At 37.1% G+C, this 72089-nt stretch overlaps 1 protein-coding gene and 1 pseudogene across 1 annotated transcript; one reads left to right on the forward strand and one right to left on the reverse strand.

The window, feature by feature from the left end:
- Positions 1-31578: 31578 nt before the first annotated feature.
- LOC122119871 (vomeronasal type-2 receptor 116-like) lies at positions 31579-46926 on the reverse strand. Its single transcript, XM_042693938.1, has 7 exons — positions 46834-46926; positions 46188-46321; positions 38269-38554; positions 36388-37194; positions 33837-34064; positions 32867-32990; positions 31579-32507 (listed from the first exon to the last, which is right to left on the reverse strand). The coding sequence occupies exons 1-7, from the start codon at positions 46924-46926 to the stop codon at positions 31579-31581; spliced, it is 2601 nt and encodes an 866-aa protein (XP_042549872.1).
- Positions 46927-50270: 3344 nt separating this feature from the next.
- On the forward strand, positions 50271-51209 carry LOC122119781 (annotated as a pseudogene).
- The last annotated feature ends 20880 nt before the right edge of the window (positions 51210-72089 follow it).

Genomic DNA, 72089 nt, shown 5'->3' on the forward strand with positions numbered 1-72089 from the left:
CTTGGTTAATTCTACTCTCTCCTCACCTTTCCACATCCCTCTAATCCTATTTTTGCCCACATTCTCCCTAAACCTAATAATTTTTGATTGCCAAATTCTTCTTTGCTGTTCTTAGGAAATTAAGACATAGTTGTTTGATGTTGAATAGATTATATCTCTTGAACTAGATTGTATCTGCAGACTTTGGACTGTGCAATTACGGACTTTGGTTGATGCTTGCCTTAAAATAGTGTTCAAGAACAAAACTGATGTTATTCCCAAATGGGCAGAACAATCTGGAAAAACACAAGAAAAATGGCAAGCCCGGGGATCTCAACTCCCACTCATGACAATCAGGGGACACAACAGGTAATGAATAATCTAGAGGAGAGTTCCCAAAAAGCCCTACAAACACTGCAGGTAAACAGGGTAAATGAAAAGAATGAAAACCTGCAAAGGTCTCAGTGTGAGCAGGATAGGGAGAGAGAGGAAGCAAACCAAAGATCAATACAGGAGTCTCATGAGCGTGAGGAAGCTATTCAAAGATTAATACAGGAGGGCGGTTCCGGGAAGATGGCGGAGGAGAAGCTGGAATCTGAACAAGCTCTTGCATAGAAAACAGTTTCAGAGTTCCAGTGAACAGTCCCAAGCCAGAGAATCACACCAAGTGTGCCATCACAGGACAGAGAGTTAGTCAAGAGAGGGGAAGCCAAGCAGACACATCTGAGCACCTGCCAGCAGCTGCTGCTGCGGCGGCAGGGTCGCGGCAGCGACCACAGCTGCTGCGGGAGCACACCTGAGACACAGTCCGGGACGAAGGAGCCAGATGCAGCGGACGAGCGGATTCTACTCAACACCAGCAAGAACCGACAAGGAGCGGACAACTTCATCCTGCACTTTGCAGACCAGAGACGACCCAGGATACAAGACTCGGCGTGAGTAGAAACCCAACTTCCTCAACTCCTTCTCAGGGAGCAGAGGAGGGAAGGCCACCCCTCCCCCCCCCAGCACCGGTGATCTCCATCTTGGATACCGACAAAGCTCGGAGGAGCGGCTAGCTCCAGCTCAGGCCTTGGAATAAAACGAGTCATTTAGCAGGTCACAAGAACTTAACGGCGAAGTGACCTCACAGACTCAGTTCCATCCAGGGAAAAGTCACCCAGCTCAGGCGCCAGCCATTGGAGTGGCTCTCCTCACCGGGTAACCAGAGCCAGAGGCTGCCCCTCCGTCTAGCAGCCACCACAATCAATTGAAAAACAGAAACCCTGAGAATGGCTCCAGGCTGGGTGCTGTGAGTTTTTTTCACAAAATAGCCCCATGGAAAAGCTACTGTTTGTAGAAAGGCCTCAACTCTACCCAGAACCTAGCCTCATCACTGCATCCCCCCTCTTTTGTGATTCTCAAAGCAGATCACCCTCCCAGTAAACTAACCTGGGAGGGGGAATCTCAAAATCTTGGGTAAAGCAGAGCATTTTTCTGCCTGTTCCAACAAACTGACTTAAGAAACCAATCAAGCCACAGGACCTCAAGCTGACCAGAGACTCCAACCAGACTCTGGTTACAGACAAAAGGGAGATACAGGACTCTTCCCACCCCTCCCAAAAAAAAAAAAAATCAAAGAACTTTTTTTTTTCTTCTTCTTCTTCTTTTCTTTTTTCTTTTGTTGTTTTGTTTTTTTTTTCGTCTTATGTTACCTTATATATATAAAAAATTTTTTTTGCTTTTCTAAAACTTTTATTAATCTTTAATTTTTGACTCTTCTGAAAAAATAATTGTTTTCCATTAACTTTTTTTTTTCTTTCTCCTCTTATAATTTTTATTTTAGGAATACGTGAATGTGTGTTTTCCTTTCTTTTCTTGTCTTCTTTCTCTTTTTCTTTCATTCTTAATTATCTTTTTGTTTTTTGTCTAGCTCTACTGAATTTCTGATCTTTTCTTCTCACTCTCCTATCCTTTCCATCTTTTCCTCTTTGTTCTTCTTTATATGACTTAACTCTTGTCCTGCACATCCTCAGATAAACCCGTAGTTAATTAGTAGACCCTATCCCCCATTGTGTACACACTTAATCCACAAACTTATTGCTCAATTCAAAACCTCTGAGACTTAAATTCATTAATAGCAGTACTACCTCTTTATACCTATATAATATTTTAAGCATTTTTTTAAAGTTTTTCACATCTCCTCTATGTCCCTCCCTTTCTCTCAGCATATTCATATTCCTCTATAAATAGATGGTCCTTTAATCTATAAAATAACATTAATTTTTACGTTTCTTTTTTTTCTGGTCTCTTTTCATTCCCCTTTCCCTTTCTTCTTTTTCTCTCTCTCTCTACTTGCATCCTACCCAACCTATTTCCTGCATTGTGATTAGGACATAGTTAACTCTCCCTGTGCCTCCCCACACCAATCTATTCCTATTTTTTACCCACATCTCTCCCTAACCCTAATAATTTCTGGTTTTCCAAATTCTTCTCTGCTGTTCGAAGCCCTTTAACATATAGTTGTTTGATGTCGAATAGATGTATCTGTTGAACTAGATTGTATCTGTAGACTATTGACTGTACAAATGCAAACTTTGGTTGATGGGTGCCTTAAGATAGTGTTCTAGCACAAAACTGGTGCTATCTTCATCTCAAATGGGCAGAGTAAGCGGGAAAAAAACAAGAAAAATGGCAAATTCGGGTATCTCAATTCCCAATCTTGATAATCAGGGGATAGAACAGATAATGAATAATCCAGAGGAGAGTTCCCAAACAGCTCTACAAACACTGCTGGCAAACATGATAAATGAAAAGTTTGACAACGTACAAAGGACTCTGTATGAGCGTGATAGGGAGAGAGAGGAGGCATCCCAGAAGTTTATACAGGAATATCATAAGCATGAGGAAGCTACTCAAAAACTGATACAGGATTTGCGTGAACAACTTGAGAATACTCAAAGAGAAAGGGAGGAATGGCGTGAGAAGGCTGAGAACACTCAAAGAGATCTGCAGGAATCCCACGAACGGGAGGAAGCTAATCAAAAAGTAATACAGGAATTGAGAGACCAGTTAGAGAACACAAAAAGATCACTAAAGGCATTCATGGAATCCATTAACAAAGAGCTGAAGGAAGTCAGGGAGACCACAAAGGGAATGTTGAATGGAACCCAACAGAAGGAATGGGAGCCCAAAGAAACCATAACCAATCAACTAAGCGATTTGAGGACAAACACTGAACACCAAATTAAGGAAGTAAAGAAATTCATACAAGACCTAAAACAGAGCTTCAACAAAGAACTTGAAGCCATCAAAGCTGACCAACTAGAAGGAAAAGAGATAAAAAACAAAGTAGAGAGTCTTGACAGCAGGTTAGACCATGCAGAAGATCGAATCTCAGGGATTGAAGACAGCCTAGATATTATAGAGAAAGAACATACAACCATCCAAGACAAGTCCAAGAAATATGATAGATCTATCCAACACCTGGAAGACACCATCAGAAGGCCTAATCTAAGGATAATGGGTGTAGAGGAGCACCTAGAAACAGAAGTTAATGGTCTAGGAAATTTGTATAACAGGATCCTAGCAGAGAACTTCCCAAACATGCAAAAAGATAGGCCTGTCCAGATACAAGAAGCCTTTAGAACCCCAAATAGACCAGACCAGAATAGGACATCCCACCGCCACATTATAATCCACACTGGATCAACTCAGAACAAGGAAAAGATCCTTAAAGCTGTCAGAGAGAAAAGGGTAATCACTTATAAAGGGAAACCAATGAGAATCACCTCAGATTTCTCAGCAGAGACAATCAAAGCAAGAAGAGCCTGGAATGATGTATTCCATGCCCTAAAAACAAACAACTATCAACCAAGAATACTGTACCCAGCTAAACTCTCCTTCATAACTGAAGGCCAAATAAAAACCTTCCATAGCAAAGAAAAATTGAAACAATACATCTCCACCAAACCAGCCCTACAAAAGATTCTTAAAGATGTCCTACACATAGAAAACCAACAAGACCGCAATAAAGGCCAAGAAACTGCACCCAAACTGAGAATCCAAGAACCATAGGAAGAACCCAGTTTTCGCAGCCCCCAAGAAGATAGATAACATGGCAGGAACTCTCAAATACCTCTCAGTCCTATCTCTTAATGTTAACGGACTGAACTCTCCAATTAAGCGACATAGACTGTCTAGTTGGATTAAAAAACAAGACCCTTCTATCTGCTGCCTGCAGGAGTCACATCTTGCCCGTAAAAACAAACACATTTTCAATGTTAAAGGCTGGAACAAAATCTACCAAGCAAACGGACCGCATAAACAGGCGGGAGTTGCAATCCTAATATCAGATAAAATAGACTTCAAATTAAAATTCGTGAAAAGAGATAAAGAAGGTCGCTACATACTAATTAAAGGATCTCTCCTTCAGGAGGATATTACAATTCTAAATATCTATTCGCCAAACAATGGAGCACCCAAATTTATCAAAGAAACACTACTTTCCCTCAAATCCCATATAGATCCAAAGACATTAATTGTTGGGGATTTTAACACACCACTCTCCCCACTAGATAGATCAACTCGGCAAAAACTCAACAGAGAAACCGCAGATCTAAACAGCTGCATAGATCAACTAGACTTAACAGACATCTACCGAACATTTCACCCAGCAGCATCAGAATACACGTTTTTCTCAGCAGCACATGGAACGTTTTCTAAAATAGACCACATTTTAGGCCACAAAGCAAACTTGTCTAAATTCAGAAACATTGAAGTTATACCTTGCATTCTCTCTGACCACAAGGGAATAAAATTAGAACTCAACACCAAAAGCCACCAAAGAAAGTCCGGTATCACATGGAGGCTGAACAACACACTGCTGAATCATGAGTGGGTCATGGAAGAGATTAGAAAGGAAATTCAAATGTTCATGCTATTCAACAAAAATGAACACACAAAATACCAGCTCCTCTGGGACACAGCAAAGGCAGTACTCAGAGGCAAGTTTATAGCTCTGAGCTCCTACATCAACAAATTGGAGAGATAGGAAACTAACAATTTAATGACACATCTAAACCTCCTTGAAAAAGAGCAGCAAGATAAACCCCAATCCAGTAGATGGAAAGAAATAATCAAAATTAAATCAGAATTAAATGAATTAGAATCCAAAAAACTATAGAAAGAATCAACAAAACAAAGAGTTGGTTCTTCGAAAAACTTAACAAAATTGACAGACCCTTAGCAAATCTTATCAGAAAAAGAAGAGAACACACCCAAATTAATAAACTCAGAGATGAGAATGGAAACATCACCACGGAAACAACCAAGATTCAGAACATTATAAGGGAATACTTCTCAAAACTTTATGCTAATAAGTTTGAGAACTTGACAGAAATGGACCTCTTCCTAGCAAATATTGACATGCCAAAACTAAACCAAGATGAGTTAAACTATCTTAACAGGCCCATATCAAGCACTGAAATAGAAACAGCAATAAGAGACCTCCCAGCTAAGAAAAGTTCAGGACCAGATGGTTTTACAGCGGAATTTTACAAGGCCTTCAAAGCAGAGCTCACACCAATTCTCCTCCAACTCTTCAATGAAATTGAAAGAGAAAGCTCACTACCGAACACATTCTATGAAGCCATCATAACCCTCATCCCAAAACCAGGCAGGGACTCATCAAAGAAAGAGAACTACAGACCCATTTCTTTGATGAACATTGATGCAAAACTTCTCAACAAAATTTTGGCCAACCGACTTCAACAATTCATCCAAAAAATCATACACCACGATCAAACAGGATTCATTTCAGGGATGCAAAGCTGGTTCAATATACGCAAATCAATTAATATTATTCATCACATCAACAGGAGCAAGAATAAGAACCACATGGTTATCTCAATAGACGCAGAAAAAGCATTCGACAAGATCCAACACCCCTTTATGATGAAGGTTTTGGAAAAATTAGGAATCCATGGAACATTCCTCAATACAATAAAGGCTGTATATGACAAACCTACAGCCAGCATTATACTCAATGGTGAAAAACTAAAGCCATTTCCTCTTAACTCAGGAACAGGACAAGGATGCCCACTCTCTCCACTTCTCTTCAATTTAGTATTAGAATGCCTAGCTACAGCAATAAGACAAGATGCAGACATAAAGGGGATCCAAATAGGGAAAGAAGAAATAAAACTCTCCCTCTTTGCAGATGACATGATCTTGTATTTAGAGAATCCCATAGGCTCCACTCCCAAATTACTCAAGCTGATTCAAAACTTTGGCAAAGTAGCAGGTTATAAAATTAACCCCCAAAAATCAATGGCTTTTCTGTATGTCAACAATGAGAAAAGTGTGGCTGAAATTAGGGAAGCAACTCCATTTGTAATAGCCCCACAAAAAATAAAATATCTAGGAATTAACTTAACTAAAGAAGTGAAGGACCTCTATGATGAAAACTTTAAAATCTTGAAAAAGGAAATCAACACAGAACTTAAAAAATGGCAAAACCTCCCATGCTTCTGGATTGGAAAGATTAACATCGTGAAAATGGCAATACTTCCCAAGGCTATCTACAAATTCAACGCAATACCTATCAAAATTCCACCCTCATTCTTCAAGGAAATAGAAGAGGCAATCCAAAAATTCACATGGAACAATAAAAGACCCCGAATAGCAAAAACGCTCCTCAACGGAAAGAACACTGCTGGAGGAATATCAATACCAAATTTCAAACTCTACTATAAAGCCATAGTAATCAAAACAGCTTGGTATTGGCATAAGAACAGACCTCAGGACCAATGGAATAGAATTGAAAACCCAGAAATGAACCTACAGACCTATAGCCTTCTAATCTTCGATAAGGGAGCTAAAACAATAGAATGGAAGACAGACAGCCTCTTCAGTAAATGGTGCTGGCAAAACTGGTTAACTACATGTAGAAACCTAAAGCTAGATCCTTATATATCACCCTGCACCAGAATCAACTCCAAATGGATCAAAGACCTTGAACTCAAAGCAGACACGCTGAAAACATTACAGGATGGAATAGGAGAAACCCTGGGTCTCCTTGGCTCAGGCCGAAATTTTCTGAATAGAGATCCGGAAACACAACAAATCAAAGAAAGGTTGGACAAATGGGATTGTATAAGGTTGCAGAGCTTCTGCAGGGCAAATGACATAGCTAGCAAGATCAATAGAAAGCCCACGGACTGGGAGAAGATCTTTACTAGCCATACAACGGACAAGGGTCTCATATCTAAAATATACTTGGAACTCAAAAAATTAAACCACCAAACAACAAATCCTCAAAGAAACAACTGCCCAATAAGTAAGTGGGCGAAAGACTTAAAGAGAAGCTTCTCTGAAGAAGAAAGAAGGATGGCCAATAGACACATGAAGAAATGTCCAACATCCCTAGCCATAAAAGAAATGCAAATCAAAACAACATTGAGATATCACCTCACTCCAGTTAGAACAGCAAAAATCAAGAACTCTAACAACAACAGATGCTGGAGGGGATGTGGTCAGAAAGGAACCTTACTTCATTGTTGGTGGGAATGTAAACTTGTTCAACCACTTTGGAAAGCATTATGGAGGTTCCTCAAAAGACTCCACATAGAGCTCCCCTATAACCCAGCAATCCCACTTTTGGGCATTTACCCTAATGTTTACAAACAAGACCACACTAAAGCTACCACCACAACTATGTTTATTGCAGCATTATTTACCATAGCTAAGATATGGAACCAACCCAGATGCCCCTCAATAGATGAATGGATCAAGAAAATGTGGTATATATACACAATGGAATTCTATGCCTCCATCAGAAAGAATGACATTGCCCCATTTGTTAGGAAATGGAAAGGCTTGGAAAAAATTATATTAAGTGAAGTAAGCCAGGCCCAAAGAAACATAGGTCCCATGGTTTCCCTTATTTGCAATATCTAGTATAGGTATCAGTCAAGCTGAAAAAGTCAGAGAATGTGATGTTAGGAAAACGAATCCTCAAATATGTATTTTAATGTTTTTGTTTCTTTCATGCATGTGTTTCTAACGCATTTATAAGATTATTTCTTGGTTGCTTTGTATGTCCCTTCCCCACAGTGTAACCCCTGCTTTCACTATATTTGATGTCAGTATAACATGTGGAGGAGATGGGGACAAACAAGTCGTTTAAGGATTCAGGTGGACCTGTTGCAACAATGAGAAGTACAAAATGTCATGTCAAAACCAGCTTTACAATGCCGGGGGGGGGGGGAGGGGTGGTATGATTGGGTGGGGGGAGGGGGGAGGCTGGGAAGGGAGGTGAAGAGTAAACAAAGGAGGAGGCTGCAATGCTTGGTAAGAAATGTATGCATTATCCTGACCATGTAATTGTAACCCCTCTGTACAGTATGTTCTCAAATAAAATAAAATAAAATTTAAAAAAAAAAGATTAATACAGGAATTTCCTGAGCAGATTGAGAACATTCAAAGAGAAATAAAGGAATTTCATGAGCAGGTTGAGATCAGTCAAAGAGATAGACAGGAATTGCATGAGAACCCAGTTGCCACAGCCCCCAAGAAGGTGGATAAAATGGCAGGAACTTCCAAATACCTCTCAGTCCTATCTCTTAACATTAATGGGCTTAACTCTTCAATTAAGCGACATATACTGTCTAACTGGATTAAAAAGCAAGATCCTTTTATCATCTGCCTTCAGGAGACACACCTTCCCCATAAAACCAAACACATTTTGAATGTGAAAGGCTGGAACAAAATCTACCAAGCAAATGACCCCCATAAACAGGCAGGAGTTGCAATCCTAATATCAGATAAAATAGACTTCAAATTAAAATTCATCAGAATAGATAAAGACGGTCCTTACATACTAATTAAGGGATCACATCTTCAGGAGGATATTACAATTGTAAATCCCTATTCGCCAAACAACGGAGCACCCAAATTTATCCAAGAACCACTACTTTCTCTCAAATCTCATATAGATCCAAAGTCATTAATTGTTGAGGAATTTAACACACCACTGTCTCCACTAGATAGATGAACTCAGCAAAAACTCAACAGAGAAATCGCATTCCTAAACAACTGCATAGATCAAAGAGATTTAACATACATCTACCGAATATTTCACCCAACAGCATCAGAATACATATTCTTCTTAGCAGCACATGGAAAATTTTACAAAATAGACCACATTTTAGGTCACAAAGCAAATTGTCCAAATTCAGAAGCATTGAAGGTATACCTTGCATTATCTCAGACCACGGGGGAATAAAATTAGAACTCAACATCAAAAGCCACCAAAGAAAGTCCTGTAACATATGGAGCCTGAATAACACACTGCTGAAGCACGAGTGAGTCATGGAAGAGATTAGAAAGGAAATTCAAATGTTCATGCTATTCAACAAAAATGAGCACACAAATTACCAGCTCCTCTGGGACACAGCAAAGGCAGTACTCAGGGGCAAGTTTATAGCACTGATTTCCTACATCAACAAATTGGAGAGATCTGAAACCAACAATTTAATGAGATATCTGAGCTTCCTTGAAAAAGAGCAGCAAGCTAAACCCGAATCCAGTAGACGGAAAGAAATAATTAAAATTAAATCAGAATTAAATGAATTAGAATCCAAAAAAACAATAGAAAGCATCAACCAAGAGTTGGTTCTTCGAAAAAATTAACAAAATAGTCAGACCATTAGCAGATCTTATCAGAAAAGAAGAGAACACATCCAAATAAATAAACTCAGAAATGAGAATGGAAACATCACCACAGAAACAACCAAGATTCAAAACATTATAAGGGAATACTTCTCAAAACTTTTATGCTAATAAGTTTGAGAACTTGGCAGAAATGGACCATTTCCTAGCAAATATCGACATGTCATATGTAAACCAAGATGAGTTAAACCATCATACAAAGCCCATATTCAGCATTGAAATAGAAACAGCAATAAGAGACCTCCGATCTAAAAAAAGTCTAGGACCAGATGGTTTTACAGCAGAATTCTACAAGGCCTTTAAAGCAGAGTACACACCAATACTCCAACTCTTCAATGACATTGAAAGAGAAAGTTCACTATCAAACTCATTCTATGAAGCCATCATAACCCTCATCCCAAAATCAGGCAGGGACTCATCAAAGAAAGAGAACTATAGACCCATTTCTTTGATGAACATTGATGCAAAACTTCTCAACAAAATTTTGGCCAATCGACTTCAACAATTCATCCAAAAAATCATCCACGATCAAACAGGATTCATTTCAGGAATGCAAAGCTGGTTCAATATACACAAATCAATTAACATAATTCATCACATCAACAAGAGCAAGGATAAGAAAAAACATGGCTATCTCAATAGATGCAGAAAAAGCATTCGACAAGATCCGACACCCCTTTATGATGAAGGTTCTGGAAAAATTAGGAATCCATGGAACCTTCCTCAATACAATAAAGGCTGTATATGACAAACCTACGCAAGCATTATAACTAAATGGTGAAAAACTAAAGCCATTTCCTCTAAATTCAGGAATGAGACAAGGATGTCGCTCTCTCCACTCCTCTTCAACTTAGTACTATAATGCCTCACTGGGGCAATAAGACAAGATGCAAACATAAAGGGGATCCAAATAGGGAAAGAAGAAGTAAAACTCTCCCTCTTTGCAGATGACATGATCTTGTATATAAAGAATCCCATGGACGCTGCTCCCAAATTACTCAAGCTGATTCAAAACTTTGGCAAAGTAGCAGGGTATAAAATTAACTCTCAAAAATCAATGGCTTTTCTATATGCCTACAATGAGATTAGTGTGGCTGAAATTAGGAACGCAACTCCATTTGTAGTAGCCACACAAAAAATAAAATAACTAGGAATTAACTTAACTAAAGAAGTGAAGGACCTCTATGATGAAAACTTTAAAAACATCGAAAAGGAAATTAAAACAGAACGTAGAAAGTGGCAATAACTCCCATGCTCCTGGTTTGGAAAGATCAACATCATGAAAATGGCCGTACTTCCAAAGACTACCTACAAACAAAATGCGATACCTATCAATATTCCAACCTCATTCTTCAAGGAAATAGAAGAGGAAATCCAAAACTTCATATGGAACAATAAAAGACCCCGAATAGCAAAAACAATCCTCAACAGAAAGAACACTGCTGGAGGAATATCAATACCAAATTTCAAACTGTACTTCAAAGCCATAGTGATCAAAAGAGCTTGGTACTGGCACGAGAACAGACCCCAGGACGAATGGAATAGAATTGAAAACCCAAAAATGAACCTAAAGACCTATAGCCATCTAAACTTTGATAAGGGAGCTAAAAAAATAGAATGGAAGAAAGACAGCCTCTTCAGTAAATGGTGCTGGAAAAATTGGTTAACTACTTGTAGAAAACTAAAGCTAGAACCTTATATATCACCCTGCACCAGAATCAACTCCAAATGGATCAAAGACCTCAGAGTCAAAGCAGGCACTCTGAAAACATTACAGGATGGAATAGGAGAAACCCTAGGTCTCCTTGGCACAGGCCGAAATTTTCTTAATAGAGACCAAGGAACACAACAAATCAAAGAAAGGGTGGACAAATGGGATTGCATGAAACTGCAGAGTTTCTACATGGCAAAGGTCATAGCTAGCAAGATCAATAGAAAGCCCACGGATTAGGAGATCTTTACTAGCCATACAACAGACAAGGTTCTCATATCTAAAATATACCTGGACTTAAAAAATTAAATCCCCCCAAAACAAATCTTTAAAGAATCAATTGCCCAATAAATAATTGGGCTAAAGACTTAAAGAGAAACTTCTCTGAAGAAGAAAGAAGGATGGACAATAGACACATGAAGAAATGCTCAACCTCCCTAGCCATAAAAGAAATGCAAATCAAAACAACATTAAGATACCACCTCACACCAGTTAGAATGGCTAAAATCAAGAACTCTAATAACAACAGATGCTGGAGGGTTTGTGGACAGAAGAGAATCTTACTACATGGTTGGTGGGAGTGTAAACTTGTTCAACCACTTTGGAAAGCAGTATGGAGGTTCCTGGAAAGACTTCACATAGAGCTCCCCTATGACCCAGCAATCCCACTTTTGGGCATTTACCCAAATGATCACAAACAAGACTATACTAAAACTACCAACACAACTATGTTTATTGCAGCATTATTTAGCATATCTAAGATATGGAACCAACCCAGATGCCCTTCAGTAGATCAAGAAAATATGGTATATATTCACAATGGAATTATATGCCTCCATCAGACAGAATGACATTGCCTCATTTGTTAGGAAATGGAAAGACTTGGAAAAATTATATTAAGTGAAGTAAGCCAGGCCCAAAGAAACATAGGTCCCATGATTTCAAGTATTTCCAATAACTAGTTTACATCTAGGATAATCTTAGCAGACAAGCAGAAATGTCAAAAAATATGTACATATGAATATACAATATGATGCTAAGCGAATTTTACCCCAAGGTAGAGACACGAGGTTTTATGTTTGTTGATGTTGTTTCATCTTTGTTTATGTTATTTTTGTACTATGTGATTATTTTTGCTTCTTTCCTATGCTCTTCCCACATGGTATAACCCCTGTTTTCATTGTAATTGATTCCAGTGCCCTGCACCTTGTATATGCATTTCTCTAATATGGGGAGAGGAAGGAAAATAATAAAATAATGAAATAAGGATATAGGTTGACCGATTGTAACAATGAGATGTGCAAGAAACTATGTTGAAAACAAACTTAACTTAGCGGTTGAGGGACTGAGGAGTAGGGAAGATGGGGAGGGAAGGGATGGTAAGGTAGAAACAAAGAAGATAACAATGCTCGATAGGAAATGTAACCACTCTGTACAGAGTAGCTTTGCAAAAAAAACATATATTAAGAAAGAAACCAAGACATGCATGTCTTATCATTAAAAACACTTATGTAAATGTGTGTATGTATACATATACAAATACATGGATATATTCAGAAATTTAGAAATTCATAGATTAAGAATCCTCTCAACAAGAGTCTTTGTTAATGGTGTTTGCCTACGAAGTAGAAGAAATTACCTGTGTAGGAGAAGGCAGTGTTCCTTTGCTATTTCTGATTGTGTGAACTTCTGTTTGAAGAAGAAGCATCTCATGGAGAGCCTGGGCCACAGCACACACAATTTTGTATATATTATAACTGTATCCAGACATAGTCATGTCAAAAATATGCCCAGGCAACCAATCCAAAGAGGCGTCATGAGGACAGTTGTCCCATGTTACAGTCAGACTCAGCATCTTAGCAATTAAATGACAGAAAACACAGCCTAGCAAGGAAAATGTCTTCTGGGTATTTGGAAGGATTAACTACCTTGACAAAATCTGTGAATCCAGAAACATCTACATGATGGTGTGTAAAAATAAGAGGTACATGCAATGAGCCTAGCATGAAATATCTTGTTTTAATGGTGAAATCCCACTGTAAATTCATGACACAAACTTTGCCTTGTATTAACATTTGCTCAAGACTCAATACTATAGTTATTAGGGAATCTTTATCACCATATATGATGAGGACACTTGCTGAAGAATTATTGATCTTGTTATAAACTGCCATGACTCTTAAAAAATGTGATATGTATTGGCATGAGACGACTAGCTCATAGGCTACACCAACTCTGTTCTTGGCCATATCTTCTTTCAATTCAGCCAGAAACCATGAACCATTCTCATCCTGTGAGGTCAACAGCCCCACCCAGTTCCAGTTGAAATGAAGCAGTAAGGAGACAATGGCTATGGCCATTGATGTGTCCTTTGGGGCCATCTGATAGAGAGCAGGAAACTTGTTATGGTCACTCAGGGCATGATCAAATGGCCCAAAGGTAAACTAAAGGGAAAGAAAATTCATGAATGAGAAGATTTCCATGCAACACAATCTCAGGCTTGAAGTATGCTAAGAACAAGTTGAAGCAGGAAGAAGATTGTTTTTGTTGTTTTTAAAATCATAATTTAATTATTTGTAAAATGTCTGTGGATCTTTATTAATATCTCTATCAACACTTTCCATCTATATCAACCCAAACCATCCTTGACTTTCCTAATTCCATTTCCAAATATGTACAGTGAACATTAAGTTGTTTTTCCCACCTGTCCATTTTTTTATTCATCTGTCTATTTCCCTTAACATCTAATCCAATCAGACAAAGTGTAATTCATTTTTCTGGTATTCTTTTTTATACTGTTAGTAGATCAGAAAAGTTAAACCATGGTGTTCCATCCCTAAGTATAGCATATTTTAGTCAGATTGATCATGTGTGTATGTAAATGGCCATGTGCATGTTCCATATTTACTTCACATTAACATTCATATTTTTATGTAACTTTCCCATATGAGACAACACATTTACCCTTTCTTGTTCTGATGCTGACTTTCTTCATTCAACATGTATCTTCCTGTGTGTGTGTATGTGTGTGTGTGTGTGTGTGTGTGTGTGTGTGAATGTTTATGTACATACCAATAGAGGTATACAAACACATGGCCCCTTGCACTGTCTTGGCTTTTTTCCATCTAGACTGGTACTCTACCATTGAGGCACACATCACTTTGTGCTCCCTGTTTGTTAATTGAAGATATAAGTTTTCTGAGTAGCCTAGATTAAATGTGTGAACCATGAATAACTTGCTCAACATATCTGCACACTGCAAAGTCATCTTCCATTTCCTAAATTATTAAAGAAATTTATTAATATAGTTTGAAACAATAAATAATAATTTGTCTGCTTGAACTCTTCCAATCTTCTTTTCCAGACAGTGGACTATACATATCCCACGATCTTTGAGTATTTATTCTTTGATATCACATAATTTAATATTTTTATGAACTGAGTTTCTTCCTTTCCTCCTCTTTTAACTCCTGGAACGGCACCAAATTAGACATTTTTATAAACTTCCACACCTCCCACCCTCACCTGTGGAAATCTGTAGAGTCCTAGCAATGTCCCAATCTGGTCAGATGTTATTCCTGAGGGTCCTGTAAGTACTGCTGTAGACCTCCTGTCTCTCATACAGGAGTAGTTTGGAATCTTTTATTTTCCAAAGAGCCAAATGAAGGGATTCTTAAACAGTGTCCAACCTCTGAATTCAACATCATAGATATCAAGTTACAGAGTCATGTTATGTAAAAGAACAGGGTTTTTGTTGATTTCCTAAATAGCAAAAGCCAAAGCTAAAACAAACTGATAGTTCTTGAAGATCCTACATAATGAGCATAGAAAGTGATGAGTATTTCAAAACATGTGACTTTGCTGGGTTGAATGCTTGCTTCTTTGCTAATGAACATATTATATTAGGCTTAATTAGGAAAAAATCTGAACATGTAGTGTTTTATGCCTGTATATTGAACTAGGTAAGGACATGAGGGGAATTTGTCATGAATGCGATTCAGAAACTTATTTAAGATGAGAGAGAGATAGAGTGAGAGAAACAGCACGTTTCCCACCCACTACTATATGGATCACTGGAAAAAGCAGTAATCCTTCATATTAGGTTTTCTTGAGATAACAAATATTTTCTTGCCTTTATCTTAGAGCGACTAGGTCCATCTTTTTGATAAATAAGTTTATGTTATGTGTTGACATGGCAAGCCAGTCTAACTATCAAATGTTCAATTTAAGAGCAACTTTTATAAACAAAGTGTTAGTTATGAAAGATTCAATACCAAAGTCTTCTCACAGTTCCAACATATTGAACAGTTCTTTCTGCAATATCAACCCGAACAAGAGCTCAAATAAAGGCGAGGGAAGTTTATTTTTATATATGTACCAAAACAAAAGGAATGCATCCAACTCCAATGAGATTATTCTGGTGAGGGGAACCTCAAATACAGTGGATGAGGAGAGAATTGTAAGGAAGCTTTACATTGCAATCTCACTTCCAAGCCCACCATGGCAAAATACAGTAATGACTACTCTCTTACCAATATATTTAAATTGAGATACTAAAAAACTAACAAACCAGTAGAACAGAAGAAAGAGGGATCAAAATATTTTAGTTTCTTTCTCTGTGTCCTGTCTGTGTGTGTAAGGATGTGTTGTGTGTGTGCATATTGTATAGAAATTAATATAAAGAAATCAACTGGCACTGTTTTAAAAGGAAACAATGGAGGCATGATGGAAACACAAATGAAAGTATTAACTTGTTCAACATGTAGTATAAATATATTTGAAGCAATCATAATGAAAGCCTATCATGTGAGTAAAATCTTCTAAACAGAAGAAAATAGTGAGCTTGAAGGAAAGTTTATTGTACGTACACATATGGAGGAATAAACTGTAAGTAAGAATGAAGATGTGTGAAAATGTTTCGTAAAAGTTGACAAAGCATTTTCCAAAAAGCAAATAATATTGTTTTCCACATGCAGCAAATGGTTAGGAATGCCCAAAGTGTAAATGCCTGTTCTAAAAAGCAGTGACAGAATTTCAAATTCCTAGCATTGACAAGGATAAAATGGAAGTTACCTAAATATGAAAGGATCATCAAATCTTTGATCTAAAATCTACACCAACCTGTCTAATGAACAAGATCTCACAAGTGAAATATAAATAAATGGTAGATTCTCTACACTAGATCAAAATTTGCAGACAAAGCACATAGCTCTGCCCCTGTTCCCCAAACTGCTGACTCTTCAGTACAATCTGTAAGAGTCAGGAGAATACATTAGTATTACATGTTTTATAGTATCGACAGCATTTACAGTATTGATGATAAAAATATTGAATTTTTCACCAGGAATATTTTATGGAAAATAGATATCCTTTGGTAAGGAAAGAATGATTAAGATGTACCCAGACAAGCACAGTTAAAGAATGTAACTCCTGCAGACATTTCCTACAAGAACTATTAAAGTAAAATTTTCAGACAAAATGACAGAACCATTAGTGAGCAAGAAAAAGATCTAAGAATATATACCCTGTAACCTCTCAATACAATAAACATAGAGTTCAACAGGAAAACGCATCACAGAAAAGACTCAAACTCGTGGAAAATGAACGATTTATTACTGAGTAATCAGTAGCTCTTCAAACATTTAAGAAAAGAAAACTTCAATTTTCTCCAACTTCTGACGTTCAGAGCTATAAATTTTCCTCTGACTACTGCCTTTCCTATGTCCCACACGAAACTCAAATCTCATTGAATAATGCAACGCAGGCTCTGAGAAAAGCAGGAAAAGCCAAATCCTAAATTGTCAGAAACAGACAATAAAATAGACAGAATAAAACAAAATAAACAATAAGATAAATAAACAATAGACAGAAATAGATAATAAAATAAATCAGAAATCAACAAATTAGAGTAAAAAATCCACCGAAAGGATGATCATAGCAAAAAGCTGGTCCTTTAAAAGTTAAGAAAATTGACAGACCCTTAGCAACTTAGACTAAGAATACAAAAGACGACACACAAATTAATAAAATTGCAGATGAAAATGGGAATATGATTACAGAACTATGAAGGTTTCACATTATTATTAGAGAATACTCCACAAACCTTCATGCCACTAAATTCAAGAATCTGGGAGAAAAAGAAGCTTAACCAAGGAGATTTACCTTAACTAAATTGACCCATAACAAATAATGCATTTGAAATAGCAATAAAGAACCTCTCATCCAAGGAAAGCTTAGTACCAGATAGATTTAGAGCAGTATGCTATAAGGTCTGCAAAGGTGAACTCACTTTCTTACTCCACCAATGCTTCAATGAAATAGAAAGGGAAAGATCACTACCAAGCTCATTCTATGAAGCAAACATAACACTCATCCCGAAACCAGATAAGAACTCATAATATAAAAGAGAACCATACATCCATTAATTTGATAGACATTGATGCAAAACTTCTCAACAAATTTCTAGCAAAGCAAGTTCAGTAACTAACCAAAAATAATCATACTTTTTTATCAAATGGAATTCATTCCAGGATTGCAAACCTGGTTCAATTTATGCAAGTCAATTAATGTAATTCATCACATCACCAGAAGTAAGGATAAGAACCACATGATCATCTCAATAGATGCAGAGATGTCATTTGACAGGAGTAAGCACTTTTTAATAAATACTCTGGGGAAGCTAAAAACACATGGGAGATTGCTTAATAAAATAAATGCTCTATATGACAACATAGTGCCAGCATTATATGTAATGGGAAAACCTTTAAACCATTCCCTCTAGAATCAGGAACAAGACAAGGATGCCCACTCTTTCCATTTCTATTCAGCATAGTTCTGGAATTGCTTCCAAGAGTAAATACGGAAGTGGAACACATAAAGGGGATCCAAATAGAAGAAAAAGTAAAGCTATCCCTATTTGGCGATGATATGATCCTCTATTTAAAGAACAATATGGATTCCTATCCCAAACTACGTGAGTTGATTTAAAACTTTGGCCAAGTTCTGAAACTTCATGCAATCCCATTTGTCCAACCTATCTTTGATTTGTTGTGTTTATGGGTCTCTATTAAGAAAATTTTGGCCTGTGCCAAGGAGACCTAGGGTTTCTCCTATTCCATACTGTAATGTTTTCAGAGTGACAGCTTTGACTCCGAGGTCTTTGATCCATTTGGAGTTGATTCTTGTGCAGGGTGATATATAAGGATCTAGCTTTAGTTTTCTACAAGTAGTTAACCAATTTTTCCAGCACCATTTACTGAAGACGGCTATAGGTCTTTAGGTTCATTTCTGAGTTCTCAATTCTATTCCATTGGTCCTGAGGTCTGTTCTTGTGCCAGTACCAAGCTGTTTTGATTACTATGGCTTAATAATAGAGTTTGAAATTTGGTATTGATATTCCTCCAGCAGTGTTCTTTCTGTTGAGCATTGTTTTTGCTATTTGGGGTCTTTTATTGTTCCATATGAATTTTTGGATTGCCTCTTCTATTTCCTTGAAGAATGAGGTTGGAATTTTGATGCGTATTGCATTGAATTTGGAGATAGCCTTGAGAAGTATTGCCATTTTCACGACGTTGATCTTTCCAATCCAGGAGCATGGGAGTTTTGCCACTTTCTAAGTTCTGCTTTGATTTCCTTTAGGAAACGGAAAGACTTGGAAAAAATATATTAAGTGAAGTAATCCAGGCCCAAAGAAACATAGGTCCCATGGTTTCCTTTATTTGCAATATCTAGTATATGTCTGAGTCAAGCAGAAAAGGTCAGATAAGGTGATGTTAGGGAAATGAACCCTAAGATATGTATTCAAATGCTTTTTTTTTCATTTATGGGATTGTTTCTAACACATTTATAAGATTATTTCTTTGTTGCTTTGTATGTCCCTCCCCCACAGTATAACCCCTGCTTTCACTGTATTTGATGTCGGTATAATTTGTGGAGGGGAAGGAGAAAAACAAATCGTTTAAATAGGGATACAGGTGGACCCATTGCAACAATGAGATGTACAAGTAGTTATGTTGAAAACGAACTTTACAACTTTGGTGGGGGGGAAGGGGAGCGGGGAGGATTGAGTGCGGGGCCAGGGGAAGGATGGGAAGGGAAGGGAAGGGGAAACAAAGGAGGAGGCTCCAAAGCTTGATAAGAAATGTACTCATTATCTTGCCCATGTAATTGTAACCCCTCTGTACAGTATTTTCGCAATAACAAAAAGCAAAAAAAAAAAACTTTGGCAAAGTAGTGGGTTATAAAATCAACCTACAAAAATCAATTGCTTTCCTGTGTGCCAACAATGTTGAAATCAGAAAGAAACATCATTTGCAATAGCCTCACAAAAATAATATACTTTGGAATTTACTTCATCAAAAATGGGAAAGGTCTGTATTGTGAAAACTTTAAGACTCTGGAATTAGAAATTGAAACATACTTAAGGAAATGGGAAAACAGCCTGTGCTCCTGATTTGGAAGATTAATATTTTGAAATTGCAATTGTGCACAGAGGAATCTATGAATTAAATGCAATACCCATTAAAATCCCAGAAACTTTCTTCAAAGTAAGAGATATCAATCCAAAAATTCATATGGAATTTGGAAATACCCAGGATAACCAAATCAATCCATAGCAGGAAGAACCTGGAAGAATATCAGTATCAATCTTCAAGCTTCAGTAAAAACCATAGTAAGAAAAATAGATTAGTACTGTCGCAATAATAGGCCTGAGGAAAATACAATGAAATAGAAAACACAGAAACAATCCCACAAACATATAGCCACCTAATATTTAATAAAGGAGCCAAAAAACACAGCTTGGAAGAAAAGTATCTTCTCACATAAATGGTGGTAGAAAAATAGAGAATCTATATTCAGAAAAGTGAAGCTAGCTACATATCTATCACCTTGCATCAGAATCAACTCTTAAGTGGATAAAAGACCTCAACTTAAGGCTGGTTATGCTACAAATATTTGAGAAAGGGTAAGGGAAATCCTAGGCCCTCCAGACATGGGGGAAAACTTCCTAAACAAGATCCAGAATCACAACAAATCAAAAAAAGACTGGATAAATGGGATTGTATTAAGCAGTTTCTGCCTAGCAAGGGTCATAGCTAACAAGATAAATAGCCCACACATTGGGAGAACATCTTCATTTGCTACACATCAGATAAAAGCTTCATATCTAAATTATACACAGAGATAAAAAATTCACCCTGCCAAAGAAACCTCCACAAATCAACTACCCAATCAATAATTGGGCTAGAGACTTAAACAGAAACCTCTCAAAGCAAGAAAAAGTATGGCCAACAGACACATGAACAAGTGTTCAACATCTTTAGTCATAAAAGAAGGGCAAATCAAAATAACATTGAGATTCTACCTCACTCCAATTAGAATAGCCTTTATCAGGAAAACTAACAAGAAATGTTGGCAAATGTGTCCAAAATGGAATCCTATGAAACTGTTGGTGGGAATGTAAGCTTATTCAACCACTCTGGAAAGCAGTATGGAGGGTCTTCAAAGATTGAAAATCGAGTTTCTCTATGATCCAACAATTCCACTCCTGGACATTGATCCAAGGGGTCACAAACTAGGTCACACTAAAGCCAAAATCACAACTATGTTTATTGCAGCATTGTTATCATAGCCAAGATATGGAATCAATGTAGATGTCCCTATGTGGAAAATAGAACAAGAAAATGTGGTATATATACACAATGGAATGCTACTCATCCAACAGAAAAAAATGATACTATACCATTCATCAGGAAAGGAAGACTTCAAAAAATTATATTAAGCCACATAAGCCACAGCCAGAAAAATACAGGCTACAGCATTTCCCTCATTTTCTGTAATTGGGATATGTCTATAAATCTACAATTAAACACACTGAGTAAATTGAACATATATATATATATATATTTACATATGTGTGTGTATGTGTACACACACACATACTGGGAGATGATAAATTTTATAGCACACTAGACTAGAACATACAGAGGCCAAAGCAGGATGTGCACTGGAGTGGTAGACAAGGACTCGATACATGTGTGTAGATGACCGTGTAAAATAATATATTATGAAGTGAGCTCCAAGAAAAAGAAACAAAAGACATTTTTATTTGTCATTGTTATTGCTTGTTAGTCTCTTTACCTTTTGTTTTGTTTGTTTGTATTTGGGAGGATAAGGGAAGACACATAAATGATGGAATAAGGATGAACAAGTACAACAGTGATACTCACTAGACACTATGAACTGGCCATCTTGTGGGTGAAAACAGGAGTAAAAGAGTGGGAAAGAGCGAGGGAAGGGGAGATATGGTATAAAAGAATTGTCCTCATTACACATTACTTAACTCATATAACTAAGCCTTCTGTATACCAACTTTACAGTAACAATAAAAATAAAACCAAATAAAAAAACAAAATGAATAAACAGACCCATCTCAAACAATGAGATTGAATTGGCAATAACGAACCTACCTTCGGGAAAAACTCAGGACGTGATGGCTTAATAACTGATTTCCAAAAAATCTTATAAAGAAAAATTATCAATTATTCTCAAACTCTTCATGAAATAGAAAGTAAGAGAACACCATTCTATGGAAACCAGAGAAATGCAGGTTGTTAAAAGGAATTCAGATCCATCTCACATATGAACATTGATGCAACAGTTCTCAAGAAAGTACTGGTAAATAGAAGTCAAAGATTGATGAGAAAATTTATACACTATGATGAAACTCGATTTGTCCCAGGAATGCTAATCTGGTTTAACATTTGAGTCAGTTAACATATTACAACAGACCACCAGAAGCATGGGTAAGCAACAAATTATCATCTTGATAGATGCAGAAAAAGCCTTTGATAAGATCCAACATTCCTTTGTGTTAAAAATTTGGAAGGAGGTAGGAATACTTGGAACATTCCTCAATATAGAAAAGCTGTATATGACAAACCTACAGCCAGCATTATGCTCAATGGTCAGCAAGTAAAGCCATTTTTCCTAAAATCAGTAACACGATAAGGATATCCATTCTCTCTGGTCCTTTTCAACAGAGTATTGGAATTCCTAGCAAGAGTGGTAAGCAAGATAAAAGCCCTTAGGGGAACCAAATGAGAAAGCAAGAATTAAAACTAACACTTTGCACAGATGACATTATACTGTATTGAAAGGACTACAAAAACTCCTCCCCCAAGCTACTAGAATTGACCTGGAACATTAGCAACATACCTAGGTATGAAATCAACCCCCAAAATGAATTGCCTTTGTTTATGTTGTTGATCAAGGCTGAAATTAGAAAAGGGACCTCATTTGCAATTGCCTCAAAATTATAAATTACCTGGAAATTAAGCAATAGGTGAAGGATCTCTGTAGTGAAAACTTTAAATGTATGAAGAAGGAAATTGAAGAAACCTTAAGCAGCTGGAAAGATATTTTATGCTCCTGGATTAGAAAAATTAGTCTTGTGGAAAATCACAATACTACCTAAAGCAATTAAAAAATTTAATGCAATACCAATAAAATCCCAACAAAATTCTTCAAATAGAGAAAACAATGCAAAAATTCATGGAAAATAAAAGGACAATGAACACCAAAGCCATACTTAGCAGTCAGAACAGTCTTGGATAAATAGCTTTATCAAACTTCAAACTCTATTACAGAACCATAGTAATGATGACAAGTTTGTATTAGATAAATGGTAGGCCAGAGAATCAATAGAACAGAATAGAAGTCCCAGAAATGAACACAAAGACCTATAACTATCTGATAATCAGTAAAAGAGCCAAAATTATAGGCTGAAAAACTGATGCTGACAAAACTGCATATCGATATACAGAAAACGGAAACTACATGTCCATACATCATCTACCACCCACATCAATTCAAAATGGATCTGCAATTTCAATGTAATGCCAGATATCATCAAAATTTGTAGGAAAGAGTAGGGGAAGTGTTGGGCTCATAAGAACAAATCATAATTTTTTTACAGAAACTTCCAGGATCAGAACAAATGAACAACAGAATTGATAAATGAGTGTGCATCAAACTTAAAAGTTTCTTACCTGCAAAGGCCATAGGTAACAATCTTAATAGAAAGATCACAGAACGGGAGATTTCATTTTACCAGCTAACCATCAGAGAAGAGCTTCATATCCAAAATATCCTTCAAGCTCAAAAGTTCCTTAAAGCTCAATAAACATACTTAACCCTTTAAGAAACAATAAGCCGAGCAATAAATGAGCAAATGACTTAAAGAGAGATTTCTCAGAAGAAGAAATAAAAATTGTCAATAGACACATGAAAAAAATGTTCATCATCCCTGGTCATATAGGAAATGAACATCAAAACAAAACTTTCATTTTACTTCACCCTACTTAGATTGTGCATTATCAAGGCTATAAGAAATGCTGGCAAGGATCTGGCCAAGGGAACTCCACTTTTCTGCAAGAAAAACTTAGTGGATAAATATTGTTATTTACAGTCAATAGCATAGAAATAATGTTATTAACCCAGACCAGACTTTGTTTTGTATCTGTGTGTAGCTAAGAAAGGCCCATGCGCTTTAACTATACTACCCAATGTGTCTATATTAGCACCTTAAGACAAATACTCAGCTACATTTTGGGAAATTAAGAGAATGAAAATTATCTTTACGTGGGTAAATAGTGGAGAACACAAAGAATAAGGTAAGCCAGGCACTAGTGATTCATGCCTGTAGTCTTAATTACTGAAGAGATTGAGATCTGAGGATTGTGGTTTGAAGCCAGGTTGGGCAGGGATGTTTGTAAGACTCTTATCTCCACTTAACTACCAAAAAACGCCACAAGTGGAGCTGTGGCTCAAGTGCTAGAACACTAGCCTTAAACTATAATGTACAGGGACAGCACCCAGGCCCTGAGTTCCCAGAATCAACACAAAAGAAAGAAAGAAAAACATACCAATGACATATAAGATAAAGACATATATCTTACATAGCATGGAAGAGAGTAATTGCTATCCTGGGATCACTGCTCTCAGTTGTGGGCAGCTACCCCAGTGTATACTTGTCACACCAGCACTTGAAAAACAAGTGTAAATGACAGAGACAATGACATTTTCAGATAGTTTGCTAGAATTTCTTGACTCTGTACAATCATTTTCTTTTGTTATCTTCTTTAGTATAGATACATATTAATGAGACTCTGTATTATGGACAAAAAGTCAAGAACATGCATGAGCACAAAGAAAGTAGAATTCATCCTGGGGACATTAAATTCTCTTATAAGTGATCTTTATAATGCTATCCTGTCTGATAAGGCATGTGTCGTGCAATATATAAAACAGAACCAAGGCTTAGTTTGAAACAGTAACTACTTGCCTGCAGTAAGAACTTGTGAGTGTGTGTGTGTGTGTGTGTGAGAGAGAGAGAGACAGACAGACAGACAGACAGAGTCCCACAGCATGAAAGGAGTTCCTGGAGAGTATCTTTGAGCTTTTTTGCTCTTGGCAAACACTATGTCACTTCAGCCACAACTTCACTTTCAGCTTTTGGATGATTGATTCCAGATAAAAGTCTCACAGATTTTCCAGCCTGGGCTAGCTTCAAACATTGATCCTCAGTTATCATGACTATGAGTAGTTAGAATTATGGACATGAGCCATCAGCCTATCAAAAGCAATTTTAACAATGTACTCAAAATAGAGATGTTATTAATGACAATTTCTCACTAATGGCCTAGGAAGGAAGAAAATGTGGTTTAAGCCTTTTAGTACAGAACTCATGACAGTGACTCAGGTTTATTGTAATAACATCACTTCATTTTCTGCAATGACAGCTGAAAAGGAGGAAATACTGGCATGCTGAAGTAAAGTGAAGAATTTACTGACTTGTAAAAGAGATGCTACATAGAAGGAAATAGAGTTGTTTCCTACTACTGGGAAGAAAATCACTCAACAGTTGATGTAAAATAAAATAATGAAACTGAGCTGCTCCAGGTGCAATAGGGATGGAGGTCAGTGGAAAGGGACAGGGAACATTGATGTGTGCACCCAGAGTTCCCTCAGCCATTGCCCATCCTCAGAACAAAAAAGAAAATGAGGATAAAATGATGCCTTACTTACGGTGTGTACTCATCATTTCCCAAAGTGTTGAGAGGGGAAAATCCAGCAATTGTTACATCTCCATCCATGTGTGCTCGGTGCTTCATAGTAGAGAAGCAGCTAGTGCCAGCCAAGAAGCTGACCAGGATGGGAAGTTGGAGAAGAATGAGTGTGTAAATCAAATAGAACATCCCTGAAGTATCTCCCAACTGGCAGAAAGTGAAACTCATATGTTAGGCATGTACATTCATATATATATATATATATATATATATATATATATATATATATATATATATATATGTATATATGTATATATGTATATATGTATATATGTATATATATGTATATATATGTGTATATATATATGTATATGTATATGTATATATGCATATATATGCATGTGTGCCTTTTATTACACTATAGCTCCATTTTCATCAAAGCCTCTTGTGAGTCCCCTGAAGTAATGTGTAAAACACTTCCCTGAGGCTCTAGATCTGTGGCCTTCATCCACAGAAAATCATGAGTTGGAAAACATGTGTGGATATGCCATCTTCATGCCAGGTCCTATGATTTTAATCTAATACCACAGAGAATTAGGACCCAGGGATGGATTTAACTTGGAAAATTGTTGGTGCAACGTCTGTCATGAAACAATTTATACGAAAGCCATATGGGATCCTGCAATTGATCGCTTCAGAGAACATGTGCTGTGCATGCTGAAATGTCCACACAAGGCTATGCCTGTGAGATGTCTGTGAGATGTTATGAGAGCATCATACCCAGATGGTTGATTCCCACACACCAGGTCCATTACAGCCGGAGAATGCTGGTGGTAGAATTCCATGTGCAAAGGCCTTCAGAAATACAGCCATTTACTATTGCCTGAGGACACAATGATGCTGCTGAAACAAGCAATTCCATGTCAATAACTCATGGTCTGAAATAGAGTTCCACTTTTGCATTCTGACATTTTACCTTCAAACATAATGCACTGGGTTGAGAACATTTGGTAGGAGAGGAAATTCTTTTGTACCACAAACTTAAATCAATACCAAAAGAAACTCTGTTTTCTACTTGTCAACATATGTTAGACCCAAATTCCACGCAGAGGCTTCAGTGGCACTGGATAATAGTGATTCTTCAGGGATGTGAACATACTCTACATCATGCTGCAGTGTTGTATGTGTGTTTTGGTACACTTGTTCAAATCATGCACTGGTACCAGAAAATATACATCACATTTCTTCTTTAACAATGTAGGAGTAGGACTGGGAAGGTGACTCAGTGGTAGACTGCTTGCCTTGCATATGTGATGCCTTGGGTTCAATTCCTAGCAATACATAAGCAGAAAAAGGCATAAGTGGTGCTGTGGCTCAAGTGGTAGAGCACTAGCCTTGAGCTAAAGAGCTCAGGGACAGCACCCAACAGGTTTCTTGACTCCATTTCCCATATGTGTATGAAGCATTTTGTCCTTGATCAGTCACCTTCAGCATCTATATTCATCCTCCTCACTCCATCTATTACCTCCAAGTGACAGCTCCTCGGTTACACCCATATCAATAATTTGAAATGTACAATAACTGTGCAAAGAGGTCTAACTGTGATAATGTCATTCATGCATATGTTATACTTTTGCTAGACTCATATGTCAGTCTCTTTCCTCATCTCTCCTACTCTCCTGCTCTCCCAGTTATCCCATATCCATGCACATATATGATGTAGTTGGATATTATTTTTCTCTGTCTTCCCCATATCTCCTTCAAATTGTACAATGATTGTAAGCAAGATCTGTGTATGCACAGTATGTACTTATGATTATGTTTAGGTCTAGCTATACAATATTACCAAAACCTTGTGTCCTTTGTCCTCCTGAGCTTGCCCCTCACTGGAAATGAGGCTTTGTGGGTCTATTCATTGCCCTTCAAATGACACAATTTCATTCTTCCTGGCAGCTAACTGTAAGGGGGTGACCTGATCAGGTTATACATAAATAGACAAATTAAATTGAAAGCTCCTTGTACAGTTATATATTGTAATAAAAAATAAGTGTAATAAACTCTTTTCTCCACTTGAAGTTTAATTAATCCAGCTCTAAAGAGAGAGTGACCTACTTTCCATCATCTGCATGTATAGATTCAGTTTTTAGACTTTTATCCAATGATTCATCCCGTGTGTATATAGTGTGTGTGTGTGTGTGTGTGTGTGTATGTGTGAGAGTGTGTGTGTGTGGTGGGCTCCTTTGTCAAATTCATATTGAGGTCATCTGATTTGTTTTGTGGCTCTTCATGTCTGACATTGGCAAGCACAATACTGGCTTTGTGACTAGGGCTCTGTAATATAAATTGAAGTCTGGTATTGTAATAACTTCTGCATTATTCTTTTTGCTTAAGATGGCTTTGGCTTTGGGGGTCTTTTATGCTTTTTATCAGCTTTAGGATGGAATTTTCTGTTTCAGTGATGAATGACTTTGAGGTGTTTATAAGGATTGCTTTTAAAATATTTATCATTTTGAATGATGTGGGTATATTCACAACATTCTTTTTCTCAATCTATGAACAACAGAGATTTTTATTCTTCTTATGTCTGCTACTTTCTTTCAATCACTAATGGTTTTAGGTAGATCTTTTTCTCTTCCTTGGTTACATTTATTCCTAGGTATTTAAGATACTTTCTGTTAGGTACTATTTGGACTTCGATAGCTTCCCTGGCTTCTTCCTCAGTTTAGTGGTTGCTTTGTTTAGACTACTTTGCTGAATGGATTTAACTTATTTATTTGATTTTAAAGATATCACAGTTCTGTCCATTTCTTGGAGTGACATTTTTTTTTTTTTTGTCGGTCGTGGGGCTTGAACTCTGGGCCTGGGCACTATCCCTCAGCTCTTCAGCTCAAGGCGAGCGCTCTACTATCCCTCAGCTCTTCAGCTCAAGGCGAGCGCTCTACCACTTGAGCTACAGTGCCACTTCCGGTTTTCTGGTGGTTTTATTGGAGATAGGAGTCTCACGGTCTCTCTTGCCCGGGCTGGCTTTGAACCGCGATCCTCAGATCTCAGCCTCCTGAGTAGCTAGGATTACAGGCGTGAGCCACCAGCGCCCTGCTCTTGGAGTGACATTTTAATCTAGTATGTGGCATTTGACAAGATGTCACTCTAGCATTCTATCTCTTAGACCCCATTTTCCAGCATAGGTGATCAATGCAATCTTCAACGAAAGTTTTAGAAATCTGAGCCCTTGACCCATTTGCCTCATAAGTTCTTACCAAGCTTGTGGTTTTCCTTCATCCAAGTCAAAAGTCAACTCAGTTTATTTTGCTCTTGGCCAACATTTTCCTCCTTTGAAGCTGCTGAGCTCTGGTTCCACCCACATCTACAGGAAAAGTTTAGCGATGTACCTGGCCCTAATGTCCTGCCCACCTGAAACCTTTCACCTTTGTTTCACTGACAGATTTTATGTAGGTGTGGTTGTTGTTTCTCTACTAAGGTAATATATTTCCATGGGTTTGTGCTCCAGCTTGGTTAAGAAATCCCATCACCTTTTGATTTCCAGCTTGGATTAAAAGAAGGCTATTTTGATTCTCAACAAGAGTTATCAGAGTTCACCATTAGTTTTTGGCTTAGTCTTAATTTTTGTATTTCTGCAAACGAGTGTACTGTAGTTTTCAGTGGAATAACATTGAATCTATAGTGTGATTTTGGGAATATAGTCACTTTCTCAGTTTTTATTCTGCCAAACTGAACACAGGATATCTTTCATTTTCTGGTTCCTCTTCAATTTGCTGTTTTGTAGCTTTGCTTTTCACTGTAGATGTCTTTATAGATCTTTTGATATGTTTTGAGTAGTAGGTAATTATTTTTATAAAGGCAACATTTGAAGGTATATATGAAATCAACTTTGGTTTCATCTTTCATTTCTTTTATTTTAGTAGATTTTAAAATTAGTTTGTTCCAAATATAAAAGAGAGATGCTATTTTTCCAATCTAAATAGATTGATTTTCAAATTTTTGTGTTATTTTAAATATTTACTAGTGTATATATTGTTTCTTTTTGATATACATTTAATTATAAAGATATTGTACAGAGGGGTTACAGTTTAAAATGAGTTTCATTATGTTACTTTTAAATGGACACATAAAACCTTTTGTCCAAATGCTCTTGTGTCCATTATAATTTATTTTCTCTATAAGTTTAAATTATATTAACGACCTCAGATATTTCATTTTCACCCATAGATAAGAAATGCTTAATGTTTGGTAGAATATATCCAAACATTTGCAAAGGTACAAAAATAAGATAAAAACATAAGGCATTTGATTCCCAATACCAGACCCAAACATATACCTCCCCCGCTCACACACAGAGAAGGAAGTTGAGAAAAACATGACTCAAGTGACAATTCCAGGCTGCTTCTCATGAATAAAGGTTTATTGTAAAACACAAATTCATATGGACACATGTTCCTTGTTCTCTTCTAACTTACTTCTGACCTTCTATTTATCCATGAACTGCTCCTTAATATGGCATTTACTTTCTCCTTGTCTCTTATCCATCCAATCTTGCTTCAACACATCAATCAAACCATGGATACATTCTTTTCATTTTTTCATTTAAGAGAAAATGCGTTGTGCAAGTTTCTGAAATCTTAAGTAAAATTAGCAAGGAATACAAAATATTGGGTAAAATCACTCAGATTACATATACTACCAACAATTTATTTCACTTCACACAATGAGGATTCAGTATTTCATTCAATAAGATAAACTCAACCTTATTAATTAAATTTCTTCAGTAAATAAGGAAGATAGACAACTCAATAGAAACTGATGAGTATTTTGATTATATTTTGATTATCATACTGAGGAAGTTGGAAATTATTTACATTTTCATTTGTTAAATAGCATGCCTTCAACAAAAGTACATGCACACAATATTTTTGGCCTACACAGTTATATTTTCTACTAAAATTTAATGTATAGAAAGCTATAGAAAGTTACATAGCCATTTATTTATTAGAAATATAAATGTGAGAAAACGTTCTAAGTCAGCCTGGGCAGAATCACTTACTTCCCATAAGTGATCAAATGGACACCAATGGAACTATGGTTCAAGTACTGAAGAGGAATGAATGAAAAAATAGGAAGCATAATAGGCCATGAGATGAAGCAGGCATAAATGAATTTAATATCAGCAGAAAGATGTAATGAACACTAGAAGAGAAAAGAAATGAATGAAATTGTGTTCATAAGTTTTAAATATGTGATTGTGTAAAAGTAGTTTAGAACCCAGTAAATCAATGTATTAAAAACTATAGGTAATGCTTCTTTATCAAATTAAATCTTAAAATGTGACAGATGAAATTGTTCAATTTAAGACATTTTCAGAAGTGATAACATTACAAGAAATGTGTGTCAAACTAATAAAGCGTGATTAATCAATGATAAAATAAAAAGTACATCCATGTTTTAAGGGGCTAACTTTTATGCATTCAGACTTTAATCTTATGATAAAATCAAAAATCTTATACATTGTAATCATAAATCAAAGTGTATTTTCTGTAACATATACAAGTCATTGCTAAGTTATATAAGGGAAGAAGTGTGAGAAGGAAGAGAAAGACAGAGGAGATGGAGAAAGACAAAGAAAAAGACACACCAGAACAGAGGGAAAGGTCCCACAAAAGAGACTCAGGATAATTTCAAAAGAAAAATGTGTGAGTAGAAATAAACAATTTCTAAGGATGATATTACAATATGCAAATTTGTGAGGAGAAAAATATTAATGAAATGGTTTGGAGGATTCTGAAATATGGTAATGTGCAAACTGGAAGGTTATATGCATAAAATTCAGAGATGTTATTGAAAAAGACAGTAGTGAAAAGACATTAAGAAGAGGGGATGATAGGATTACTCACAGAGTAAATAGGAGGAACTAAACATATAGAAGCAAAATTTCACTTTAAATGGTAATCACCATCACATGTCTTACCAGTACAAGGAAAATGCAAAAAAGTTCCTTATTCCTTGAAATAAAAATTCCATAATATAAACTGCTACAAGAAGAGATGATTACTGTAAATTTAGATCAGATCGTCTGTACACTAATCAAACCTGAGTTTAATCATAAGAATGCATATTTCTCCTACTATGTCTTTTATCCCTAAAACGATATGGAGAATTTTTATTTGGCATTAACAAGATGTTGTAGCACTTTGGAACAAATATGCAGCCTAGAAGCCCTGCACTAGAGACCAAGATGGAAAAGACCTCCACTGCCACCATCACCTTCCCCTTGGCACTGTGGTAGACAGGCAGGAAGGTGAGCCACACACTGCAGAACACCAGCATGCTGAAGGTCAGAAATTTGGCTTCATTGAAGGTGTCAGGCAGGTTCCTGGCCAGAAAAGCCACAGTGAAGCTGGCCAGGGCCAGGGAACCCAGGTATCCCAGGACACAGTAGAAGGCAGTGAGGGAGCCCTTGTTGCACAGAATGATGATATGGCCATGTTCAGAGTATGCATCTGTGTCAATGAAGGGAGGAGAGGTTCCCAGCCAGAGTCCACAGAGGGTCACCTGGATCAAAGTGCAGATGGGGATGATGAAGTTAGGAGCCCCAGATACCAGCAGCCACCTCATCCTTCTCCCTGGAGAAGTGGCCTTGAAGGCCAGAACCACAGTCACCGTTTTAGCTAACACTGTGGAAACAGCCACAGTGAACACAACCCCAAATGTGATCTGCTGTAGGATGCAGGTGACTGTGTTGGGATGGCCAAGAAAGAGCAAGGAACAGAGGAAACAGAAAATGAGGGAGATGAGCAAGATGTAGCTGAGAGTCCGGTTATTGGCCTTGACAATGGCACTGTCTTTGTGTTTCACAAACACTCCAAGAACAACAACAGTTAGCATAGAGAAGCAAAGAGCCATGCATGCCAGAGCCATGCCCAAGGGATCTCCAAAAGCCAGGAAACTTGCAGCTTTCAGGAGGCACTGGTTTCTCTGTGTGTTGCTATACTGATGATCTGGACACTTCACACAATGCTCTATATCTGGTGAGAAGTGTAAACTACCATTAGTTCTTGTTGTGAACTTCTTTTTCTTCAAAGAATTTAAGAAATTATTCACTTCTGTGATATTCTTAATATAACATCATTTACTCTCATAATAGTATTTTTGTTTCTTTTGAAATCACAACCACCTAGTATTTCCATCTCCTTTTATTTAGGTATTTTTATTCAAGTTTTTTCCTTCAATGACTCTCACATGTATTGAAAATGTATGCATTGGAGTGTTATAATATTTGAACCAAAATTTTCGCTGTACTCCAAATATACAATTTTGCATTGATTGTTTGGGTTGAGGACAACTAGTGTAGGAGGAACAGTTTCTTAATAAGTCATAGAATTACCTGTGACATTAGCAATCTCATTCTCTGGGCAAGGAGTACAATCAAAGCAACAGGTAGCCTTCTCCTCCTGATGAGATTTCCTAAATCCAGGACCACAACTCTCACTGCAGATAGAGTGAGGGGTCTGAGGAAAATCATGAATGTGTCAGTAACTGTTCAGACTTCTATCTAACACTTCACAGAGTCCATTGCTTTAATTAATGGATTACTAAAAAAAAGTTCCTATGCAGATAAGTTCAGTCAAGTAATTAAATTCTGTTATAGAGTCCATATACCATGATTTGCAAATGCTTTTGTGCTACAACCTTGATTTCAAGCCTGTTGAATTATTGTGAAGTATGAGATCTTTAAAAGGTGGAAATAGTGGTGAGAAAGTAATTCCTAGTGTACAGCTATACGGGAAATCCTTGAATTCATGTTATACCTTGCCTCCTATTCATGTGAGATATGGAGAATAGAGAAAGAAAGACCTCATTTATATAGTGTTATGTGAACCTCAGGCCCATGGTTTCTTCTTCATTTTCCGGTGGCCATGGGGTAGTAATATTCTCAGAGGTGCAATCGAGGACTCCTTTCACCAATGATGGTTAAGCAGCATGCCAATTAACCATTAAACCAATCTCCACAGAAGGAAGCAAAAGAAACCTTTCGTCCCTGGAAAGCAACTAACAGGTACTTTATCGTTGTGTTATAACTCATGATCTTGGTCCCAGATTTGAGTTTTTTGCTCAAGGTTAGCACTCTAGTACTGGAAACAGAGCTAACTTCCAGATTGTTAGTGGTTAAATGGAGGTAACAGTCTCACTGATTTTACTGTTTGGGCTGATTTTAAACCATGATATTCAGATCTCCACTATCTGAGTTGCTAGGATTATGGGGGTAAGTTGCTAAAACTCAGCCAGGTATACACTAAAGGGAGACTTCTGCTGATTTGTGTGTCTTTAAATTATTAGGATTAGATCCAACCCACCTCTGTAGTTCCTATGGCCCACTCTAACAAATCTTCAGAAAAAGACAGTTGGTTGCCATGTACAGCATATGGAGAAAACTCTCCTACTTTCACTGCAAGTTCAAGGCCTTCTGGAAAGTTCCAAATATTCAGAATGTCATACTCTGGCTCCAATTTGCTTTTCTCATCCCAAATCACTTGATCTTCAGCAGCATTGTAAAACTGGTTGTTTTTCAGGAAAAGGTGCAGCTAAAAGAGAGACATTTTATGGTGAAGTACATCCCAGAGTTAAGACAGAAAACATGAAGTAAGAAAGCTCCTGATTCAATGTGGTAGCTATTAATATCCCAACCTCATTCTTCAATGAAACAGAAGAAGCAATCCAAAAATTTACATGGAAAAATAAAGTCCTCCAGTAGCAAAACAATCCTTAACATAAAGAACAGTGATGTAGGAATATCAATACCAAATTTCAAAATCCACTACAAAGCCATAGTAATCAACACAGCTTGGTACTGACACAAGAACAGACCTGATGACCAATGGCATAGAACTGAAGACACAGAAATGAACCCTCAGATCTATAGCCACCTACATTTCAATAAGAGTGGTAAAAATTATAGAATGGAAGAAAGATGGCCCTTTAGTAAATGGTGTTGACAAAACTGGTTGAACATCTGTAGAAAAGTAAAGCAAGATCCTTATATATTACCCTGCACCAAGTCATATCCAAATGGAACAAAGACCTCCAAGTAAAGCAGACACCCTGAAAACTTTACTTGAGAGAATAGGAGAAACTATAGGCTTCCTTGGCATAGGTCAGGATTTTCTTTTTTTTTTCTTTTTTTTGGGGGGGGGGTAGTCCGGTCATATATTTTGGGCCCTCATCTCTTCAGCTCAAGGCTAGCACTTTACCACTTGAGCCACAGTGCTATTTCTAGCTTTTTTTTCTGCTTATGTGGTACTGAGGAATAGAACCTAAGGCCTCATGTATCCAAGGCAAGTGTTCTACCTCTGAGCCACATTCCCAGCCCCTGAAATTTTCTTAAATAGGATACGCAAATGAAAGAAATCAAAGAAAGGTTAACAAATGGGATTGCCTTAAATTGCAGAGCTTCTGCATGGCTAAGGAAATAGCAAGCAAGATCAACAGAAAGAACTTCATATCTAAACAATACTTAGAACACAAAATATTAAATCCCCCAACAACAAATCCTCAAAGAAACAATTTCCTCATTAATAAATGGGCCAGAGTCTTAAAGAGAGCTTTCTCTGAAGAGAAAACAACAATAAGCAATAGACACATGAAGAAATCATCATACTCTCTGGCCATAAAAAATGCAAATCAAAACAACATTGAGATTCCACCTCACCCAAATTATAATAGCTAAATTCAAGAAAACTAATAACATCAGATGGTGGAGGGGATGTGACCAAAAGGGAACCCTATTGCATTATTGGTGGGAGTGTAAAATTGTTCAACCGCTTTGGAAAGCACTATGGAGTTTCCTCAAATGATTCCACATAGAGCTCCCCTATGATCCAGTAATCCCACTTTTAGTCATTTACTCAAACAATCATAAGCAAGGCCATACTAAAATCAGAGTATAACTATTGCAGCATTATTCACCATAGCTAAGATATGGAAAAAACCCAGACTCCCCTCAAGAAAATGTGATATATATATATATATATATATATATATATATATCACATCTATATATATAGATATAGATATGTATATATATCTACATATATATGTAGATATATATACATATGTAAACATATCTACATATGTATATATATTTATATATAGTGGAATTCTATTTTATGCCCCCATCAGAAAGAATGACATTGCCCCCCATTTTTTAGAAAATGGAAAGACTTGGAAAAAAATTAGCTTAAGTAAGCCAGGCACAAAGAAACATAGTTCCCATGTTTACTTTTTTTGCAATAACTAGTATACATCTAGGATAATCTTAGCATACAAGCAGAAATGTCAAAAGATACATACATATGACCTTACAATATGATACTAATGGAATGTACCCCCAGGTAGAAAAACAAGAGGTTTTAACTTTGTTGCTGTTGTTTTTAATGTACGTAAAATGTAGTATGTGATTTTTTCGTTGTAATTGATTCCAGTGCCCTGCATCTTGCATATACAATTTTCTAATAGGGGAAGGGAAAAGGAAATAACAAAATAATGAAATAAGGATACAGGTTGACCCATTGTAACAATAAGATGTACAAAACATTATGATGAAACGAACTTTGGGGGTGGAGGGACTGAGGAGTAGGGAAGGTGGGGATGGTAGGGCAGAAACAAAGAAGATAACAATTCTCAATAGGAAATATAACCACTCTGTACAGTATCTTTGCAATAAAAACATATAGTAAGAAAGAAAAAAGATATGTATGTCTTATGATTAAAAACACTTACATAAATATGTGTATATATACATATATAAATAAATGGATATATGCAGAAATTTAGAAATTCATAGAGTGAGAATCCTCTCAACAAGTGTCTTTGCTAATGGTGTGTGCCCTCCAAAGTAGAAAAAAGTACCTGTGCAGGGGAAGGCATTCCTCCCTTCCTATTTTCCATTGTGTGAACTTCTGTTTGAAGAAGAAGCAACTCATGGAGAGCCTGGGCCACAGTATACACAGTTTTGTATATAGTATAACTGTATCCAGACATAGTCATGTCAAAAATATGCCCAGGCAACCAATCCAAAGAGGCGTCATGAGGACAGTTGTCCCATGTTACACAGTCAGACTCAGCATCTGAGCAATTAAATGACAGAAACCACAGCCTAGCAAGGAAAATGTCTTCTGGGTATTTGGAAGGATTAACTGCCTTGACAAAATCTGTGAATCCAGAAACATCTACATGATGGTGTGTAAAAATAAGAGGTACATGCAATGAGCCTAGCACGAAATATCTCGTTTTCATGGTAAAATCCCACTGTAGATTCATGACACAAACTTTGCCTTGTATTAACATTTTCTCAAGACTCAATACTATAAATATTAGGGAATCTTTATCACCATATATGATGAGTACACTTGCTGAAGAATTATTGATCTTGTTATAAGCTGCCATGAGTCTTAAAAAATGTGATATGGATTGGCTTGAGACGACTAGCTCATAAGCTGCACAAACTCTGTTTTTGGCCATCTCGTCTTTCAATTCAGCCAGAAACCATGAACCATTCTCATCTTGTGAGGCCAACAGCCCCACCCAGTTCCAGTTGAAGTGAAGCAGTAAGGAGACAATGGCAGTGGCTATTGATGTGTCCTTTGGGGCCATCTGATAGAGAGCAGGAAACTTGTTATGGTCACTCAGGGCATGATCAAAAGACCCAAAGGTAAACTAAAGGGAAAGAAAATTCATGAATGAGGAGATTTCCATGCAACACAATCTCAGGCTTGAAGTATGCTAAGAACCAGTTGAAGTAGGTAAAAGATAGTTTTGTTGTTTTTGAAATGATAATTTAATTATTTGTAAAATGTCTGTTAATCTTTTCAATATCTCTATCAATACTTTCCATCTATATCAACCCCAACCACTCCCTGACTTTCCTAATTCCATTTCCACATAGGTACTTTGAATATTAAGTTGTTTTTCCCACCTATCCATTTTTTTATTCATTTCTCATTTTCCCTTAACATCTATTCCATGAGACAAGGTGTAATTCTTCTTTCTGCTATTCTTTTTTATACTGTTAGTAGATCAGAAAAGCTAAACCATGGTGTTGCATTCCTACGTATAGCATATTTTAGTCAGATTGATAATGTGTGTATGTAAATGGCTATTTGCACATTCCATGTTTGTTTCACATTACATCTTCATATTTTTGTTGTAACTGCTACACATGAGAGAAAACATTTACCCTTTCTTGTTCTGATGCTGATTTCTTCATTCAACATATATCTTCCCAGGTGTGTGTGTGTGTGTGTGTGTGTGTGTGTGCATGATTACGTGCATACCAGTAGGGGGATAGATAGAAACACATGGCCTGTTGCACTGTCTTGGCTTTTTTCCCTCTAGACTAGTGCTCTACCATTTGAGTCACTCATCATTTTGTGCTCCTTATTGGTTAACTGAAGATACAAGTTTTCTGAGTACCTAAGTTTAAATGTGTGAACCATAAATACCCTGCTCAACATAGCTGGACATGGCAAAGTCAGCTTACATTTCCTCATTTATTAAAGAAAATTATTAATATAGCTTGAAACAATAAATTAGCATTTGTCTGTTTGAACTCTTCCAATCTTCTTTTCCAAACACTGGACTATACATATCCCATGATCTTTGAGTATTTATTCTTTGATATCACAAAATTTAATAGTTTTATGAATAGAGTCTCTTCATTTCATCTTCCTTTAACACCTGAAATTGCACCAATTAGACATTTTTATAAATTTCCACACCTCCCACCCTCACCTGTGGAAATCTGTAGAGTCCCAGCAATGTCCCAATCTGGTCAGATGTTATTCCTGAGGGTCCTGTAAGTACTGCCATAGACCTCTTGTCTCTCATACAAGAGTAGTTTGGAATCTTATATTTTCCAACGAGCCAAATGAAGGGATTCTTAAACAGTGTCCAAGCTCTGAATTCTACATTATAGATATCAAGTCCCAGAGTCATGTTATGCAAAAGAACAGGATTTTTGTTGATTTCCTCAACAGCAAAAACCAAAGCTAAAACAAACTGATAGTTCTTGAAGATCCTACATAATGAGCATAGAAATTGAGGAGTATTTCAAAACTTATGACTTTGCTGTATTGAATTCTTGCTTCTTTGTTAATGAACATATTATAACATTAACCTCAAGTAGGAAGGAATGTGAACATGTAGTGTCTTATGCTTCTATATTGAACTAGGTAAGAACATGAAGGGAATTTGTCATGAATAAGATTCAGAAACTTATTTAAGATGAGAAAGAGATAGAGTGAGAGAAAGGCACTTTCCTCCCACGATCACATGGACTGCTGGAAAAAGCAGTTGTCCATTGTATTAGGTTTTCTTGAGATAGCAAATATTCTCTTGCCTTTATCATAGAGCAACTAGGTCCATCTTTGTGAAAAATAAGTTTATGTTATGTGTTCATGTGGCAGGCCAGTCTAACTATCAAAAGTTCAATTTAAGAGCAACTTTTATAAACAAAGTGTTAGCTATGAATGATTCCATAGCAATGTCTTCTCACAGACCCAATCTATTGAACAGTTCTTCATGAAATATCAACCAGAACAAGAGCTCAAATAAAGGCGAGGAAAGTTTGTTTTTATTTATGTACCAAAACAAAAGGGATGCATGCAACTCCAATGAAATCATTATGGTGAGGGCAACCTCAAATACAGTGGATGAGGAGAGAACTGTAAGGAAGCTTTACATTGCAAACTCACTTCCAAGCCCACCATGGTAAAATGCAGTGCTGACTACTCTCTTGCCAATATATTTAGTTTGATATACTAAAAAAAGTAGCATGGAAAACACAGGATCAAAATATTTTAGTTTCTTTCTCTGAGTTCTCTGTGTGTATGTGTGTGTGTGTGTGTGTGTGTGTGTGTGTGTGTGTGTGTGTGTGTGTGTGTAAAGGTTTGTTTGTGCGTGTGCATATTCTATAGAAATTAATATAATGAAATCAACTGGCATTGTTTTAAAAGGAAACAATGGAGGCATGATGGAAACACAAATGAAAGTATTAACTTGTTCTACATACAGAATACTACACTATCATGTGAGTAAAATCTTCTAAATAGAAGAAAATATTGAGCTTGAAGAAAAGTTGATTATACATACATATATGGAGGAATAAACTGTAAGAATGAAGATATGTGAAAATGGTTTGTAAAACTTGACAAACCATTTTCCAAAAATCAAATAATACTGTTTTTCGCATTTACCAAATGATTGAGAATGCCCAAAGTTTTAAATGCCTGTTCTAATAAGCAGTGACAGAATTTCAAACTCCTAGCATTGACAAGTATAAAATGTAAGTTACCTAAATATGAAAGGATCATCAAATCTCTGATCTAAAATCTACACCAAGCTGCCTAATGATCAAATTCTCACAAGTGAAATATAAATACACGGTACATTCTCTAGACTAGATCAGAATTTGGAGACATCGCACATAGCTCTTCCCCTGTTTCCCAAACTGCTGACTCGTCAGTAGAATCTGTAAGAGTCAGGAGAATACGTTAGAATTACATGTTTTATAGTATTGACATTATTTATAGTATTGATAATAAAAATACTGAATTTATCCACCAGGAATATTTTATGGAAAATAGATACCCTTTGGTAATGAAGGAAGGATTAAGATGTACCCAGACAAGCACAATTGAAGAATGTAACTCCTGAAGACATTTCCTACAAGAACTATTAAAGTAAAATTTTCAGACAAAATGACAGAACCATTAGTGAGCAAGAAAAAGATCTAAGAATATATACCTTGTATCCTGTCAATACAATAAAAGTAGAGTTCAACAGGAAAACCCATCACAGAAAAGACTCAAACTCGTAGAAAATGAAGGAGTCATTACTGAGTAATCAGTAGCTCTTCAAACATTTAAGAAAAAAAACTGCAATTTTCTCCAACTTCTTGACGTTCAGAGTTATAAATTTTCCTCTGACTACTGTCTTTCCTATGTCCCATACGAAACTCAAATCTCATTGAATGATTCAACCTTGGCTCTGAGAAAAGCAGGACAAAGCCAAATCCTAAATTGTCAGAAACAAAATAAAATAGGCAGAATAAAATAAAATAAACAATAAAATGAATAAACAATAAATTAGACATATAGATAACAAAAATAAATCTGAAATCAACTAATTTGAGTAAAAAAAAACACAGAAAGGATGAACACAGTAAAAAGCTGGTCCTTTAAAAAAGTTAACAAATTTGACAGACCCTTAGCAAATTCGACTAAGAAAAGAAGACACACAAATTAATAAAATTATAGATGAAATGGGAATATGACTACAGAACTATGAAAGATTCACATTATTACTAAGGAATACTCCATAAACGTTCATGCCAGTATATTCGAGAATATGGGGGAAAAAAAGGAAGCATCTCTAAAAAACACTGATAGTCCCAAACTTAAGCAAGAAGATTTACCTTAAGTAAATAGACCCATAACAAATAATGCAATTGAAATAGCAATAAGGAACCTCTTGTCCAAGGAAAACTTAGTACCAGATGGATTTTTTAGAGCAGTATGCTATAAGGTTTGACAAGGGGAATATACTCTCTTACTCCACAAACCCTTCAATGAAATAGAAAAGGAAAGATCACTACCAAGCTCATTCTATGAAGCAAACAGAACACTCATCCCAAAACCAGATAAGAACCCCTAATATAAAAGAGAACTATACATCCATTTCTTTGGTGGACATAGATGCAAACATCTCAACAAATTACTAGCAAAGCAAATTTAATAACTAATGAAAAAATCATACTTTATTATCAAATGGGATTCATTCCAGGATTGCAAACCTGGTTCCATTTATGCAAGTCAAATTAATGTAATTCATCACATCACCAGAAGTAAGGATAAGAACCACATGATCACCTTAATAGATGCAGAGAAGTCATTTGACAAGGGTCAGCACCCCTTTTGAATAAATCATCTGGGAAAACTAAGAATACATAGGAGGTTCCTCAATGTAATAAATGCTCTATATGACAATATAATGCCAGTATTTTATTTAATATGAAAACTTTTAAACCATTCCCTCTGGAATCAGGAATAAAACAAGGATGCCCGCTCTTTGCATTTCTCTTCAGTATAGTTCTGAAATTGCTTCCAAGAGAAAAGAGGGAAGAGGAACACATAAAGGGGATCCAAATAGAAGAAAAAGTAAAGCTATCCCTATTTGCTGATGATCTGATCCTCTATTTAAAGAATCCTATGGATTCCTAACCCAAGCTACTTGAGTTGATTTAAAACTTTGGCATAGTAGTGGGTTATAAAATCAACCTACAAAAATCAGTCACCTTCCTGTGTGCCAACAAAGCTAAAATCAGAAAGAATCATTTGTAAAAGCTTCACAACAAATAATATACTTTGGAATTTACTTCATCAAAGATGGGTAGGATCTGTAGTGTGAAAACTTTAAGACTCTGAATTAGAAATTGAAGCATACTTAAGGAAATGAGAAAGCATCTTGTGCTCCTGATTTGGAAGAATTAATACTTTGAAAATCGCAATTGTGCACAGAGGAATCTACAAATTAAATGCAATACCAATTAAAATCCCAGAAACACACACATATGGGAGATGATAAATTTTATTGTACCGTAGATTTTAACATATACAGGCAAAGGGAGGATATGTACTGGAGTGGTAGACAAGGACTTGATAGATGTGTACAGATGACCATGTAAAATAATATATTAAGTGACCTTCAAGAAAAAGAAACAAAAGACATTTTTATTTGTCATTGTTGTTGTTTGTTAGTCTCTTTACCTTTTGTTTTGGTTTTTGTATTTGGGAGGATAAGGGAAGGCACATAAATGGTGGAACAAAGATGAACGAGTACAACAGTGATACTCACTAGACACTATGTGGAAAATGAATTGGCCATCTTGTGGGTGAAGACAGGAGGAAAACAGTGGGAGAGAGCGAGGGAAGGGAGACATGGTATAAAAGAATTGTCCTCATTACGTATTACTTAACTCATGTAACTAACCCTTCTGTATACCAACATTATAGTAACAATAAAAATAAAACCAAATAAAAAAATAAAATGAATCAACAGACCCATCTCAAACAATGAGATTGAATTGGCAATAACAAACCTCCCTTCCAGGAAAAACGCACGACCTGATGTTCTATGAGGACCAGAGAAGTGCATGTTGAGAAAAGGAATTTCAGATCCATATCCCATATGAACATTGATGCAAAAGTTCTCAATGACATACTGGCAAATAGACGCCAAACACTGATGAGAAAATTCATATACTATGATGAAACTCCATTTGACCCAGGAATGCTAATCTGGTTTAACATATATCAGTCAGTTAACATATTACAACACATCAACAAAAGCAAGTGAAAGAACTAAATGATCATCTTGATAGATGCAGAAAAAGCCTTTGATAAGACCCAACATTCCTTTGTGAATAAAAACTTGGAAGAAGGTAGGAATACTTGGAACATTCCTCAATATCAAAAAGCTGTATATGACAAACCTGCAGCCAGCTTTATGCTCAATGATCAACAAATAAAGCCATTTTCCATAAAATCAGTAACACAATAAGGATATCCATTCTCAATCTTCCTCTTCTACAGAGTACTGCAATTCCCAGCAAGAGTTTTAAGCAAGATAAAAGCACTTAGGGGAAGCAAAACTATCTAAAAGGGGATGTAAAAGTATCCCTTTTCACAGATGACATTGTACTGTACTGAAGGGACTCCAAAAACTCCTCCTCCAAGCTACTAGAATTGACGTGGAACTTTGGCAACATACCTAGGTATGAAATCAACCCCCAATATTAATTGCCTTTGTTTATGTTGTTGATCAAGGCTGAAATTAGAAAAGTGAACTCATTTGCAATTACCTCAAAATTATAAATTACCTGGAAATTAAGCAATAGGTGAAGGATCTCTGTAGTGAAAACTTTAAATGTATGAAGAAGGAAGTTGAAGAAACCTTAAGCAGCTGGAAAGATATTTTATGCTCCTGGATTAGAAAAATTAGTCTTGTGGAAAATCACAATACTACCTAAAGCAATTTACAAGTTCAGTGCAATACCAATAAAAATCCCAAAAATTTCATCAAATACAGAGAGAAAACAATGCAAAAATTCATGGATAATAAAAGGACAATGAACACCAAAGCCATTCTTAGCAGTCAGCACTGTTTTGGACAAATAGCTTTATCAAACTTCAAACTCTATTACAGAAGCATAGTAATGATGACAGGTTGGTATTGGATAAATGGTAGGCCAGAGAATCAATAGAACAGAATAGAAGTCCCAGAAAGGAACACAAAGACCTATATCTACCTGATATGCAGTAAAAGAGCCACAATTATAGGCTGATAAACTGATACTGACAAAACTGGACATCCATGTATAGAAAACGGAAAATACATGTCCATACATCATCTAGCACCCACATCAATTCAAAATGGATCTGCGATTTCAATGTAAAGCTAGAAATCATGAAACTTATAGGAAAGAGTAGGGGTAGTGGTGGACTCATAAGAACAAATCAGAATTCTCTGTAGAAGCTTCCAGGATCAGAACAAATGAACATCAGAATTGATAAATGAGTGTGCATCAAACTTAAAGTTGCTGCCCTGCAAAGGGCATAGGCAACAAGCTTAATAGATCACAGAATGGGAGATTTTTGTTTTACCAGCTATCCATCAGAGAAGAGCCTCATTTCCAAAAGATCCTTCAAGCTCAAAATATCCTTAAAGCTCAATAAATATACTTAGCCCTTAAAGAAACCAACAAGCCGAACATAAATGAGCTAATGACTTAAAGAGGGATTTCTCAAAAGAAGAAATAAGAATGGTCAATAGACACATGAAAAAGTGTTCAACATCCTGGGTCATAAAGGAAATGAAAATCAAAACAACACTTTCATTTTACTTCGCCCTAGTTAGATTGTCCATTATCAAGAAAACCATGAGAAATGCTGGCAAGGATGTGGCCAAGAGGAACTTCACTTATCTGCAAGAAAAACCTAGTGCATAAATGTTGTTATTTGTAGTCAAATAGCATAGATACAATGTTATTAACCCAGAACAGACTTTGTTTTCTATCTGTGTGTAGCTAAGAAAGGCCCATGGGCTTTAAGTATACTACCCAATGTGTCTATATTAGCACCTTAAGACAAATACTGAAATATATCTTGAGATATGAAGAGAATGAAAATCATCTGAATGTGGATAAATAGTGGGGACACAAAGAATAAGGTCAGTCAGGCACTAGTGATTCATGCCTGTAGTCTTAATTACTGAAGAGGCTGAGATCTGAGGATTGTGGTTTGAAGCCAGGTTGAGCAGGGATGTTTGTGAGACTCTTATCTCCACTTAACTACCAAAAAGTGCCACAAGTCCAGCTGTGGCTCAAGTGCTAGCACACTAACCATAAACTAAAATGTTCAGGTTAAGCACCCAGGTCCTGCGTTCCCAGGATCAACACAAAAGAAAGAAAGAAAGAAAAACATACCAATGACATATAAGATAAAGACATATATCTTATATCTCATGGAAGAGAGTAATTGCTATCGTGGGATCACTGCTCTCTACCTCAGTGTATACTTGTCACACCAACACTTGAAAAACAAGTGCAAATGATAGACACAATGACATTTTCAGACAGTTTGCTAGAATTTCTTGACTCTGTACAGTTATTTTCTTTTCTTATCTTTTTTAGTATAGCCATTTATTAATGAGACTCCGTGTTATGGACAAAAAGGAAAGAACATGCATGAACACAAAGAAAGTATAACATCCTCTGGAGATAAAATTCTCTTATAAGTGATCTTTATAATGCTATCCTGTCTGGTAAGGGATATGTCATGCAATATATATAACATAAAACAGAACCAAGGTTTAGTTTGAAACAGTAACAACTTGCCTAGAGTGAGAACTTGTGTGTGTATGTGTATGGAGAGAGAGAGACAGACAGACAGACAGACAGACAGACAGGCAGGCAGGCAGAGTCCCACAGCATGGAATGTGTTCCTGGACAGTATCTTTGAGCTTTTTTTGCTCCAGGCTAATACTCTGTCACTTCAGCCACAGCTTCACTATCAGCTTTTGGCTGGTACATTGCAGATAAAAGTCTCTCAGATTTTCCCAGCCTGGACTGGCTTCAAACCTCGATCTCAAATGTCATGACTATGAGTAGTTAGAATTATGGGCATGAGCCATCAGCCTGCCATAAGAAATTTTATCTATGTACTCAAAATACAGGTGTTATTAAAAACAATTTTTCACACTACTGGCCTATGAAGGAAGAAAATGTGGTTTAAGCCTTTTAGTACAGAGCTCATGACAGTGACTCAGGTTTATTGTAATAACATCACTTCATTTTCTGCAATGACAGCTGAAAAGGAGGAAATACAGGCATGCTGGAGTAAAGTGAAGAATTTACTGACTTGTAAAGGAGATGCTACATAGAAGGAAATAGAGTCATTTCCTACTACCGGGAAGAAAATCACTCAACAGTTGATGTAAAACAAAATAATGAAACTGAGCTGCTCCAGGTGCAATAGGGACGGAGGTCAGTGGATAGGGACAGAGATCATTGATGTGTGCACCCAGAGTTCCCTCAGCCATTGCCCATCCTCAGAACAAAAGAGAAAATGGGGATAAAATGATGCCTTACTTACGGTGTGTACTCATCTTTTCCCAAAGTGTTGAGAGGGAAAAATCCAGCGATTGTCACATCTCCATCCATGTGTGCTCGTTGCTTCATAGTAGAGAAGCAGCTAGTGCCAGCCAAGGATCTGACCAGGACGGGAAGCTGGAGAAGAATGAATGTAAAAATCAAATAGAACATCCCTGTAGCCTCTCTGAGAATTCCAAAAACTAAAGCCCATATGTTAGTCATGTATCCTCATTTATATTTTAATATAAGCATGTGTGCCTTTTTATTTTATAGTGATTTACACTACAGCTCCATTTTCATCAAAGCCTCTTGTGAGTCCCCTGAAGTAATGTGTAAAACTCTTCCCTAAGGCTCTACATCTGTGGCCTTCATCCAGGAGAAAAACATGAGTTGGAAAACATGTGTGGATCTGTCTTCTTCACACCAGGTGCTATGATTTTATCCAATACCACAGAAAGTGAGGCCCCAGAGATGGAGTTACCTTGGAAAATTGTTGGTGCAACTTGTGTCATGAAACAATTTACACGAAAGCCATTTGGGATGCTGCAACTGATCGCCTCAGAGAACGGCATGTACTGTGCATGGTGAAATGTCCACACAAGGCTATGCCTGTGAGATGTCTGTGAGATGTTCTGAGAGCATCATACCCAGATGGATGATTCCCACACACCATGTCCATTACAGCTGGAGAATACTGGTGGTAGAAGTCCATGTGCAAAGGCCTTCAGAAATACAGCCATTTACTATTGCCTGAGGACACAATGATGCTGCTGAAACAAGCAATTCCATGTCAATAATTCATGGTCTGAAATAGAGTTCCACTTTTGCATTCTGACATTTTACCTTCAAACATAATGCACTGGGTTGAGAACATTTGGTAGGAGAGGAAATTCTTTTGTACCACAAACTTAAATCAATACCAAAAAAAACTGTTTTCTACTTGTCAACATATGTTAGACCCAAATTCCATGCAGAGGCTTCAGTGGCACTGGATAATAGTGATTCTTCAGGGATGTGAACATACTCTACATCATGCTGCAGTGTTGGATGTGTGTTTTGGTACACTTGTTCAAATCATGCACTGGTACCAGAAAATATACATCACAGTTCTTCTTTAACAATGTAGGAGGAGGACTGGGAAGGTGACTCAGTGGGAGAGTGCTTGACTTGCATGCATGATGCCCTGGGTGCATTTCCTCAGCACCACATAATCAGAAAAAGGCATAAGTGGCACTGTGGCTCAAATGATAGAGCAATAGCCTTGAGCTGAAGAGCTTAGTGACAGCACCCAGACCCAGAGTTCAGGCCCCATGAATGTCAAAAAAATGTAGGAGGAAAGAAAAATCTTTTCTAATGAGATTGCCTTGCCACTGATCTATGATAGTTGTATATTCATTACAATATATATCACTTACTTGGTAAATTCTTACTACCATGTTTTAGCTGGACAGAGTATATATATATATATATATATATATATATATATATATATATATATATATATATATAGTTTTTGGTTTTTTTTTTATTTTTAATTATTTATTGTCAAGATGTTGTGAAGAAGGTTTATAGTTACATAAATAAGATAGTGAGTACATTTCTTGTTTAACAATTTTATTTTATTGAAGATGCTGTACAGAGGAGTTATAGTTACATGAGTAAGACGATGAGTACATTACTCGTTGGTCATTATTGCCCCTACTCTTGTTGTGGTCCCACTATCCCTTCCCTCCCCCCTCCCACATTGCTCCCCACCCCACTATAATCCCCAGCCCAAAGTTGTAAGGTTTGTTTCCAGTATATTGTCCTGTGGGTATGGTTGTTGCAATAGGATCTTGTTTCAGCCTTTTCTTATTCCCCTTCCCCAACCCAAATTTGACAAATATAAATACAAGATGCAGGGTACCAAAATCCAATACAGTCACATCAGGGGATATACCATAGGAGGAAGAACATACAAAGGAAACAAAAAAATCACATAGTACATTTAGAAAAATAACAACAAAGTCAGACTACTTGTATTCATACCTTGGGGTACATTACACTTAGCACCATTTTATATCGACATATGTACATAGCTTTTGAGATTTTCAAATCATCTGATAAGATTACCCTATATATCTTTATAGAGAGAGATAGATACATAGATAGATATTGATATATACATGTGTGTATGTGTGTGTTTACACTAATGCATTTCTTAACAAATGAGGAGGTATCATTTTTTTCTGAAAGAAACATAGTTTTCCTAAATATATATGTAAATATTTATATACTTATACATATATATAAACATTTTCTTGGTCCATTCATCAATTGAGGGAAATTTGGATTGATTCCAAATCTTAGGTATGGTAAATAATGCTGTGATTGACATAGTTGTGCTGGTACCTTTAGTATGGCCTTGTTTGTGGTCATTTGGGTAAATGCCCAGAATTGGCAATGCTATATCATAGGGGAGCTCTGTTTCATCTTTTGAGGTACCTCCATACTGCTATCAATGCACTGCTCATCAATATAAGAACCCCATTCTTTAGTGAAATGGAAGAAGCCATCTAAAACTCAAATGCAATAATAAAAGACTCTGAATATGAAAAAAACATCCTTAGCAGAACGAACAGTGCTGAAAGAAGATCAATACAAACTTTAAACTCTATTGCAAAGCCATAGCAATCAAAACAGCTTATTACTGGCACAAGAGCAGACCTAAGGACCAATAGAGTAGAAGTGAATACCCAAAAATGAACCAGCAAACCAATAATCACCCATTTTTTGATAAGGGAGCCAATAAAATTGAATCAAGAAAGACAGCTTCTTCAGTACATGGTACCAGCAAAATTGATCCTTATATATACCATGCACCACAATCAACTCCAAATGTATCAACAACCTCAAGGTAAAAGCAGACACACTGAAAATATTACAGGAAGGAATAGAAGAAACACTAGGGTTCATTAGCACAAGTCAAAATCAAAACATTAAATCCCACAAAAACAGATCCTCAAAGAAACAACTGCCCCATTAATAAGTGGGCTAAAGACTTAAAGGAGACTTCTCTGCAGGGGAATCAAGAATGGAAAATAGACATAGGAAGAATAGCTCAACTTCTCTGGCCATAAAAATGGCAAATCAAAACAACATTGGAATTCCATCTCACCCCAGTTAGAATGGCTATAATCAAGAAATCTAATCACAACAGATATTGGATAAGATGTGGCCAAAAAGGCAAGACTACTATTTATGAATAAGGTTTTATTGTTACATGAAAGAAAAATAATTTCATATGGGTACATTTTCCTTTCTTCTTACTTCTGTCCTTCTATTTATTGTTGAACTTTTCTTCTATGGGCCAATACCCTTCTTCATGCCTGGCATCCAAACACTTGCTTCAACACATCAATCCATCCAAACATCCTCTTCATTCCTTCATTGAGGAAAAAAGAGGGTTGGGTAAGTTTACTGAAATTTCAAACAAGAAGAAAATAGCAAGGAATGCACAATATTTTGCAAAAGCTGTAAATATTCTCCCAATAAATTCACAACAAACAATGAGGATTCAGTATTTTACACAATTATATAAACAGGTTTAATAATGACATTGTAAAATAAATAAGAAAGATAGAAAAATCTCAATATAACCTGGTAAGTATTTTGAAGATATCTTGATTACCATACTGTGGGAGTTGTTAAAAAACAAAAACAGGTTCCTTGCGCGGTGACGGAATTTGGCCAGCGTCCCTAACCGTGGTGTCTTAGGCGGCCTTATGGCTGCGCCAGGTAGCTGACCTTAGGGAGCCCTGAACCCGCGTTCGCCGGCCTCAGAGAGCGAGGGTGCCTCTTTTGCCGGTGGCGGGTGGAGACCGGAACAACCCTGCTGCCTCTGCACCCTTCCCTGTGCTGGAGGAGCTTCGCCTTGAGCTCAGGACGTTGTTCCTGGCTGCAGGAACTTTATGAGAATTTCAGTATATGAAAAATGCTTCATTTCCTAAGTGGAATGTATCCAGAGGTCTCAGCATAATACCAAGACCCATATATTTTCTGCCTGCTCGATAGCCTTGAACTTAATGACTTCTAAGGAAGCACCATGGCCTGTGCTGCCGTCTTGATTCCCAGGTTATTGTGAGGCTCTGTTGGAGCCAGTTGCGCTAGGTCTGCTTTGTGGAAGTTGGCATCCAGTACTTTGCATCACCTTGCTCAAACCAGCGTAATGAAATCCAAAAGGAAAACTGATCACTTGGAGAGAACTGCAGGTGTCATTCGGCAGGAGGTCGTAGTTGCAACTAAAATGTGTGGAGCTGTCAATGAGCCACCATCAGTGAAGAGCCTGCACTTGCTTGTTGCCGATCAAGAGTTTTCCTTTAACGCTGGTCAGTGGATTGATTTCTTCATCCCAGAAGTATCTGTGGTTGGTGGGTTTCCAATATGCTCTTGTCCCAGACTGCTAGAACAAGAGAGAATGATAGAACTGGCAGTGAAATATGCAAACCACTCTCCTGCTCTCTCGATTCATAAGAAGTGTACACTTGACTCTGAAGTGGAGGTGAAAGTGGGTGGAGATTTCTTTGTTGACCCTCAACTTGAAGATGCCCCTAGGAATCTCGTGTTGATTGCAGGAGGGCTTGGAATTAAGCCTTTGCTTTCCATCCTGCAGCACTCAGCAGACCTCCATTGAGAATGAGCAAACAAAGGATATGGCTATGAGATAGGAACAGTCAAACTGTTCTACAGTGCAAAAAATACCAGCAAACTTCTTTTTAAGAAAAATATCCTTGATTTAGTCAATGAATTTCCTGAGAAGACTGCATGCAGTTTGCATGTTACAAAATAGACTACACAAATCAGTGCAGAATTTAAGCCATACATCACGGAAGGAAGAATAACAGAGAAGGAGATAAGAGATCATATTTCAGAGGAGACTTTTTTCTATATGTGTGGCCTACCTCCAATGACAGACTTTTTCTCCAAGCAACTAGAAAACAACCATGTGCCCAAAGAACACATTTGCTTTGAGACGAGGTGGTAGCAGCAGGCCAAGCAACAAAACGGGAAGACTGACAGCCATTTGGGAGAGTAAGAGATACTATTTAATAGCATCTACCTCTACTTGAGCTGTCTTTAGGACTGAAGTGACCACTGGTGGATAAAAGAAAAGCTAGCTAGCCCCACACTTAAATGTAAACTTTTTGGGAAGAATTCATTGATCAAACTATTTTTTTTCTTACCATATTGATTTTCTTCTACTTTCCTGTTTAATTATCTCAGGATACATTCTGAGTTGGGTATTACAGTGTTGTTTTTTTTTTTTCCTTTTGCCCTTAGAGGAAAATGGAATGTGTATATTTAATCATGGGAAATAATAAGTTTTTGTGGGAAGTGTTTAAATTATTTGGCAGCAATTTATATACCTTATGTTCATTGAAATTATCATTTCAAATATTCTTTATTTTTTAAATTAAAAAAAAACCAGCCTGGCCTCCAAAAAAGACCATGCAGAAATTATTTTTGCCAATACATTGTTATATTTCAAATGAGATTTTAATTAATAGTACAATAGTCAGTTTCATTGTCATATATTTACTAGAATTGTAAATGTGAGAAGAGTTTGGAAGTCTTCCTGAGCAAGAAAATCCACAAGACTCTTATTTCCAATTAAAGACACAAAAGCTAGAAATTGAGGTGTGGTTCAGTGGAAAAGGAGCATTGAGTGAAAAACCTAGGGAGAGTCTAGGCCCTGAGTTTAAGCATGCCTAAATAAGTTTAATTGATTTCAGAAGACAGATGTAGTGAACACTAGAGCAGAAAAGAAATGAATGAAATTGTACCTATACGTCTGTAGAAACAATATAGAACACAGTAAGTCACCTGATTTGAAAAAATAAATAATGATTTCCTTATCATATTAAGTGTTTTGACATGTGACAGAACAAATGTTCATGTTTCAACAGATTGTAAAGAGTGGTAACATTCCAAAAAATAATCTTTTTTAAATTTTTATTTATTTTTTATTGTGAAAATACTGTACAGAGGGGTTACAATTACATGGGCGAGATAATGAGTACTTTTATTATCAAGCAGTGTAGCCTCCTCCTTTGTTTCCCCTTCTCATCCCTTCCCATCCTCCCCCAACCCTCCCACAAAATCCTTATAAATGCATTAGAAACAATCACATGAAAGAAAAAAAACATTTGAATACATATCTTAGGGTTCATTTCCCTAACATCACCGTATCTGACCTTTTTCTGCTTGACTCAGACATATACTAGATATTGCAAGTAAGGGAAACCATGGGACCTATGTTTCTTTGAGCTTGGCTGACTTCACTTAATATAACTTTTTCCAAGTTTTTCCATTTCCTAACAAATTGCACAATGTCATTCTTTCTGATAGAGGCATAGAATTCCCTTGTGTATACATACCACATTTTCTTGAGCCATTCATTTACTGAGGGGCATCTGGGTTGGTTCCATATCTCAGATATAGTAAATAATGCTGCAATGAACATAGTTGTGCTGGTAGCTTTAGTGTGGTCATGTGTGTAAACATTTGGGTAAATGCCCAAAACTGGGATTACTGGGCCATAGGGGAGCTCTATGTGGAGTCTTTTGAGGAACCTCCATACTACTTTCAAAAGTGGTTGTACAAATTTACACTCTCACCAACAATGAAGTAAGGTTCCCTTCTGTCCACATCCCCTCCAGCATCTGTTGTTATTAGAGTTCTTGATTTTTACCATTCTAACTGGGTGAGGTGGTATCTCAATATTGTTTTGATTGGCATTTCTTTTATGGCTAGGGAGGTTGAGCATTTCTTCATGTGTCTATTGGCCATCCTTCTTTCTTCTTTAGAGAAGTTTCTCTTTAATCCCACTTATTTATTGGGCAGTTGTTTCTTTGAGGATTTGTTGTTGGGGGATTTAATTTTTTGAGTTCCAAGTATATTTTAGATATAAGACCCTTGTCCATTGTATGGCTAGTGAAGATCTTCTCCCAATCCGTGGGCTATCTATTGATCTTGCTAGCTTTATCCTTTGCCATGCAGAAGCTCTTCAACTTCATGCAATCCCATTTGTCCAACCATTCTTTGATTTGTTGTATTTCTGGGTCTCTATTAAGAAAATTTTGGCCTGCGACTATGAGACCTAAGGTTTCTCATATTCCATCCTGTAATGTTTTCAGAGTGTCTGCTTTGACTCTGAGGTCTTTGATCCATTTGGAGTTGATTCTGGTGCAGGGTGATATATAAGGATCTAACTTTAGTTTTCTACAAGTAGTTAACCAATTTTGCCAGCACCATTTACTGAATGACTATAGGTCTATAGGTTCATTTCTGGGTTTTCAATTCTATTCCATTGGTCCTAAGGTCTGTTATTGCGCCAGTACCAAGCTGTTTTGATTACTATGGCTTTATAGTAGAGTTTGAAATTTGGTATTGATATTCCTCCAGCAGTGTTCTTTCCATTGAGGAGCGTTTGTGCTATTCGGGGTCTTTTATAGTTCCATATGAATTTTTGGGTTGCCTCTTCTATTTCCTTGAAGCATGAGGTTGGAATTTTGATAGGTATCGCATTGAATTTGTAGATAGCCTTGGGAAGTATTGTCATTCTCACGATGTTGATAGTCCCAATCCAGGAGCATGGGAGTTTTTGCCATTTTCTAAATTCTGTTTTGATTTCCTTTTTCAAATTATTAAAGTTTTCATCATAAAGGTCCTTCACTTCTTTGGTTAAGTTAATTCCTAGGTATTTTATTTTTTGTGGGGCTATTACAAATGGATTTGCTCTCCTAAATTCAGCCACACTTTTTTCATTGTTGGCATACAGAAATCCATTGATTTTGGGGGATTAATTTTATACACTGCTACTTTGCCAAAGTTTTGAATCAGTAATTTGGGAGTGGAGTCTAAGGGATTCTTGAAATACAAGATCATGTCATCTGCAAAGAGGGAGAGTTTTATTTCTTCTTTCCCTATTTGAATCCCCTTTATGTTTGCATCTTGTCTTATTGCTGTAGCTAGGCATTTTAATACTAGATAGAAGAGAAGTGGAGAGAGTGGACATCCTTGTCTTGTTCCTGAGTTAAGAGGAAAAGGCTTTAATTTTTCACCATTAAGTATAATGCTGGTTGTAGGTTTGTCGTACATAGCCTTTATTGTATTGAGGAATGTTTCTTGGATTCCTAATTTTTCCAGAAACTTCATCATGAAGGGGTGCTGGATCTTGTCGAATGTTTTTTCTGCATCTATTGAGATAACCATGTGGATCTTATCCTTGCTCTTGTTGATGTGATGAATAATATTAATTGATTTGCGTATATTGAACCAGCTTTGCATCCCTGACATGAATCCTGTAAGATCGTGGTGTATGATTTTTTGGATGAATTGTTGAAGTCGATTGGCCAAAATTTTGTTGAGAAGTTTTGCATCAATGTTCATCAAAGAAATGGGTCTGTAGTTCTCTTTCTTTGATGAGTCCCTGCCTGGTTTGGGGATGAGGGTTATGATGGCTTCATAGAATGTGTTTGGTAGTGAACTTTCTCTTTCAATTTCATTGAAGAATTGGAGGAGTATTGGTGTGAGCTCTGCTTTGAAGGCCTTGTAGAATTCTGCTGTGAAACCATCCGCTCCTGGACTTTTCTTAGATGGGAGATCTCTTATTGCTGTTTCTATTTCAATGCTTGATATGGGCCTGTTAAGGTGGTTTAACTCTTCTTGGTTTAGTTTGGCATGTCAATATTTGCTAGGAAAAGGTCCATTTCTGTCAAGTTCTCAAACTCATTAGCATAATGTTTTGAGAAGTATTTCCTTATAATGTTCTGAATCTTGGTTGTTTCTGTGGTGATGTTTCCATTCTCACCTCTGAGTTTATTTATTTGGGTGTGTTCTCTTCTTTTTCAGATAAGATTTGCTAAAGGTCTGTCAATGTTGTTAATTTTTTCGAAGAGCCAAGTCTTTGTTTTGTTGATTCTTTCTATAGTTTTTTTGGATTCTATTTCATTTAATTCTGATTTAGTTTTAAGTCTATTGGATTGGGGCTTATCTTGCTGTTCTTTTTCAAGGAGGCCAGATGTCTCATTAAATTGTTGGTTTCAGATCTCTCCAATTTGTTGATGTAGGAACTCAGAGCTATAAACTTGCCTCTGAGTACTGTCTTTCCTGTGCCCAGAGGAGCTGGTAATTTGTGTGCTCATTTTTGTTGAATAGCATGAACATTTGGAATTCCTTTCTAATTTCTTCCATGACCCACTCGTGCTTCAGCAGTGTGTTGTTCAGCCTCCATGTGATACCGGATTTTCTTTGGTGGCTTTTGGTGTTGAGTTCTAATTTTATTCCTTTGTGGTCAGAGAGAATGCAAGGTATAACTTCAGTGTTTCTGAATTTGGACAACTTTGCTTTGTGGCCTAAAATGTGGTCTATTTTAGAAAATGTTCCATATGCTGCTGAGAAAAACATGCATTCTAATGCTCCTGGGTGATATATTCGGTAGATGTGTGTTAAATCTAGTTGATCTATGCAGTTGTTTAGATCTGTGGTTTCTCTGTTGAGTTTTTGCCGAGTTGATCTATCCAGTGGGGAGAGTGGTGTGTTAAATTCCCCAATGACTGATGTCTTTGGATCTATGTGGGATTTGAGGGAAAGTAGTGTTTCTTGGATAAATTTGGATGCTCCGTTGATTGTCGAACAGATATTTAGAATTGTAATATCCTCCTGAATTAGTAGATCCCTTAATTAGTACCTAGGGACCTTCTTTATCTCTTCTCATGAATTCTAATTTGAAGTCTATTTTATCTAATATTTGGATTGCACTCCCGCCTGTTTATGGGGACCGTTTGCTTGGTAGATTTTGTTCCAGCCTTTAACATTGAATATGTGTTTGTTTTTATGGGCAAGATGTGACTCCTGAAGGCAGCAGATAGAAGGGTCTTGTTTCTTAATCCAACTAGACAGTCTATGTCGCTTAATTAGAGAGTTCAGTCCGTTAATGTTGAGAGATGGGACTGAGAGATATTTGGGAGTTCCTGCCATGTTATCCACCTTCTTGGTGGCTGCAAAAACTGGGTTCTTCCTATGGTTCTTGGATTCTCTGTTTGGGTGCAGTTTCTTGGCCTTTATTGTGGTCTTCTTGATTTTCTATGTGTAGGACATCTTTAAGAATTTTTTGTAGGGCTGATTTGGTGGAGATTTATTGTTTCAATTTTTCTTTGCTATGGAAGGTTTTTATTTGTCCTTCAGTTATGAAGGAGAGTTTACTGGGTACAGTATTCTTGGTTGATAGGTGTTTGTCTTTAAGGCATGGCATACATCATTCCAGGCTCTTCTTGCTTTGATTGTCTCTGCTGAGAAATCTGATGTGATTCTAATTGGTTTCACTTTATAGGTGATTAATCTTTTCTCCTTCACAGCTTTAAGGATCTTTTCCTTGGTCTGAATTGATCCTATGTGGATTATAATGTGAAGGTGGATGTCCTATTCTGGTCTGGTCTATTTGGAGTTCTAAAAGCTTCTTGTATCTGAATAGGCCTATCTTTTTGCATGTTTGGGAAGTTCTCTGCTAGGATCCTGTTAAACAAATTTCCTAGACCATTAACTTCTGTTTCTAGGTGCTCCACTACACCCCTTATCCTCAGATAATAGAATAATGAATAATGAATAGATCTATCATATTTCTTGGACTTGTCTTGGATGGTTGTATGTTCTTTCTCTATAATATCTAGGCTGTCTTCAATCCCCGAGATTCGATCTTCTGCATGGTCTAATCTGCTGTCAAGACTTTCTACTTTGTTTTTTATTTTTTTCCCTTCTAATTGGTCAGCTTTGATGGCTTCAAATTCTTTGTTGAAGCTTTGTTTTAGATCTTGTATGAACTTCTTTACTTCCTTAATTTGGTGTTCAGTGTTTATTCTCAAATCACTTAGTTGATTGGTTATGGTTTCCTTGGACTCCCATTCCTTCTGTTGGGTTCCATTCAGCATTTTCTTTGTGGTCTCCCTGACTTCCTTCAGCTCTTTGTTAATGGAGTCCATGAATGCCTTTAGTGATCTTTGTGTATTCTCATCCTGCTTTCTCAATTCCTGTATTACTCTTTGATTAGCTTCCTCCCATTCGTGGGATTCCTGTAGTTCTCTTTGAGTGTTCTCAGCCTGCTCATGCCATTCCTGCTTTTCTCTTTGTGTATTCTCAAGCTGCTCATGCAAATCCTGTATTAGTTTTTGAGTAGCTTCCTCACGCTCATGATATTCCTGTATAAACCTTTGGTTTGCCTCCTCTCTCTTCCTATCACACTCATACAGAGTCCTTTGTAGGTTTTCAATCTTTTCCTGCATTGACCTTTTGTTTGCCTCCATTGACCTTTTGTTTGCCTCCTCGCTCTCCCTATCATGCTCTTACAGAGTCCTTTGTACGTTTTCAATTTTTCATTTATCATGTTTGCCAGCAGTGTTTGTAGAGCTTTTGGGGAACTCTTCTCTGGATTATTCATTATCTATTCTGTCCCCAGATTATCATGAGTGGGAGTTCAGAAACCCGGACTTGCCATTTTCCTTGTGTTTTTCCAGCTTATTCTGCCCATTTGGGATGAAAATAACACCAGTTTTGTGCTAGAACACTAACTTTAGGCAAGCATCAACCAAAGTCTGAATTTGCACAGTCAATAGTCTGCAGATACAAGCTAGTTCAACAGATACATCTATTCAACATCACACAACTGTATATTAATGGGCTACCAACCACAAAGAAGATTTGACAAACCAGAAATTATTAGGTTTAGGGAGAGATGTGGGTAAAAAATAAGAATAGAGTAATGTGGGAAGGCACAGCGAAAGTTAACTTAACTAAGTCCTAATCTCAAAGCAGGAAATAGATTGGATAGGATGAAAGTAGAGAGAGAAAAAAAAGAAGAAAGAGAAAGGGGACAAAAGAGACCAGAAAAAATAGTAAAGTAAAAATTAAAAATATTATGCAGATTGAAAATGAAATATTCAGAGAAAACGTATATAATGAGAGAAGGGGAAGGATATAAAGGAGATGTGAAAAACTTAAAAATAAAAGTACTTAAAATATTATATAGGTATAAAGAGGTAGTACTGATATTAAGGAATTTAAGCCTAAGAGGTTTTGAATTGAGTAATAAATTTGTGGATTAAGTGTGAACGCAATGGTGGATAAGGTCTAATAATCGACTACGTATATATCTGAGGATGTGCAGAACAACAATTAAGTCACATAAAGAAGAAAGAAAGAGAAGAAAAGGTGAAAAGAATAAGAAAGAAAGAAAAAGGATCATAAGTTCAGTAGAGCTAAACAAAAAACAAAAGAAATTTTTTAAAAAGGAAAAAAAAATACAAGAACGAAAAATGCACACACATATATACCCCTAAAATAAAAATTATAAAGGGAAAAAATTTACTAGAAAACAATTTTTTTCAAAAATGGTAAAAATTAAAATTAAAAAAAAAGTTTTAGAAAAAATTTTTTTCTTATAAAAGGTACAAAAAAAAAAGGAAAAAAAAGTTCTTTGATTTTTTTTGGGAGGGGTGGGAAAAATCCTGTATCTCCCTTCTGTCCGTAACCAACCTCTTTTTGGAGTCTCTGGTCTGCTTGTGGTGTTTGATTTTCCTGTGGCTTGGTTGGTTTCTTAAGTCAGTTTACTTGAACAGGCAGAAAAATGCTCTGCTTTACCCAGGATTTTGTGATCCTCTTCCAACGTTAGGTCAATGGGAGGGAGATCTGCTTTGAGTATCACAAAAGAGGGAGATGGCTTTTTCCTCAAGTTTGGAGATACTGTGATGAGGCTAGGTTCTGGGTAGAGTTGAGGCCTTTCAGCAAACAGTAGCTTTTCCCAGGGGCTAGCTTGTGAGAAACTCACAGAGCCCAGCCTGGAGCCACTCTCAGGGTTTATGTTAACTGAATTTCAATTGATTGTCAAGGCTGCTAAAGGGATGAGAAGCCTCTGGCTCTGATTACCCAGTGAAGAAAGCCACTCCTGGGGCTGGTGCCTGAGCTGAGTGACTTTTCCCTGGGTGGAGCTGAGTCTGGCAGGTCAGATTAGACTCGTGTGACCTGTTAAATGACTTTAGTTTTCTTCCCAGGCCTGAGTTGGAGCTAGCAGCTCCACTGAGCTTTGTCAGTATCCAAGATGGAGATCTCCAGTACTGGGGGGGGGGGGGGGGGGGGAAGGGTGGCCTTCCCTCCTCTGCTCCCTGAGAAGGAGTGAGGACGTTAGGCTTCTACTCACACCGAGTCTTGGTTCCTGGGTCGTCTCTGGTCTGTGAACTGCAGGATGAAGATGTCTGCTCCTTGTCGGTTCTTGCTGGTGTTGAGTAGAATCTGCTCGCCTGCCGCTTCTGGTTCCTTTGTCTCTGTTTTGCAGGTATGGCTGCTACGGCAGCCGCCGCCACCGCTGCTGCTGCAGCGGTGGCTGCTGGCAAGTGCTCAGATCTGTCTCCTGGCCTGGATTTTCCCTCTCTGGCCTAACTCTCTGTCCTGTGATGGCACACTTGGTGTGATTCTCTGGCTTAGGACTGATCACTGGAACTCTAAAACTGCTTTCTATGCGAGAGCTTGTTTAGCCTCCAGCTTCTCCTCAGCTATCTTCCCGGAACCTCCAAGAAATAATCTTTTAAAAAAAATTTTTTATTGTGAAAATACTGGATAGTACCAAGTTAACAAAGTGTGATTAACAACAATAAATCAAAAGTTTATGTCTAGCCATGGTAGAGTGAGGTATGATGCATTAAAGACTTTCATCTTAAGGGAAGAGTCAAAAAGTCCTCTATATTGTAATCTTAAATTGAAGAGCATTTATGTAGTGTTTACAAGACATTTCTAACAACATTTGAGGGAAGCAGGGTGAAAGGGAAAGGGAACTGAGAGAAGGAGTGGAGAGTTGCAAAGAGAGAGACAGAGACAGACACATGGAGAAAGATCCCACAAAAGAGACTCAAAACTATTACAAAAGGCAAAGGTGTGAATAGAAATATGCAAGCAAGAAAGAATGACATTACCCCATTTGTTAGGAAATGGAAAGACTTGGAAAAAATTATATTAAGTGAAGTAAGCCAAGCCTAAAGAAACATAGGTCCCATGATTTCCTTTATTTGCAATATCTAGTATATGTATGAGTCAAGCAGAAAAGGTCAGATAAGGTGATGTTATGAAAATGAACCCTAAGATATGTATTTTAAATATTTTTTCTTTCATGCATTTGTTTCTAACGCAATTATAAGATTATTTCTTTGTTGCTTTGTATGTCCCTCCCCCCACAGTATAACCCCTGCTTTCACTGTATTTGATGTCGATATAATTTGTGGAGTGGAAGGGGAAAAACAAGTCGTTTAAATAAGGATATAGGTGGACCTGTTGCAACAATGAGAAGTACAAGTTGTCATGTCGAAAACGAACTTTACAACTTTGGTGGGGGGGGAGGATTGGGTGAGGGGGAGGATGGGAAGGGATGGGAAGGGTAAACAAAGGAGGAGGCTACAATGCTTGATAAGAAATGTACTCACTATCTTGCCCATGTAATTGTAACCCCTCTGTACAGTACTTTCACAACAAAAAAAATAAAAATTTAAAAAAATTAAAAAAAAAGAAATATGCAAGCATTGAACTAAACAGTCTCTAAGATCATGTTCAAAGGTGAAACTTTGTGAAGAGAAAAACATAAATGAAATGGATTTGAGGACTATGCAACATGGTAGTGTGCAGATAGGAAGTTAGCACACTTGAAAATTTAGAAAAAAAGATTGAGAAAGACAGCAGTGAAAAGAAACTGAGAAGAAAGGGAATATGATTAATTGTAGATTATATAGGGGGAAGAAAAATTACACAAGAAAAATGCAGATTCAAATAGTTATCACCAGTATGTGTAATCACCACTACTAGAAAAATGAGCAATACATCTTTATTCATTAAAGTAAAAATTCCAGCCGGGTGCTGGTGGCTCATGCCTGTAATCCTAGTACTCAAGAGGCTGAGATCTGAGGATCGCGGTTCAAAGCCAGCCCGGGCAGGAGAGACCGTGAGACTCCTATCTCCAATAAACCACCAGAAAACCGGAAGTGGTGCTGTAGCTCAAGTGGTAGAGCACTCTCCTTGAGCTGAAGAGCCGAGGGACAGTGCCCAGGCCCAGAGTTCAAGCCCAACGACCAACAAATAAATAAATAAATAAATAAAAATAAAAAATAAAGTAAAAATTCCACAGTACATACTAATATAACAGTAGAAAATTAATATAGAGTTAGGTAGGATCTAAATACAAATCACTCAAATGAAAAATCCATAAGAAATCTAATTTCTCCTACTATGTCTATTATCCCTGATGCCATTTAGAGAATTTCTTTGGGGCATTAACAATATAATGTAACACAGTAGAGCAAATATACAGCCAAGGAGCCCTGCATCAGAGGCCAAGATGGAGAAGACCTCCACAGCCACCATGACCTTCCCCTTGGCAGTTGGTAGAAAGATAGGAAAGTGAGCCACACACTGCAGAACAGCAGCATGCTAAAGGTCAAGAACTTGGCTTCATTGAAGGTGTCAGGCAGGTTTCTAGCCAGAAAAGCCAAAGTGAAGCTGACCATGGCCAGGAAGCCCAGGTATCTCAGGAAACAGTAGTAGGCAGTGAAGGAGCCCTTGCTGCACAGGATGATGACGTGGCCATGTTCAAAGTGTGCATCTGTGTCAATGAAGGGAGGAGAGGTTCCCAACCAGAGTCCACAAGAGAGTCAGCTAGATGAGAGTTCAAATGAGGATGATGAAGTTAGGAGCCTCTGATTCCAACAGCCACCTCATCCTTTTCCTTGGAGAAGTGGCCTCAAAAGCCAGAACCACAGTCACCATTTTGGCCAGCACTGTGGAAAAAGCCACAGTGAACACAACCCCAAATGTGACCTGTGGCAGGATGCAGGTGACTGTGTTGGAACAGCCAATGAAGAGCAAGGAACAGAGGAAACAGAAGATGAAGGAGATGAGCAAGATGTAGCTGAGAGTTTGGTTATTGGCTTTGACAATAGTAATGTCTTGGTGTTTCACAAACATCCCAAGTACAGTTAGCATAGAGAAACAGAGAGCCATGCAGGACTGAACCTTGCCCAAGGGATCTCTAAAGGCCAGGAAACTTGATCTCTCAGGAGGCACTTATTTTTCTCTGTGTTGGCATACTGATGTTCTGGACATTTCACACACTGATCCAAATCTGGTGAGAAGAATATACTCCCATTAGTTCTTGTTATGAACTTCCGTTTCTTCAAAGAATTTAGGAAATTGAGTAAATTTACTATCATAAAAGTATTTTTGTTTCTTTTCTCAGTCATAATGGCCTCCCATTTCCATCCTCTTCTTTATTCAGGGCTTTCTTTTATTGAACTGTTTTATCTTCAGTGGCTATCACATGTATTGATAATGTGACAGTTGGGCTACAGTAATATACTAACAAAAATTTTCTATACTTTTTCTCATTCTTATGAACAGTTCTGTGATCCTATTGAAAATTGTATACAGCTTATACTTTCCTATATGTCTCCATAAAACATTAATTTTATCACTGTGGGATATTATCCTTTCATTCATGTCATTATGTTTATCTCGACTGATCACCTGTGAAACTGCAGAAACAGTGTTCACTCTTGCACACTCTATGTTCATGCTCATTCTTAAACTGAATCCACCTTTATGACCACTTGCACTGTGCCAAAACTCGTTCTGGGCAGTGAGAAATAAAGACTATGCCAGATCCTTGATTTCTGTGTGGGTAAAATGTAACCTTTAAAATGAACACTGTCCTTCCTAAGACTTACTTTAATTTCATGCTAGAGTTTACACTTGTCCTAATGGTTAGTGATAAGAAGGATACCTGGAGATAACCTTCCCTCCAATAGATAGAAAACATAACTGAATATCCAATTCAAAGTCATGATCTATCATATTGCAAGTAGAAAACCCCCGACATCTCAAAATTAAATTATGAAAAAGAGAAAAGGAAAATGGGCTCGGTAAACCAAATAAACAACTTTGACATTAACTTCTTAAGATGTAGGAAAACTAGGGAGAAATGGAGAATTTCTTCATAATTCATCGACTTACCTGTCCTATTAACAATCTCATTCTCTGCACAAGGGTAACAATGAAAGCTGAAGGCAGTCTTTCCCTCCTGAGGAAACTTCCTGAATCCAGGACCAAAACTCTCACTGTACACAGATTGAGGAGTCTGAGGAAATTCAAGGATGTGTCAGGAATGTTGGCTTATGATAAAGTCCATTGTTTAAAGAATCAGATTATTAAACATACAATTTCTATGTAGGTAAGTGCAGTTTATTAATTGAATTCGTTTACAAGTTCCATATTACATGATTCCAAAAGGCTTACATGCCCCAACCTTGATTTCAAACCTGTTGAATTGTTGCAACGTATGGGATCTTTAAAAGGCAGAAAATAGTGGTGAGAAAGTAATTTCTAGTATACACGGGATTTCCTTGAATTCATTTCATTGTATGTTGTCTTCTACTCATCAGTTTCATGGGGAAGAACAAGGAGGAAGACCTTCTCTTAATAGGGTTAAGTGAAGCCCAGGGCTGTTGTAACTTTGTCTTTGCTTTCCAGTGCCCATGACATGAAGATGTTCTCACAGGTGCCTTGAATAATTCATTTCACCAAAATGGCTAAATAGCCAGTCAATGAAGTATTGAATGAATCTTCACATAAGGAGAAAAATAAACCTTGCAACCACATAAAGCAACCCGTCATGTACTTTATCAAAGTGTTAGAAACCCTCAGATAAAAATATAATTTATATCTTATGGCAATATTCTAAATCAACATTTAGAAACACATTTACATTTTTGGTTAGGATCTTTGGGTTATGATCTCGGCACTGGACTTGGGTTTTCTGCTAAAGGTTAGCACTCTTGAGTCAGAGCTCTACTTCCAGATTTATGGTGGTTAATTGGAGAGAAGTGTCTCACAGACTCTACTGGGTGAGCTGATTTTAAACTATGATATTCAGATCTCAGCTATCTGAGTAGCTAGGATTATGGGGAAAAGTTGCTGAAAATCAATGAGATAGTCATTGAAAAGGTGACTTTTGCTAATTTGTGTGTCCTCAAAATTATTAGGATTAGATCCAGCCCATCTCTGTAGTACCTGTGACACACTCTACCAAATTATCAGATAAAGACTGATTGCCATGTGGAGCATATGGAGAAAACTTCCCTACTTTCACCACAAGTGCAAGACCTTCGGGAAAACTCCAAATGTTCAGAATGTCATACTCTGGCTCCAATTTCCTTTTCTTTTCCCAAATCACTTGATCTCCAGTAGAATTGTAAAAGTGGATGTTCTTCAAAAAAGAATGCATCTAAAAGGGAGACACTTTCTTATGGTGAAATACATCCCAGATTTCAGACAGAAAACATGAAGTAAGAAGATTGCATTTAATCTTGGATTCTGAATTCAAGAATAGCACAGCCACCTAATGAAGTATCCAAAAAGAAAATCTATGGAGTGATAACAATATTCTTTCTGAAAGAGAATCTTTCCTGATCAGTCAGAAAAGGAGTAGAAGACCCCATTTCAAGACAAACCATTTTGCTGTAGCTTACCACACCACTGTTTTTCAAGAATTTCTATAGTTTAAGCTTGTTAATAGCAAAATTTGAATGAACTGGGTCACTTATGAAAAATACTTACAATTCTATTCAGCAGAGCATTCTTTGCTATGACTGAAGAAATTTGTAGGAAAAAGCTGATTTTACAGTGTTCAAACACTAGTCATGAGCATGTTGAGGTTATTGGTAACTAAAGTTACTTAAAAACAGGGTAGTGGTAGCTCACAGATGTAATCCTAGATACTCAGGAGGCTCATATCAGAGAATCATGCTTCAAAGTCACCCTGGACAGACAAGTCCATGAGAATGTTGCATCTAATAAATTATTCAGAAAAAAGCAGGAAGTAGTGTTGTGCTCAAGTGGATGAGAACAGGGAGACTTAGGGACATAGCCAAGGCCCTGAGTGCAAGCCTGTGGACGAGCCAAAATTAATTTGCAGGAACATGGAATATAGTTCGTCCTTCTTATTTGCCTGTTGTTTTCTTAAGAGCATATGTATGCATGTCTGGAGTGTCACACAGCCATTTAAACTTCAAGGATTATGTAGGGTTTTGAAAAGCACCTGAAATATTATTCTTGTGAAGTTAATCTACATATGATTAATTTTGCACTTACATTAGTTTCTGCTAATATAAAGTAAAAAGCATAACATTTGAGCAAATTACTTCAAATAATGAAATATGTGTTAATAAAAATCAGCAACTGACATAGGTATGACCTATGAATACAAACATATACAAATACTGCATATATACTCACAGTATAGGCATACATATACTAACACACATGCAGACATACAGAAATATTTAATATTATTTATTTTTAAATATTTAATATTTAATAAGTATTTATACAGTAAGAAGCCCCTTTAGCATGTGCCTTTGATCATGGTGTGTGCCATCCAACATAGAAGTAATTTCCTATGCAGGGGAAGGCAATGTTCCTTTTCTATTTCCCACTATTTGAAATGCTGTTTGATGAAGAAGCATCTCATGGAGAGCCTGGGTCACAGCATACACAGTGTCATATATATTGTAACTGTGTCCAGACATAATTATGCCAAAAATATGCCCAGGTAACCAAACCAAAGAGGTATCATGAGGACAATTGTACCATGTTCCACAGTTAGACTCAACATCTGAGCATTTAAAAGAGAGATACCTTATCCTAGCAAGAAAAATCTCTTCTGGGTATTTGGAAGAGTTAACTGCCTTGATAAAAATCTGTGAATTCAGAAAATTCTACACCGTGATGTGCTAAAATAAGAGGTACATGCAATGAACCTAACATGAAATGTCTCTTTTTCAGGGTGAAATCCCACTGTGAGTTTATGATACAAACTTTCCCTTGAGTGAAAACTTGCTCAATAAAAATTATTCAAGCTGCCGGACACCGGTGAATGACTGCTATCGTAGCTATTTGAGGCAGAGATCTGAGGATCATGGTTCAAAGTCAGCCCAGGCAGGAAACTCCATAACACCCTTATCTCCAATAAACCACTAGAAAATCGGAAGTGGTGCTGTGGCTCAAGCTATAGAGTGCTCACTTTAAGCTGTAGAGCGCAGGGACAGCACCCAAGCCGACAGTTCAAGCCCCATGATGGACAAAAGAAGTCATTACAGCTGTCAGTGAATAATTATCACCATATATGATGAGAACATTTGCAGAAGCTTTATTGATCTCATTATAAACTGCCATGACTCTGATAAAATGTGACATGAATTGGCTTGAAATTAACACCTCATAGGCTACATAAATTCAATTCTTGGCCATCTCTTCTTTCAATTCAGCCAGAACCCAGGAACCATTCTCATCTTGTGACGTGAACAGTCCACCCAGTTCCAGCTGACGTAAAGCAATAAGGTGACCATGGCTGTGGCTATTGATGTGTCCTTTGGGGCCATTTGATAGAGAGCAGGAAACTTGTGATGGCCATTCAGGGCATGATCAAAACGCCTAAAGGTAAACTAAAGAGAAAGAAAATTGGAAACTCAATGAATGAGAAGATTGCCATGCATCACAATCTCAGTCTTGAGGTATGTCAAGAACCAGTTTAAGTAGAGAGAAAGTAGGTTTGCTTTAGTTTTTTAACAGAGAATTGTTTTTGAATAGTTGTAGAACATATCAATGTATTTAAAACATCTATAGATCTTTGTCGCAATTTCCTTCATCTCTTCCTATAATATCATCCTCATCAACTCCCTGACTTTCCTAATTCCATTTTCACATATGTACATTGAATATTATGTTGTTTATGCCCATCCATCCATTCTCTCTTACTCTGCCATTTTTGCTTATAATCTAACTCATTCAGACAAGATATAGTTCAGCTTTCATATGTTCATTTTTTATCCTGTCAGTAGATCAGAGAGGTTATGCCATGGAATTCTACCCCTATGTATATTGTACTCTAGTTACTGATCATGCATATATAAATATGTAAGGGGCTATGTGCTTGTCCATATTTAGTTTGTATTAAATGTTCAGTTTTCAGATCTAACTTTCACATATGAGAGGACACATTTATCACTTCTTGCCCTGAGCCTGATTTACTTCTTTAACATAATTTCTTGCCCTGTGTGTGATTGTGTGTGTGTGTGATTGTGTGTGTGTGTGTATATACATGACAGTACAGGGGCAAAAACTTGGCCTCTTGCACTTCCCCTGGCTTTTTCCCTCAACACTAGTGCAACACCACTTGCATTACACATTCATGTTTTACGTGTTGCATGTTCATTGGAGGTATAAGTTTCCTAAGTAGATAGGATTACAGGTGTGGGCCATCAGTACCCTGCTCAATATATCTCTATACTGCAAAGTCTCCTTCCACTTACTGACTCATTAAAAAAGTAGGTAAGCTCTCTGTTCATTTCTAGCTCTCTGCTCTCTCTGTCCTATTCTATCTTCTTGCTGCTTTTTTCTTGCTCTCTCTTCCTTTTTCTAGCTTTCTCTGTTCGTTTCTAGCTCTCTGCTCTCTGTTCTATTCTATCTCTCTGCTCTCTCTGTTCTATTCTATCTCTCTTGCTGCTCTTTTCTTGCTCTCTTCCTTTTTCTAGCTCTCTCTGTTCTCTATTCTAGCTCTCTTTCTCTGTTCTTACCTCTCTCTCTGTTCGTTTCCAGCTCTATGCTCTCTCTCCCTTTTCTAGCTCTTTTCTCTCTCTTTCCTTTCTTTCCTCTTTCCTTTCCCAGTAAAAAAAAAGTAGGTAAGACTTCAAAGAATAATTTATTCATTTTTCAACTCTAAATCTTCCTTCTCCTTTTCCAAACAGTAGAAATATAAATATCTCACAATCTTTGAGTACTTATTTTTAAATGCCACAAAACTAGGTAAGTACATAAATCCAGATAAGTACATGAATCCTATTATTTGATATCAACACCTGAAGTGGCACCAAATCAAACATGTTTTTAAAATTCTGTTGTCGAGATGATGTACAGTGAAGTTGTAGTAACATAAGTAAAGTTGTGATTACATTTCCTCTCCATCTTGCTACCCCTTAATTCATTTTTCTCCCTCTAAATCAGACTTTTTAAAATCTCCTTCCACACCTGCCACCCTCACCTATGGAAATCTGTAGAGTTCTAGCAATGTCCCAATGTAGTCAGATGTTATTGCTAATGGTCCTGTAAGTACCGCTATAGACCTGCTGTCTCTCATACAGGAGTGGTTTGGAATCTCATACTTCCCAAAGAGCCAAATGAAGGGATTCTTAAACGTCATCCAACTTGTTCATTCAACATCATAGATATCAAATCCCACAGTCAAGTTATGTAAAAGATCAGGGTATTTGTTTATCTACTCAAAAGCAAAAGTCATGGCCCAAACAAGCTGATACTTCTTGAAGACAAACCTGGTAAATGAGCATAGAAATTGAGAAGTATTTCAAAACTCACATGCCCAGAATCTTGTATATACACTTCTCTAACTCGGGGAGGGGAATGGAAAAAACAAAATGCTAAAATGGGAATACAGATTACCCATTGTAACAATGAGATGCACAAGACATGATGTTGAAAAACAAAGTTTAATATTGCGGTGGGGAGGGGAGGGGTAAACAGGGAAGGGGAGAGAGTATAGCTGTGGAAGTGGGAAGGGATGGTAGGGGAAAGACAAAGGAGGAGGTAACAATGCTTGATAGGAAATATACTCATTACCTTGCTAATTAACTGTAACTCCTCTGTATAGTATTTTTACAATAAAAAACATATTTAAAAAACTCATGGCATTCATGGTTTGAATACTTGCTTATTTGCCAATGAACATATTCAAATATGACCCCAATTTGAATGGAATATGAATGTGGTGTCTGATGGTTGTATACAGAATTAAGTAAGGACATGAATGGAATTTGTCATGAATGAGATTCAGAAAAGTATTCAAGTGGAGAGAGAGCTTGCACCACATGCACTGCAGCCAAAAGCTGTTGTATGTTGGATTAGGTTTCCATGAGACAGCAAATATGAGTGATGTAAAGAGATTTTTGGACATTCTAAAACAAAACTTCAAGTAAGATGCAGAAAGCCTTAGAAATGGCCAAACAGAAAACAGAGAATTAAGCAATCATGTAGAAAGCCTCTGTGCCCATTAAAATAAGTAGTAGACAGTCTTAGAACTGGAAGACACAAGAGATTGAATTGAATGTCAGCAGATCGTTATAGAGAGCAAATCCAAAAAAGAAGAAAGAAGCCTATAGGAATTACCAGACTCCATCTCTAGATCCAGGTTAAGGCTGATATGTAACCAGGAGGGGAAGAGCAAATGGTCAAGGGGACAGGGAACATAGTTCACAGGGTCCTAGCAGAAAGACTCTTCAATCCCCATAATAAAGGCCTTTTCAGATACAAAAAGCATTTAGAACACCCAAAATCCCAGATTGGAACAGATCATCATATTGGCACATTATAATTCATACATGATAGTAAAGATCCAAGAAAGTAGCCTAAAATGTGTCAAAGAGAAAAAGTTGATTACCTTTCTGAAAAAGAACAGACTTTTCTGCTGAGAACATGAAAACTAGGAGAACCTGGCATGTTCTGTTCCAAACCCTACAATCAAGAAATTATCAACCAAGAATACTGCACTTAGCAAAGCTCTCCATCATAAATGAAGGAAAGATTTATATATACCATAACAAAGAAAAATGGAACTGATTAATATCCATTACCCTAGCACTCAAAAAAATATTTAAAAGCTACTCTTAGTACATAAAATCAACATGAATATGATATAAGCAAAGAAATTTCGCTTTATCAGAGTAGAGTAGTCAAAGCCCCTAAGAAAGAAAGAGAAAGCAGGTATTACCAGACACCTCTCAGATCTTACCCTCAACATCAGTGGACTTAACTCTCCAGTTCAAAGGCATATAGTGACTTGGATCTAATCACAAGAGCCATCCTTCTGTGTCTACAAGAGACACATCTGGATGACAAAAGAAAGACATCCTCTTCAGTAAATGGTGCTGGAAAAATTGGTTAACAACTTGTAGAAAACTAAAGCTAGATCCTTATATATCACCCTGCAACAGAATCAATTCCAAATGGATCAAAGACCTCGGAGTCAAAGCAGACACTCTAAAACATTACAGGATGGAATAGGAGAAACCCTTGTCTCCTTGGCACAGGCCAAAATTCTCTTAAAAGAGACCCAGAAACACAACAAATCAAAGAAAAGTTGGACAAATGGAATTGCATGAAATTGTGGAGCTTCTGCTTGGCAAATGACATAGCTAGCAAGATCAATACAAAGCCCAATGATTGGGAGAAGATCTTCACTAGCCACACAACGGACAGGGGTGTCATATCTAAAATATACCTGGAACTTAAAAAATTAAATCCCCCAAAAACAAATCCTCAAGGAAACAACTGCCCAATAAATAACTCGGCTAAAGATTTATTTTTATTTTTATTTTTTTTATTGTGAAAATACTGTACAGAGGAGTTACAATTACATGGGCAAGATAATGAGTACATTTCTTATCAAGCATTGTAGCCTCCTCCTTTATTTTCCCTTCCCATCCCTTCCCATCCTCCCCCTGCTCCCCCCAAACCAAGCCTCCCCGCCCCCCCCCCCACGCACGAGAGTTGTAAAGTTCGTTTTGGACATAACGACTTGTACATCTCATTATTGCAATGGGTCCACCTGTATCCCTATTTAAATGATTTGTTTTTCCCCTTCCCCTCCACAAATTATACCGACATCAAATACAATGAAAGCAGGGGTTATACTGTGGGGGAGGGACATACAAAGCAACAAAGAAATAATCTTATAAATGTGTTAGAAACAATCGCATGAAAGAAAAAAAATTGAATACATATCTTAGGGTTCATTTCCCTAACATCACCTTATCTGACCTTTTTTGCTTGACTCAGACATATACTAGATAATGCAAATAAGGGAAACCATGGAACCTATTTTTCTTTGGGCCTGGCTTACAACTTCTCCGAAGTTTGTTAGGTACTATTTGGACTTTGATGGTTTCCCTGACTTCTTCCTCAGTTTAGTGGTTGCTGTGTTTAGGATACTTTGCTGAAGGGATTTAAATTATTTATTTGGTTTTGAAGATATCACAGTTCTGTCCATTACTTGGTAGTGACATTTGATAAGATGTGGCATTTGATAAGATGTCACTCTAGCATTCAATCTCTTAGACCTCATTTTCCAGCACAGGTGATCAATGCGATCTTCACTGAAAGTTTTAGAAGTCTGAGCCCTTGGGCCCCTTGCCTCATCCACTCTGACCAAGCTTGTGGCTTTTCCTTCATCCAAGTCAACCATCAATTCAGTTTATTTTGCTCTTGGCCAATATTTTCCTCCTTTGAAACTGCTGAGCTCTGGTTCCTCTGACAGCTAAAGGGAAAGTTTAGAGATGTAGGTGGTCCCAATGTCCTGTCCACATGAAATCTTTCACCTTTGTTTCACTGACAGATTTTATGCAGGTGTGTTCATTGTTTCTCTGCTAAGTTAATATATTTCAGCGTGGTTAAGACATCCCATTATCTTTTGATTTCCAGCCTCAATTAAAAGAAGAGTATTCTGATTCTCAACAAGGGTTATCAGAGTTCACTGGTTTTAGGCTTAGTCTTAATTTTTGTATTTCTGCAAACAAGTGTACTGTATTTTTCAGTGGAATAATATTGCATCTATAGTGTGCTTTTGGGAATATAGCCACTTTCACAGTTTTAATTCTGCCAAACTTTCAGAGGGTATAGTTTCATTTTCTGGTTCCTGCCAATTTGTTATTTTGTAGCTTTACTTTTCACTGTAGATGTCTCTATAGATCTTTTGATATGTTTTGAGTAGTAGGTA

Source organism: Dipodomys spectabilis, unplaced genomic scaffold, assembly GCF_019054845.1.
Source record: "Dipodomys spectabilis isolate Male_0828 unplaced genomic scaffold, ASM1905484v1 ptg000173l, whole genome shotgun sequence".
Lineage (NCBI taxonomy): Eukaryota > Metazoa > Chordata > Mammalia > Rodentia > Heteromyidae > Dipodomys > Dipodomys spectabilis.

Coding starts and splice junctions, on each gene's coding strand:
- LOC122119871 (XM_042693938.1), bottom strand. CDS start 46,926: ATGGCTGTATTTCTGAAGGCCTTTGCACATGGACTTCTACCACCAGTA. Junction 46,322..46,833: donor TGTGGGAATCATCCATCTGG/GTATGATGCTCT, acceptor ATTCTTCTCCAG/CTTCCCGTCCTGGTCAGATC. Junction 37,195..38,268: donor GACTCTACAGATTTCCACAG/GTGAGGGTGGGA, acceptor CTTTCCCTTTAG/TTTACCTTTGGGTCTTTTGA.